The sequence below is a fragment of the Pinus tabuliformis genome, chromosome 4_1 (genome assembly GCF_031772625.1).
Source record: "Pinus tabuliformis cultivar Carrire ecotype Pingquan chromosome 4_1, CPIR1, whole genome shotgun sequence".
Taxonomy (NCBI): Eukaryota; Viridiplantae; Streptophyta; class Pinopsida; order Pinales; family Pinaceae; genus Pinus; species Pinus tabuliformis.
The window spans coordinates 778,248,198-778,320,286 of NC_142303.1; the positions used below are offsets into that span (position 1 = coordinate 778,248,198).

Sequence of the window (72,089 nt, forward strand, 5' to 3'; positions counted from 1 at the left end):
TTAACCTACTGAAAAACTGCAAACACTCGAAGTCCCATGAATGAGGAAAATCTGTGTTTTTGGCGTAGCAAGAGGGTCTTTGCCTCAAATAATGGTCCCAAAGGGAGGAAGAGAGGCAAAGGCACTATTTCTACCCTTTTGAATCTTTTCTTTATCACTGCTTAACTTGCTATATAAATCACAAATGGAAGCAAACTATTGAATCATCAAAAGCAACCTATTCTTAACCATACAAGAAATACATCTAACAGCAACCTAATCTACAAATTGAAATAAAACATACAAATACAAGTAAAGAGGAGCTTGGCTACTTGGATTGGGCCCTAACCCAAGAGCTTCATCCCTCTGAGGTAACTCAATGCTAGCTCAAAAAGTATTACAACTTTATTATCAAAACAATAACAAGATTACATGAAACTGTCTCAAAAATAATGAGCTCGAAGTTGGAGCAGAGTTTACATAAGAAAAAATTCAACAAAAATCCGCCCCAGTGAGGCCCTAGGCCTCTCTACTTATAAAAGTGAAGCTATGAACAACTTCCTTAAAATTAGGGAGGCTTGGCTCCCAAAACTCGAGATAATCATCAGTCATCCTCCACTTGCTCGGTTGCCTTCTAGTGCATGACTTGGCTGCTTGTACTCCGAGCTGAATGAAGGGGAATTCGAAGTGAGGAGTAATAAATGAGGGGGATTCCCTCCTATAAGTCCTCTCCTTTGTCCATTTCGAGTTATGGCTGCCATTTATCCATTGGATCCTTGACTTTGACCTCAAAATTCATCAATAATCTGCATTAAACACATTTTAGACCACATGGCATCATAACTAACTCAACTCACTCCATAAGAATAAATATAATCAGAAAATCATACAATAAGCTAAGAGAAAGGTTGATTTGACTAGGTTAGGAGGTAAAATGAGCCCATATAATTACCCATTTATGGGGCTCATCACTTGACTTGGAATATAACCTTGGGTTCTTACGAGGCTTTTCTAGTCTCGCAAGCTATTGAACAGATTCTTAGGATGTGAAAAACTCTTACACGGTAAAAGGGGTTCCTAAATTTTTAAATATCTTGAAATTTTGGAGGGGTTGTTGCAAAATGGATACAAAAATTGGTGATTCACTGTGAAAACTCGAGCATCTCGAGACGTCTTATGGCCTAGCTTAAGGGGGAGCTCAAGTGTTGTTTCAATAAAGTTGTGAGTCCCACTAATGGTGCATGGGTCTCTCCTTTACATTGGTTGACTATCTAAATCTATGAAAACCTGACCTTTAAGACATGGAATAGGACATCAATTCCTATTATCCTGGGAAGGAAAAGGGACCTAAAGTAATTGTATGAGCTTTATGTATTTTTGGTATAATAGTCATGGTACTCTAGTGTTGCTCCGCTACTAACGAGCCTGAACAGTACCCCAATGAAGTCACTACCTAAAAATCAAAAACATTGCTCCGTTGCCAGCGAGCCAGGTCAATACCCTGGCAGAGTCGTTGCTTCACCTATTTGCACAGGAAACCTTTCTCAATCCTTTCGCCCTTATTATTAGTAATTGGATGTGCTCATTGGTGCTTATTTTTCTGTTCTTATTTTCACTTATCTTAGGTACCTATGTAAGCCTGGGTAGATGAGGGATCCCGACTTATTTGACTTGTAAAGAGGTTTCTTCTAGTTTTCTAGAGACCTTATTGTTTTCCCAAAATGTGTGTATTCTCAAAAGGTTTCTTCAGTTCCCCTTCATTCCCAAAACAACGAGTGAGCTAGAACAACGCAAAATTTCAGTCATGTAAGCATCTGAGATAGGCCGCCACAAGCAAAAGGGGTCATGTGTGTCATCAAGCTCCCCACTACTATCAATTTTGAACACTCTGTTTTGGTCACGACTTAATGTTCAATAAGCAAACAGTTCCATAGAGCACCCATGGGAGCCAATGTGCAGGGCCATTCCAACCTCTACCTGTCATCCCAAACTTTTATTTCAAATCAAACAAAACTCAAACTATGTTGAAAAAACAAACTAACTAACTAGCAAGGGAAAATTAAGGGGAACTATAGTACAAGATGGGACCAACAACCTTGAGGGCTGCTAGGTGAAGTAGAATTTTAGGTCTTGGCCATTCGTAGGAATGGCTTCAACCCGCCCTCCTAGGGTTTGCAACTTATAGGTGTGTTGGATGATCTTATCTTTGATTTGGAAAGGACCAATCCACAAGGCTTGGAACTTGGAGTGTTTTTCCTTGTCCTCATGGGCCCAATTGAATTTAAGAACCAGATCACCCACACCAAATTCACAGGTTCCCATAGACGTCTTGTCAAACCACCTCTTAATCCGGTTTTTGTGAACAACAAATTTCTCCCTGGTCCTTAGTCCCTCCTCTTCCAATCTAAGGAGTGTGTCAATGCGGCTTTGAATGGCAAGATAAGGGGAGCCTTGTGATTCTTGTGCTAGTTTGAGGGCCGAGAGATAAATGTTAGGAGGCAGTATGGCTTCTTTCCACTAAACTAGGAAGTAGGGGGATATGGCAAAGGATGGCTTGGGAGTGCCCTAATCAGCCCATAGGGCGTTGCTGAGTGCATTATGCCAGTTTATTTGGTCGAAGAAAAATGTTTTCTTGAGGATACAGATGAGGTTTTTATTGGTAGATTTTGCTAGGCCATTCCCTTGCAGATAATATTTGACTTAATATTTTAAAACAATACTATTTTCCAAAGAAAAATCATACAATTTTAAGGGCAAAAATTATGTAGCATTATGAAAGAAAAGTGAGGTTGGGACACCAAACCTAGTGACAATGTATTGATTAATGAAAGATATTACCTCATCGTCGTTAGTTTTCGGCAACAGGATTTTTTCCACCCACCTAGAGAAATAATCGGTGGTCATGAGTATATACTTGTGTTGTTTTGATGAGTTTAGCATGATCTTTCCAATGACATCCAAACCCCATTGTTGGAAATCATCTTCTACCACTATAGGTTGGAGCGGGATGGATGATCGAGTCTATCTTTCTACATGCTTCTAACAGATGGGACGCTTTTGAGCATAGGTATGTGCGTGCTTGAAGAGTGTGGGCAAGTAGAAACCTGCCCACATGATCTTGTGGGCAGTGGTTTCACCCGCATAGTGGTCTCCCGCGGGTCCCTCATGCAGTTAACTCAACACTCACTGAGCTTCTTCATATTCCAAACATCTTAGCAGTACACCAAGGAGGTGCTTTCTAAATATATTTCCCTGGACTATTTGATACGAGGTAGCCTTGAGTCTGATGGCTCTCTTTTGCTTGGCTGACAAAGTATGCAGTAGAGCCCCTTGAACTAGGTATTGGTTTAGGTTAGAGTACCATGAAGAGGGATCATGTGAGCTGAGTTGCTCATTCTAGTACATTTCGATCTCATGATCTTAGCCTTCTGCTTCTGAACCCTATTGATATGTTGCCTCGACAATTAGTTTAGAAATACCATGTCCTTTCACTATATGTGAAGGATTGAAATCCAAATGATACTCTTGTAGAGAAGTCATCGAGTTGTCTCTCCTCTCGCCCAACTGTTGTTGGACGAAGAGTGATCTGACGGTAGGGTGTGGGACCATTATTATGATGTGGTTTTTGAGAATGTAAGGTGTAAATTGTTTCACTGCTTTGTAGACCACATATGTCTTCTTATTGATGTTGGGGTAATTGAGTTATGCACCTTGTAACCTTGTGCTCATGAAGGATATAGGGATCTCCCGAATGGGAACGGTACCTTCTATTCTCTCCCCTTTCCCCCTAGTATTTCTATGCTCAGCCATTGTTTCCAAAGGAATTTTTTCTTCTTCTTCTTCCCCTATAGGTTCTTCAAATATGTCTTGTTGTTCACCTAAGGGTTCTTCTTGATCGCAGCCGCTAAAGAAGAGAGAAGGCCGGCTTTGCGCAGTAGTGGGGGTGTTGGGAAAAAATTTTCCTGAGTTATCTCTATTCCTATGAGGCATGAAAGGAAATCTTTTTGGTTGGTTTTTGTTTCTTTTTCCCCACACTGATAGTACCTGCAAAACTAAAATTGATTGAACAAAACAAATTGCAACTAACTCAAATGAACTTGCTGAAATGAAATTTGCAGAATTTGAAAAGGAAAGCAAGGAAATGTAGAAGTTGAAAGGAAAGGAAATGACTAGTCTACTCTTGCTCAAATGAAATTTGCAGAATTGAAAAGGAAAGCAAGGAAATGCAGAACTTGAAAGGAAAAGAAATGACTAATCTACTTTTGCTGAAATAAACTGTTAGCAAAATGTTGCAATAGAAAATAGAAGAAAGCAGTAATCACAAAGTACCCTGACGCTTCCCCAGCAACGGCGCCAAAAAGCGGTGAGCACCAGTATTGTAGCAATAATGCTGCAACTCCTGGGTTGCCTACTTACTCTTATCAACCCAGTAGTTTGTAACAAACTTGAAAGCGAAGATGCTGTATGCACAAGTACTAGTTCTTACTGCAGGTTGTCATTTGGTCAGCCGGTGCAAGATCACTGGGAGCTCAATCCAACTTTTATGGATTCCAAAAGAAGCTCTATTTGTGATGAAAGGAGAGAAAGATTACTCGACAGATACTACTCTATCTGCAGAAAGGAGAAAATTTGAAATGTGAAGCAAAACTAGTAAACCCTAATTAACCAACTAATCCTGCTTTTGTAGAAAGCACTATGAAAACCATGAAAATAATGCCATTGCCTACTCAAGGAAGTAAACAACATCTAGCTGAGTTATTTCTGGAAGTAAATGAGAAAAAAACATCTTTTTGGATTTTTAAGTTCTTTTATGTGAATTTGACATGCATGTAATTTATTATTTGTGAATGTGGCAGTAAATAGGTGACGTTGGAGTGTGGTTTTTGGGCTTGAGGGAATGTAGGATGGTGTGGATGGGTCCTATGAGGTCTCAGGTGGCCTTCTAGAGGCGTTTCCCCTACTCAGCCTTCAAAAGCAAGCCTACAGGAAAGTCTAAAGGAGGACACAAGAAATCTATAGGAGGAAAAACAACGTTCTACAAGAGGCCTACAGGAGGAGGCCGAGAGTAGTTATCACTATTTTGAGGGTGTGAGAGTGGGTAAAAGAGGTGGATGAAGGTTTGAATGAGGTGTCATGGCACCTAGGGTCTACCAAGAATCTTCAGGAGAGAGAAAGATGATTGAATTTTCTCAAGGAGAGAGGAAGAAATTCTATGGAAAATGCAGGAAACTAAGGGAGAATTGAGGGGAGACTTGGGTGACCTATAGGGCATGGATCAGATGGAGGATGGGATGGTTGATAGGCTGGCCTGCTACGAGAAGAGATTTTCTGCTTAAAAAACTGACAGTCAATCAATAAGATCAAGCAAGCAATGAAATAAGTGCATATAGGAAAACAGAGTTTTGCATCAAAATAGTCTAAACTATGATCTATGGAAGGAAATGATGATAACTGCTACAAGAAAGGAAAGCATGGAAGAATACTATTGCTAATAAAGAAGTGAGCATGATGAAGAAGATCTGAAGCAAAGCAAAACTAGACTCTTAACCTACTGAAAAACTGCAAACACTCGAAGTCCCATGAATGAGGAAAATCTGTGTTTTTGGCGTAGCAAGAGGGTCTTTGCCTCAAATAATGGTCCCAAAGGGAGGAAGAGAGGCAAAGGCACTATTTCTACCCTTTTGAATCTTTTCTTTATCACTGCTTAACTTGCTATATAAAACACAAATGGAAGCAAACTATTGAATCATCAAAAGCAACCTATTCTTAACCATACAAGAAATATATCTAACAGCAACCTAATCTACAAATTGAAATAAAACATACAAATACAAGTAAAGAGGAGCTTGGCTACTTGGATTGGGCCCTAACACAAGAGCTTCATCCCTCTGAGGTAACTCAATGCTAGCTCAAAAAGGATTACAACTTTATTATCAAAACAATAACAAGATTACATGAAACTGTCTCAAAATAATGAGCTCGAAGTTGGAGCACAGTTTACATAAGCAAAAATTCAACAAAAATCCGCCCCAGTGAGGCCCTAGGCCTCTCTACTTATAAAAATGAATCTATGAACAACTTCCTTAAAATTAGGGAGGCTTGGCTCCCAAAACTCGAGATAATCATCAGTCATCCTCCACTTGCTCGGCTGCCTTCTAGTGCATGACTTGGCTGCTTGTACTCCGAGCTGAATGAAGGGGAATTCGAAGTGAGGAGTAATAAATGAGGGGGATTCCCTCCTATAAGTCCTCTCCTTTGTCCATTTCGAGTTATGGCTGCCATTTATCCATTGGATCCTTGACTTTGACCTCAAAATTCATCAATAATCTGCATTAAACACATTTTAGACCACATGGCATCATAACTAACTCAACTCACTCCATAAGCATAAATATAATCAGAAAATCATAAAATAAGCTAAGAGAAAGGTTGATTTGACTAGGTTAGGAGGTAAAATGAGCCCATATAATTACCCATTTATGAGGCTCATCACTTGACCTGGAATATAACCTTGGGTTCTTACGAGGCTTTTCTAGTCTCTCAAGCTATTGAACAGATTCTTAGGATACGAAAAACTCTTACATGGTAAAAGGGGCTCCTAAATTTTTAAATATCTTGAAATTTTGGAGGGGTTGTTGCAAAATGGATACAAAAATTGGTGATTCACTGGGAAAACTCGAGAATCTCGAGACGTCTTATGGCCTAGCTTAACGGGGAGCTCAATGAGTGTTGTTTCAATAAAGTTGCGCGTCCCACTAATGGTGCATGGGTCTCTCCTTTACATTGGTTGACTATCTCAATCTGTGAAAACCTGACCTTTAAGACATGGAATAGGACATCAATTCCTATTATCCTGGGAAGGAAAAGGGAGCTGAAGTAATTGTATGAGCTTTATGTATTTTTGGTATAATAGTCATGGTACTCTAGTGTTGCTCCGCTACTAACGAGCCTAAGCAGTACCCTGATGAAGTCACTACCTAAAAATCAAAAACATTGCTCCGTTGCCAGCGAGCCAGGTCAATACCCTGGCAGATTCGTTGCTTCACCTATTTGCACAGGAATCCTTTCTCAATCCTTTCTCCATTATTATTAGTAATTAGATGTGCTCATTGGTGCTTATTTTTCTGTTCTTATTTTCACTTATTTTAGGTGCCTATGTAAGCCTGGGTAGATGAGGGATCCCAACTTATTTGACTTGTAAAGAGGTTTCTTCTAGTTTTCTAGAGACCTTATTGTTTTCCCAAAATGTGTGTATTCTCAAAAGGTTTCTTCAGTTCCCCTTCATTCCCAAAACAACGAGTGAGCTAGAACAACGCAAAATTTCAGTCATGTAAGCAGCTGAGATAGGCTGCCACAAGCAAAAGGGGTCATGTGTGTCATCAAGCTCCCCACTACTATCAATTTTGAACACTCTATTTTGGTCACGACTTAATGTTCAATAAGTAAACAGTTCCATAGAGCACCCATGGGAGCCAATGTGCAGGGCCATTCCAACCTCTACCTATCATCCCAAACTTTTATTTCAAATCAAACAAAACTCAAACTATGTTGAAAAAACAAACTAACTAACTAGCAAGGGAAAATTAAGGGGAAATATAATACAAGATGGGACCAACAACCTTGAGGGCTGCTAGGTGATGTAGAATTTTACGTCTTGGCCATTCGTAGGAATGGCTTCAACCCGCCCTCCTAGGGTTTGCAACTTATAGGTGTGTTGGATGATCTTATCTTTGATTTGGAAAGGACCAACCCACAAGGCTTGGAACTTGGAGTGTTTGTCCTTGTCCTCATGGGCCCAATTGAATTTAAGAACCAGATCACCCACACCAAATTCACAGGTTCCCATAGACTTCTTGTCAAACCACCTCTTAATCCGGTTTTTGTGAACAACAAATTTCTCCCTGGTCCTTAGTCCCTCCTCTTCCAATCTAAGGAGTGTGTCAATGCGGCTTTGAATGGCAAGATAAGGGGAGCCTTGTGATTCTTGTGCTAGTTTGAGGGCCGAGAGATAAATGTTAGGAGGCAGTATGGCTTCTTTCCACTAAACTAGGAAGTAGGGGGATATGGCAAAGGATGGTTTGGGAGTGCCCTAATCAGCCCATAGGGCATTGCTGAGTGCATTGTGCCAGTTTTTTTGGTGGGAGAATTTTTTTTTCTTGAGGATACAGATGAGGTTTTTATTGGTATATTTTGCTAGGCCATTCCCTTGCGGATAATATTTGACTTAATATTTTAAAACAATACTATTTTCCAAAGAAAAATCATACAATTTTAAGGACAAAAAATATGTAGCATTATGAAAGAAAAGTGAGGTTGGGACACCAAACCTAGTGACAATGTATTGATTAATGAAAGATATTACCTCATCGTCGTTAGTTTTCGGCAACGAAATTTTTTCCACCCACGTAGAGAAATAATCGGTGGTCGTGAGTATATACTTGTGTTGTTTTGATGAGTTTAGCATGATCTTTCCAATGACATCCAAACCCCATTGTTGGAAATCATCTTCTACCACTATAGGTTGGAGCGGGATGGATGATCGAGTCTATCTTTCTACATGCTTCTAACAGATGGGACACTTTTGAGCGTAGGCATGTGCGTGCTTGAAGAGTGTGGGCAAGTAGAAACCTGCCCGCATGGTCTTGTGGGCAGTGGTTTCACCCGCATAGTGGTCTCCCGCGGATCCCTCATGCAGTTAACTCAACACTCACTGAGCTTCTTCATATTCCAAACATCTTAGCAGTACACCGAGGAGGTGCTTTCTAAATAGATTTCCCTGGACTATTTGATACGAGGTAACCTTGAGTCTGATGGCTCTCTTTTGCTTGGCTGACAAAGTATGCAGTAGAGCCCCTTGAACTAGGTATTGGTTTAGGTTAGAGTACCATGACGAGGGATCATGTGAGCCGAGTTGCTCATTCTAGTACATTTCGATCTCATGATCTTAGCCTTCTGCTTCTGAACCCTATTGATATGTTGCCTCGACAATTAGTTTAGAAAGACCATGTCCTTTCACTATATGTGAAGGATTGAAATCCAAATGATACTCTTGTAGAGAAGTCATCGAGTTGTCTCTCATCTCGCCCAACTGTTGTTGGACGAAGAGTGATCTGACGGTAGGGTGTGGGACCATTATTATGATGTGGTTTTTGAGAATGTAAGGTGTAAATTGTTTCACTGCTTTGTAGACCACATATGTCTTCTTATTGATGTTGGGGTAATTGAGTTATGCACCTTGTAACCTTGTGCTCATGAAGGATATAGGACGCTCATCGTGGTTTTTATCCTTTTGCGTGAGGACTGCGGCCAAGGAAGAATCTGAGGCAAAAGTGTATAAGGTGAAATCCTTACTGAAGTCTGGGCTGAAAAGGGAAGGGGCCACAACGATTTCTCTCTTGATGTGATCAAAAGAATCTTTTTCTTCTTGATTCCATTTGAAGGCCGAACCTTTCTTTATCATATTTTGCAAAGGCTTAACAATTTCTGCAAAATCTGAAATAAATTTGTGAAGAAAATTTATTTTAGCAAGGAAGGACAACATACCTTTTTTTATTCTCGGTGGAGGAATCTGTGCTATATCCTTTATGTGATTGGGATCAACAATTATTCCAACTTTAGTGATGATATGTCTGAGGATATTTCCCTCAGAAACCGTGAATATGTTGTTTTTCAGGTTGAGAGAAATTCCAAATTTTTGGCACCACTCGAAAATATGCTTCAAATGGTGAAGGTGATCAGCCCTCTTCTTTGAAAAAGCAGTGACATCTTTGAGGTAGACCACTATGCTCTAGCCCATTAAATCCTGGAACGCGATATCCATTACTCTTTGGAATGTTTCCCCAACATTAATCAGTCCGAAGGGCATATAACAAAATGCGAACTTTCCCCACTTTGTTCTTAAGGTTGTTTTAATCCGTTTTGGTTCAGCTACTAGGACTTGATTGTATCTAGAGAAGCCATCCAACATGGAGAATATTTCTGATCCTGAGATGGTTTGGAGAATCTGCTCCATGGAAGGAATTGGGTAGTTTTATTTTTCTGATTTCCGATTGAGGTTCCGAAAATCGACGCATAAACAGATTTCTCCATATTTCTTCCATACATGAACCAGATTGGATACCCAAGTAGAGTGTCTAACCTTGAAGATAATGTGAGCATCCAACAAATTCTTGAGTTCCTTCTAGACAAGGGGTTCTAATGCGGGATGCACTTTCCTCAACTTCTGCTAAAATGGTTTAGCCCCTTCTTTCATAGGAATGACATGCTAGATAATTCGCATAACATATGTTTTTAGGTCATCATATGTCAAAGAGAAAATGTCACGGTACCTCTTAAACAGGTTGATGAGGGCTTTTCTTTCCATGGGAGAGAATCCTAGACCTATGTTGACACATTTGGGATCAGATTTGATTCTGAGGTTGATTTGTACATGCGAGAGGGTGGAACTTTGGCTCTTCGTGTTCAGTGGGCCTCATAAACAATTCTATATACCACTCCTTTAGGTATATGGTTTCCCTTTCGTGAGTCTACTATCTCCTGTAGGGACCTTTCATGTTCCTCCTCTTTGATGATTGCGTCTTTAAACACTTCTGCATTTGTCATCAACTCTAGTATCTGTTGGTCATCAATGAAAACGTGTAAGTTAGTTATGTTATCAAGAACAACCGGTTTATAAACAATTTCAATTGAAAATCCATCGCTAAGGGGTGTGAATGTGGCTTCTGCATTGGCCAGAGTATCAGCGGCGACATTATAAAATATAGGAGCATAAATAATATTGAAAGATTTAAATGAGTTTATCAAGTTCCATACCTCTTGCTAGTAATTCTTGAGGTGAGGTGATAAGCAATGAATTGTGTTGGGTACCTATCTTGTAATAATTTCAGAATCCCAGATTACCTTCAGACATTCCACCTTTAGATCTATGGATTTCTTGAGGTTGAGGATTAATGCCTCATATTCTATAGTGCTGTTGGTGAATTGGAACTCTAACCTGCAAGAAATCAAGAATTTTTTCCCTTTAGGGTCTACCAAGACACAACTTGCTCCAGCTCCATCCTGAGCCTAGGACCCATCATAGTACAACGTCCAAATTCCAACATTGAGAATGGGTGGGTCAGGAGTGTGGAGGTTTAAAGTAAAAATTTAATTCTCATTGTTTAGGGGTTGCAATGGGAGTTCAAATTAGGTATCCAAAGTAATAGTCGATGTTCGGGACTGATAGGAACCAAATAATGTGTCCAAGAAATACACCCGCATCTCCTCTGGGCATAGTTGAATAGATCATTAGAGCCTTCAAGATCGGTCATAGTGTGTTTCATGCAAGGTTCAATGTTGACTCTGATCTGATTATTCTTTCCTTATAGGGTAGCCATAGGTGGGACCAGTCTTTGATGAAGTAGCCTTGAATCTTGTAGAACCAAGCCCTACTAAGGAGTAGTTTGTAGGCTTCTGGGATGTCCACTATGATAATTTCAATGCACTGATGCACCTGAGAATCGGAAGACATCATAGTAATAACATTACTTAGCTCACCAATAGTCGAGACGTTGGAGCTATCCACTTGGATGATTTTAGCATCTATTTTTTCAAGCTAGATATTTAGCTTCTTGTAGACTGACTAGGGCATGCCTTTGGTAGATGCACCAGAGTCAATGAGGCAGTTGTACACATTGTAGTTGAAAATCTCGATGGTCAAGAGGAAAGGAGGGGTTGAAGCTCTCGATTTTGCATTGGCCGAATTTATAATGGCTTGCAGGTCAATCACGGTCTGGGATTGGTCTGAGGAGTTGGCCATAACAGACAAGGAAGGTTTTGAAGGGGAAGGAGAGGTGGAAAAGGCTTTTATGATCAACTCGAGTTGGTCGGTCAACTTGAACATCTCATAAAATGAGATGTTAGCCTGCATCTTCTTCATTTCCCCTATGATATTGTAATCCAAGTCTATGGACAAAGTGTCCTCCGACAAGTGTTGTGATAATGAGTTGATTTTTTTTGTAACACCTTTAGTCGAACTTTTAGGGGTGGATATGTCTACTTTTCCACCCGTTGAGGATCCCTTATTGCTTGGGTTAGTTGTCCCTTTGGGAAAAGGGGCGGATGGCTGGCTAGTGTTAGTGTGTGGAATAATCCTTCTTAACATAGCCATTTTATTATCATCTAGTGTAGAGTCTGACACAGGTCCCTTACTCCTAAGACAGTAGCTTTTGAGAGGCTTTGGGGGAGGGGTGTCCCCCATGATGGCCTCTTGAGTGGTCAGAACTTCTTCCCCACGGAAGAATTTGAAGGCTAGCACGACGGAAGAAGCATCATCATTGGGAGGGGACGCTTCCTCTTTAGGGTTGTTAGTTTCTTCCTCACCTTATCCCATGGCCTAATCTTCTAGGAGTTGGGTTACTATGGTAGTCATGTTATGGAACCATTGGGGGCAGGTATTCTTAAAATCAGAGGCCTGATGGAAAGTGCAGAAGTTTTCCTTTTCTAGTTCTTCCACATTTAACTTTGTACTAGACCGTTAAGATGTCTTAGGGCGTGATTGTTGGTTTTTCGAAAAACGGTTTTAGCAGGTTCCCCCCCTTTGTAGGTGTCAACTGGTCTTTCTCTTAAATTTAGAACGTCATTAGTTAGTTGCTTTAAATATTTGGCCAATCATTTGAAATCAAAGGAACCTTTGTCTTTATCGACAAGTTTACTGGATGAGGCTTTATTTTTCTTGGCGAATGGTTTTGCCTCCTCCCACGAATCATGCTCGAGGATGCCAATAGAGAGCATATCCTTTTTTACCTCTAGGTTTGTAGAAAATTTTTCTACTAGGATGAGTTTTTCTTTTCGTTTAACGAACACAACAATGTCCCACGGCATGGCCCTAGTGTAATAATTGTTCATGATGGAGTCATCAAGGGCCACGTTTGTCGGGTACTTATTCAAAATGGTGGTGAATCATTGATTGAAATCTTTCACCTTCTCCTTCTTATGGCACTTTAACGTATTAAGCTTGGTGAGGAGCATAGAAGGTGTATTGTCTTCCAGAAACTTATCCAGAAATGTTTTTCGGAATTCTTCCCAAGTTCAGAATGAGGCTACCAGCAATGATCGATACCAGGTGGTAGCCTTATTTTCAAAACTATGAGGGAAAAGGTGGAAAGCCATGTCTTCGTATTGAACCCTCATCATTTGCAGTGCTAGGTAGAAATTGCTAATATGGTCATTAGCCGAGGTTCCCTTTTCGGGGTCGAACTTTAGGAGGTGTTTCTTAGGATGGTAGGGCATATCATGAAGTTGGCCCCTAATGCCTAATGGGGATTGAGCCATCCAGGCCAAAGTTTGGCAGCGATTCCCTCTATGTGGGTGAGGAAATAGGAGGCGAGTGCCATTTCCCTTTGATTCACTATCGATGCCTGACCCTCCACTAATATGTGAAAAGTGCCTGCCTTCCCCTCTGGGCACTTTGAGGTGTCCTAAGTCTCTGGTGTCTCTCGCATTCCTAAAATTCCTTAGGTTCCCCTGAAATTTTAGGATTCATTGATTATTGTAGAAGTTAATACGGTCTCTAATGTGATCCCTGATCCCTTGCCCTAGGGTCCCTTATAGTATTCTCTCTTAGAGGTTGGTCATTGATAAGGATACCTTCTCAGGGTTGTTGATTGTTCCCCTGCGTTCCTCCCCATCATGACTAGTTTTTTTCCCTAGTGAATTTATTCTTAGGGTCCTCCCCTTCATCTTCGGGAGGACTGTCCAACCCCTCGATGGAGAGCCTTTCAATAGTGCCTGCATAGTCATCAGGCGCTAGCTCGATTAACTACAATATGGAATTAATATGGATGTCTTGATGCATGTGATGAGGCATGGAGGTGTCAGGGTTGGATAAGGAGTTAGTGGCAGGAATGCATTTGAAAACCTTGGCGAACTATCTAGTAATAGGGCACATGGCCCTAAGTTGTTCGTTGGTGACTTCAAAAAGGGGGGGTTCCTATCCTGCCTAGACATCTTCAAGAGGGGGAGGTTGGGAAACTTCTTGCTAGGGCCTCGTGAAAGATGGACCATAAGCAAGAATATATGGTATTTCAGGAGGCATGCAGGGATGGGGTTGGTTACTAGCTTGATGGGAAGTTTCAGTGTGAGGGCATGGATTGGTACTTGCCATGGCCCTCCTTGTAGCATTGATTCTATTGATGGGATGGAATTCTCTACCAACAACAAAGGGGATCTCCCTGGTGTAGGATCCCAACTAGAAACTACAACATTTGATTTAGGGATCTCGTCCAATATGTAGGTCTGGATGTCGTTCAGATGTGTTGAGCTTGCTTTGAACAAAAGTGAAATGCGGGCTCAATTCAACACATGAAATTCAATAAATGTAAGGAAATAATCAACAAATATCTTATAACATGCATACCACGAATAGCCAGATTATAAAAAACATAAAACTTATGTAAAGTAACTATCAGCATACTTTAGATAAGACTCATGTTGATAAGATAAACTACTTAACAACCGTAAAGAAGTTCAGAGAAGTCAAACATTTATAAGCATAAGTAAACATATAGTCAATGATAGATTATGCCAATATCAATAAAACAGTTCACCAATATAAGCATAAATTTAACAAATCATATGCCATACACGTGTAGCAAAGCAAGGTTTGTAGTATGAAATAGCACATGAACAAACAATACATCAAAGCCCTCTTAGGAACATTTTATCCATCAAGCAAAAATAATCATGGCATTACGATATAAAATATTTTTGGATTCCAATAGTGGAACATAACAATTACTCCTTGCATCAATTAGAAGAGCATAAGTTCTCTCAAACAATATGTCCGAAAAGGTCCTCAGCTAAAGGTGCTTTACAATGTATCATGAGCATGTATTTATAGATTGAGGGTAACTCTCGGCCTACCCCTGACTCATGGGCTTCCTCATGACCTTTAAACTACCTCGTGACTCTTGGAATTCCTTATCACCCCCTACATTCCAAAAATGTCTTGTCCTATCTAATTACAAAAGTCACAAAATAAGTTGCTAATCTAATCTTTCAATTTAACAATATTAAGTTTAGGGATGCCCAGGTTCCGCTGCTCTATAAGGTATGTGCACCACAGTTTGTACTCGGCTGAAATGGGAGTGATCTACGACCATTCTTTGTCATTTATGTGTAAGAATTCAAGTGGATCTGGTATGAGGGTGGTCCTTTTGGCATTCACCTAATAACTCAAAGTTACCACTCATTCTTACTAGATCCACCACATAGTGTCTGATATTTTCTTTAGTAACGGGTAGATCTTCTGTAAGGGCATCCTGTTTATATGTATTAACGAAGGCCTGCACTTCCCTTGAGATATCTTCCTTCTTCCTTACATGTCTGACTTCCCCGATGGATGAAACTCCATGAATTTGGATCATAGAATCTAAGCCGCTGAACAAGTGTTCGTATGAAACCAACACATTCTCCACATCTTTAGTTAGTGTGTCTTTTGACTGGATATTAATGCAGCGCTGAACCTTGGTTTTTTGCATGGTCATACAATCATTCTTGGGGACTACCACTGGTGCTCCTGGGTACTTGATAGACCACTCATGCATGATATCTAGAGCAACCATGGCTTCTTTCAGCATCACAACTCTCTCTTTTGTGTGAGCTTGTATTGCCAAGATTAGGGCCACTTTATGGTGTAGCTTTGACATCTCTTCATAGACCATCCCAATGGCTTCCCCAAGGGTCTCTGCCTCTCCTTTGATTGCTTCCTGGAATCATGTTGTGCTTGAGTGAATTAAACGGAGGGATGCATTCTCTTCTTCTTCTCTCTTTCTCTCTTGCTCTACTATAGCGGCCCTTTTCTCTGATGCGTAAAGCCTATTTTGAAGGTTTGTAATCTATTTTCTCATCCGAGCCACATTATGTCCTGTGGCAGCTACGAAATTCATCCTAGCCGAGGCAATCATCTTCAGATTCACAGTGGTTTCAGGCACAATCTCCTTGGTTATGGTGACCGATAAGGGGTCCATTGAGTTTCTAGCATAATACTTTTCCCTTTCCTGCATGATTTTGAGGCTGACTTGGTCGAAGGTGAGGTTAGTGAGATCTAGGATTTCCTCTTCTTGCTCTTCTGAGAAACCCAGCTCTTGTAAGGGAAGGTGCCCTCTAGTGAGGGGATTAGAAGGAGGAAAATTTAATGGGGGTAGCTCATCTTTCTCCGTGTCTAGCTTAGATGTTTTACTTGACTCTCCTCATTCAACTCTCCTGCTTTCCTCCTCCTTACTTACTCTTCCTTAGTTCTTCCTCCAACCCCTTCCTCTCTTGTTCTACTAGTGCATGTTGCCTCTTGAGCTGTTTGGCATGCTTAAGCTTTTCTTCTTTCTCCTTTATCTCTTTTTCTAGATTCTTCTTCTCTTCCTCCTGTTTTTCCTATTGCTCTTCTTGCTGTATTTTGTTATCTCCTTCTTCTTGGCCCCTTCATTCCTCCTAATGTTTTTCTTCTAGCTACTTCTTCTTTTCCTCCTCTTCTTGTCGCCTCTTGTTCTTGAGTTGGCCTTGCTCACTGGACTCTTGAGATTGTTTAATCTCTTGTTTCTTCTTTTCTAGTGCAACGTTCCTTTGTTCCAGCGTTTCATTATTGTCTTCCTTTTCCAGGTCACTTGGAATATCTTCGACCCCTTTCTCTTTCTCCTTCTCAGATTTCTCGGTGGCTTTCTTTGTCTCTTGTTGTTTCTTCTTAAGGGTGGAGGCTCTCTCTTGAAGACTGAAATTTTCCAGGGAGTGGTCGAGGAGCTCCTCATCTCTTGCCTATTTCTCATTAGGGTTAAGTTCCCTAGTGGTATTATACCAATTCTTAACCTCATCTTCATGATTCTATTTTGCATGTGAATATGACCTATTGAATTTTTCCTTCTTGCAGTGGGCAACCACAACTTTCTCCAGATCATACGTCCTATAGTTGAGGTTTGCAAAGTGACTACCCTTCAAAGCTTTAGCTTCTTCTTCTACTTGTTTGAAGTTCTCAACTACATATGCTCTGATGATGAGCAGGAAGGTTGACCATGGTTTCTTATTACCTTTGCTTAGTACCTTTGAAAAGCCTTGCATCATCTGGTAGCATACTTCTCGCAGGAGTACTTTCTCTGTGAAAAACCTACACACAGCATGAGGGGCCTTATGCATACGAAGAACTCTAATGAATGTACCCTCCTGGATGAGGAATCAATGTGCCACCTTGACAACGGTTTCCATAGACCTCTTCGACATGCACGGTGGCTCCTCCCTGAATAGCTACAAGTATAGTGGGTCGATAAAATATTTAGGGATAAATTCTATCATACCCTTATAGGCGGTGTCCCAAAAGACCCTGTAGTGGTGGTGCACGCAGCTGGCTACTCATGTATCCCAGTTATAGCTCCAATTATCAAACTTGCATCTTGCGTAGACAATATCTAGGAGGTATGAAGCCATGTAGAATTATGGTGGCTGCTATGGCTCTGGATGCTTCGATGCAATGATGTTTGTCCCTAGGGACAACTAATAATGCTCGCCTAGTTGAAGACTGTTCCACGGGTGGTGACAACGTACATGAGGGGACCTAGGTACCATGGAATATATCACAATCTGCTTTGCCATACAAGTGACACATCATGGAAGAAATCAACTAATAACCTTTCCTTAGCCCCTCTGTCTTGTATGCCTGATCTGCTCTAACCTAGAATTTAGACGGGTCCTGCCGCCATTCCCTCAAGATGTCTTTAGCTAGTATTACAAATCCATAGAGCCGCCGGGTATTGAAGGTCTCCTGCTTCTCAGGGAATCTGTAGAAAGTGGCAATATCCGCAGAAAGGATTGTTACTATGGGTGCGCCAGTATGGTCCCTCACCATCCTTGAATATTTATTTGTGTTATGTAGGACCCAACTGATAATTTCCGTGCATGAAAAGATAGGAGGGTGTGACACTACCTTGTGGAGTTTAGACCTCTTAACATTCAAGTACATTGGGAAATCCTCTTGGGTTACTAGTATGTCTGGCTTGGCGAACTATTCATAGATGTTGTACCAGGAGAACCTTGTAGTCTTACTAATATTGCAGGTCGTGTCACCATAGATGAGTGGTTCCTCATAGTGATAGATTTGTAATGAAATGCTCCCCAAGCTTCTACGCGCGGCCTTTGTAGGTTGGGGTGCCATCTCATGTTCAAAAGAGGATATGGAGATGCACGTGAAATCCACATCACCTGGCATGTCAAACAAAAAATCCCATGATGAGAGTGACGACATCACACAATAATAGAGACTCCTTAAATAAAATCGGTTTAAGAAGTTGTAAGGAGGTCTTTAGGTAGGTTGCAATGGAAAGCAGGTCGTAGGGGTCGCAAGGGTAAAGCACGACTTAACGACTAAGTATAGGAGTCATAAGTCATAGGAGTCACACTGGTCGCATGGGTCATCGGGGTCGCATCATTTGCATTGGGTGCAAGGTCAGAGGGTCGCGAGGTCGCAGGGTCACATCAGTCGAGAGATTTAGGCTATCATGGCTATGGGCCATGTAACCTGTGCATTAAGCAAGCTAAAAGGTTGTCTTAAGACTTGGGGATATGTCTGGAATTCCTCAAGGCCAAATGGTTAGGCTTATAGGAGAAAACAAGGGTGGCTAAGGGCGAGGAATGGTTGTGAGGGAGGAAAAAGGGGCTACATGAGGCCAGAGGCATTGATTTAAGGTTCATGGTGCAAACTTAGGTCGAAATGTAGCTAAACTCCCCAGGGTTGGAATTTTCAGGGTCAGGATGGAAGATGGCAACACTTGGATGAATAAAATGATTACAAGGGCAGAGGAAAGGTCATCTACCTGGAGAAAATGTGCACTTTCCCTGGTCACAAAACTCCCTTGTCTCTCGTGCAACCAAAAGAGCCATTACAAATGAGGCGGGGTGACCTACTATAAATAGTTTTGGTTGTACGTGCAGGGGTCGCATGGGTCACAAATCCCTCAATGGGTAAGGTGTGCGACCTTGTGACCTATGTGACCTTGCGATCTATGAGGGTCGTTAGGTCACAAGGGTCACCTGGTCATGATGGATGCAAATTGCGACCCATGCAACCTTGCGACTGAACAACATGTTTGTCACGTGGTGGCAGGAGTTGCAAGGGTCACAAGTTTTAGAGATCAGACCTATGTGACTTATTCTGCTCAGGTTGCATGGGTCGTACTAGTCGCATGCGAGGGAAACGGTCGCATTATGAAGCTGTGACTGGATTTCTTGGACCATATGGAAACTTAGCTTGACTTGGAAGAAAACCTTGGGTTCTTACAAGGCTTTTCTGGTCTCACGAGCTTTTGAAAAAATTCTTAGGATGCAGAAAAATCTTTCACGGTAAAATGGGCTCCTAAATTTTTGAAGAGCTTGAAATTTTGGAGGGGTTGTTGCAGCAGCTACAACTGACCCTAACTAGACTACAAAGATGGGAAAACAGATTCACACAGTGAACCAAGGAATATGAGAACATGACAATGTGGGTTGGAGTGATAGGCTGCAATGATGTACTAGAAGTGGTGATGTGGCACTCCATCAGTGTGATATGTGGTAGGAGGTTTTAGCACTTTTCGATGGCCAAATGGCACTTTTTCGAGTGACATGTGACAAAACCATACCATGACACATGGAAGGTAGCTGACATGGTAGGTGAAATGAAAATACCTCAAATTTTGTGCTAAGGAGCTAATTTCCAAGGTTTTTTAGTGTTAAATGAGTTTAGGCTCAATTGGTTTGGGATTGGCCTTAATCCCTAGGATGCAACTCACAATTGTTTGTAAAGGTTGACTAAATGAGTTCACCATAGACATGAGGACATGATGGGCAAACTTATCAATAGTTGGTAGGAATATCTCTTGGTAATTAACTATAATTATAGCACCATGGCCTAGACTATTTTCTAAGAATAATTAATGAAACTTCCTAGGGAAACAAACGCGATGGTGGGAAAATTGCCATAATTTGATGATAGCACAACCCTATGAAGAATTGAAAACTACATAAGGAGGAGTTGAAACTAAAGAATTATTTCTCAATACACAATATTGATTTTGTAAGGTGTAATGTGAAAGAGAGTGTTTAGATCGGTTTGATTCATGTGGTCAAAGAGTTGATTCCCATTCTTGATCAATTTATTGATGGATAAAATGGAGCTAGTTCTACTGAATGAGTGAGCCTATTCACGGTCTTTGAGTCAAACAGTCATGATTGTTGATATAGTCAAAGGGAAATTCCCATGGCTAAAACCATGAGTTAATAACTGTGGTAATCGGATCAAGTATATATACAACTAGATAATAATTGTTGTTTTTTTTGTTGTAGAGAGAAGCAAACTAATATCCTTATATGGCTAGGAGAATATTCCTTTCTTGGCATTGTACATGTCATTAAAGACTTTCATTGGTTATGTATCATTGTCCATACATGTGGTGACTACAAAAGAACATATCTACGCTTTTATTTTTAATTTACACAATCTATATTTGTGATTAACAAGCTCTTCACAAAATGTTATTAAGGGGTGTTCTCCTTCGGTTGAAAAGCTATGTATATCACCTAAGATGTTTCTTTTTTCCTCTAGATACATCAACACATGCTTTAAGTGTTTGTTTACCTTCGACTAATTACATGAAAAGAAATTAATATAAATTCTCTTTAAACTCCATAAACCTCGCTTCAATGATTATCCCATTTAGAAGTCTATTTCTTAAATCCAATTTTATATAAATACAATTGAAGCACATACCATTTTAATTTTATTTTCATCTAATGAATTGAACCTCCCTGATCTATTCCCAATACCCTTGAATACCTCCTAATGGAACAATTCCTAAATGTGAAAAGGAATTTCTACCCAAACCATAGATAGGTTGGTTTTTTCCTCTTAAATGATCAAATTCAAAGAGTTTTTTAGTAAGGAAAACATCCCCACACACTCGTACGCAGCAGCAATTGGGTATTGAAGAAGCATCATTAATAAAATGGATGGGCCCGAATCTCCATGGATTTGAATCGACTTTGGAAGCATAATAATAAGATCCAATAAAAAATTGGATGGATGAGATTAAATGTGGGGAGAATCATATAGTAGCATTAGTTCAATCAAAATGACAAAACTTGCATAGCTGCTAACGAAAGCCATATCTTAAAAGTTCGATTAGGCTAGAAAATTTTGCCAGTTCTCATAAAATCTTGGCAACAATATCGTCTGCAGTACTGCCTTACTGTATATGAAGTTTTATACAATCTCTCTCAGAATATTTCAAATTTCTTGTTAATGAATCAACTCCTTTCACAGCTTCAGAAATTTTAGATTAATTTATTTACAGTGGTGCAGAGATTAGGGACGTAGAATGCCTAAATTCAGTAGCTCAATTTTGAAATTGTAGTTTTGTTTGCAAGTCGTGTTGGTGTGGACTGCTATTTAGGACTGTTGTAATACTTCATTCACAGCTGGTATTAATATTTACGTTTTGTTTTTATAATCCATGCGGGAGTTGGATCAGATCCGGAGGTTATGATTTCGAAGACGGAAAATGAATACAGATATGAATATGAATGTCAATATTAACATTAATATTAACACTATCACCTCGCGATTAGGGGCGTAGATTGATAGATTCAGAAGGGTCGTGATCGCGTTTTCTTGTAGTTTGGTGTCCGTGGAGTAGAGATGGTCCAGAAGACATGCCACTGTGCCTGCTTCGGCTATGGAGAGGCGTTGATCGTTGCCCCATTTGGTCAGCGTAAAGTTGTTAAATATATCATGTATTAACATTATGACTTGATTCACTTTTAACCTATTTATTTTTATAACATATTTTTATATGTTATATTTATTAATGACACGTTCGTGTGAGGCAAATAAATCCACTTAGTTGTCTAAGTTCAAAAGTGTCGAATATGAGTGAAGCTTCCATAGGTTTATATTTACGTGCTACAATGGATTATGCGGCTTATGTGCACTTTGAGCCCCTTGAGCGCGCACATAAAGTTATAAGGTCGAACGATTTATGATAGAAAAGTTGCAACGTGGTGTAAATTTTGTTTATTTATTAAATTCATAAATTGGAGTGAGTTAATGAATAGAAGGTTTCATATTTGAATAATTAATTGCATTAAGGAGGGGAGGAGATGGCGAAGACAGAGCTAGCGCCCTGATATGGGGTAGGCCCTCTGTAGTACACCAGGGTCCAGGCCATAGACTAGCTCTGTTTCTGTCGCTGCTTGCTCGTAGCCAATCGACGATCCCTGTTCATTAAGTTCTTGCTTACCTCCCAAAACGGTGACTCGAGCTAGCGTTTTTGGTTTAGTGCTGTTGGGTTTGGTCTACAACTGTGTCGGTTTCCCCAATTTATGACGGCAGCTGGCGTAACCCCCGGAGCAACAATGGAGGGTGACCTTATAGACTATTCGAAGGACCCCATTGAGGGCATCTCCATTTTTCGCAAACAGACCAGTGATAAGGCATACTTTCCATTCAGCAGGGAGCTCACTGAGGTTATTGCTCTGCTTCTGTCGCTTTCAGAACAACCCAGCACTAATATTGACATCCCGGAGGTATGTGTGACCTGGCAGGCTTTTGCTGTGACTCCCCTGATGCCGATCCCCCAAAGTTTCGGCCCCAAGACTACTGGCTCTAAACAGGCGGCTGGATCTTCCGACTTATCCTTCCTCCACCCCTCTATGACCTCACACTACCCTTCTCAGTCCTCGAAAGGAGAAGCTATGCCCCTTTCTGCTCACTCCTCCCCACCCTTGGAGCCTTCTCAGCTGTCCAGCAGCTATACTACTATCCCTCCTCTCCCGGACACCTTCCCCTTTGGCTCTGCACCGTTACCTCCAAACCCTAACCCTAACCCTACCCCTCTTGACCCTAATCTTGAAGAAACCCTTGAGGGATCTGAGGAAGCAGAGCCTGCCCTCGGGAAGAAGCAAAGGTGTGTCAAACCTAGGACATAGGAAGTCTTCATTGATTGGGAAGAAGACTTTCAGTGGCAAGACACCATGGATATGGCAGCGACGGTCCTGGTCGGCAGGGTTAGAGGCAGGAACTACACCACAACAAGACTCAAACAATGGGTTGTGGAAATTTGGGGCCATCACCTAGCTGATTTTCCTATTGTACAAACCTTTGTTCGTGGCTGGTTTGCCCTACGTTTCGCACGAGCTGAACACACTAACTGGGTTCTATCCTCCTTCTGGCACATCGAACAAGCCCCGGTCATGCTAAGGAGATGGAGTCCGATGTTTGATCCAGACCGAGAACAACTTGGGGCGGGGCCAATATGGGTTCGGCTCCTTGGTCTGCCTCTCCACTTCTGGACCAAGGATATTTTCAAAAGAATTGGCAATTCTCTAGGGACATTCCTAGATTATGACAGATCCTATCTCTCTATGGGGGTCATGGCCTATGCTAGACTACTGGTTCACCTGGATATCAGAGGTGGATTACAAGAAAAAGTCACACTCCACTGGAGGAATTACAACCGGATCCAGATACTAGACTATGAGGGGGTCCCCTTTCACTGCAGATGATGCCATAAGGTTGGACACCTCTACAAGGACTGCCCCCTCCTCACGAAATCAAAAATGGGCAGCAAAGGGAAGACCTCATCAGCGGGGGGAGCATAGACACAGGAGGAACAATCAGATGGGCCCGACATGATGGACACTGGTGCAGACGGATCCAGGCTTACCTCATCGACTCCAAAGAAGCACGGGAATGCACCCCTTCAGCCACCTTCACCTCCAGTGACCAAGTCTAAAGCGGCCGCTGGAGTCATGCTATCTTCGGTATGTCCAATCCTAACCCTTGCTCAACATCCATTATTTTTCATCTGCAAACAAGGAAATCTCTAAGTAACTTGGGTTGAATTTGGACAATCCTAATCTCTGTTTAAACCACCCAGCATGCCCCCTCATTCTTCATTTTCCTTTCCCCTCACCATCTACACCCTCAACCATATTGGAGCCACCAAAGGCATCAACTCCTGGATCTGACCCTGCTCCCCACCGATATCATCTCTGATCCCATTCTTGCGCACTAATGTTGGATGCTATTGGCATTGGTCTTACACCTTCCTCCTCCTATCAGAAGCTCCCCCGAGGCAGACCTTCCTGCCTATCAAAAGCTAAACAGAAGGCAAGAATGGAGGTGGCATCCGGGAAACAGATCTCACTTGACAGGGTCTTTACAGCACAGAGCCCTCCTCAGTAGTCTCCCCCATGAAGGTTCTCTCCTTCAACTGTAGAGGGATTGCTAGTCCCGAGAAAAAACTAGCATTGAGGAGGCTTCTCTAGAAGGAGTCGAGTGATATAGTCTTTCTACAGGAAACCTTGGGTGTAGCTGCTATCATTTCTCCTCTATTGGATTCTATGCTCCCTGGATGGCATTTCCAAGCCATTGATGTAAATGGATGTTTGGGGGACATTGCCCTGGGATACAACCCCCGCATAATTAACCTATTGGGTTCCTGGGGGGTTATAGGGTTCATAGGGGAGAACTTATATTCGACTGAGTTGGGAGCCGAGATTAGAATGATAAATATATATGGGCCCTGTCATCAAAGAGAGAACTTCTGGGAAAGAATCTTGGCACCCAATATTTTTCAGTCTGATAACATCATTCTAGGCAGAGACCTAAATTTCTCCCTAGGATACTTGGAATATTGGGGTCACCATGCTCAAGACGACACATTAGTGGGTTTCTTTGAGCCGCTCCTCGGTCGTCACAAGCTCATAGATATCCCATCTACCAAACTAGTCCCTACATGGAGCAATAAAAGAAGCGGTGAGGCTAGCCTTTCCACGAGACTGGACCGATTCTTGATTAAGGAATAATTTCTGGACCAAGGATACACTTATCGCCAATGGGTGGGATCTGGTGGACTCTCAGACCATCTGCCAATTCACCTTGAAATTCGTGGCAATATTAGCAAACCCAGAGCTCCTTTCAAATTCAACTCCACATGGTTGAAAGACATCTCCTACATCTGCCTTGTCACAGACTTTTGGAAGGCTCACCCACCAGCAAGAGGAGGGAACATCTCTGAAGGATTCATGGCCAATCTGAAGGAATTGAAGAAGCTATCCAAGATTTGGGCACACAATAAGAGATGTTCCGAAGAGCATCGATTAAATGAGATTGAACTGGAGATAGCCAACCTAGAGGATAACATTGGAGGCACCTTCCCTTCTAATGAGCTTAGGGAGAAGCTCACTGAATTAACAGCCATAAGAGGAAAAATTCTCAAGGATAAGGAGGAAACCTGGAGACTGAGGAGCAGAGTGATATGGCTGAGGGAAGGGGATGATAATTCCAAATTTTTCCACAAATTTTCTAATGGAAGGAGGGTCATTAATACCATTTGGAAACTGACAAATGAACAAGGTGCAGAGGTTGACACCTTTCCTCACCTGGCCTCCCTGGCTACCTCTCACTTCAAGAAGGTCTATCAGCCCCCCCTAACGCTACCCTAGCTGAGGTCATTAGAGTAGCACAGTTGTTCCCTCGGTTCATTGATAATGAGGAAGCCGAGCAGCTTAGCAGAGAGGTCACTCTAGGGGAGCTCGAGGCCACACTGAAGTGGTTTAAAAAGGATAAGAGCCCTGGTCCAGATGGATGGTCTGTAGAGTTCTACCTGGCCTTTTTTGACATACTCGGAAATGACCTACTCAAGGTCATCGAGGATTGCAGGAAGACTGGGCATATGCATGGGGCTATTAACTCCACGTTCATTGCCCTCATCCCCAAATCTGATAATCCAACATCCTTCAATGACTTCCAACCTATCTCCCTCTGCAATTGCCTATACAAAATCATATCCAAAATTATTGAAAATCACCTCCATCCCATCCTATCCAACCACATATCATCAGAGAAATTTTCCTTCCTACAGGATCGACAGATTCATGAAGCCATAGGCACTGCCCAGGAAGTATTGCACACCATCCAAACCAGGAAGATAAAGGGAATGATCCTCAAAGCTGATCTCTCGAAAGCCTTCGACAGGGTAAGCTGGCTTTACCTTAGAATGCTTCTTACTCATTTAGGATTTCTAGTGGGAGTTATTAAATGGATCATGTGTTGCATCACCAATATATCCTTCAGTGTATTGATTAATGGGGCCGCATCACCCTTCTTCGGTTCTGAGTGTGGTCTCAGACAGGGGTGTCCACTGTCTCCTCTACTCTTTCTCCTAGTCATGGAAGGGCTAAGCAGACTGATCAAGGACATGCACCATAGAGGTAGACTCTCAGGAATCAAAATTGCAGAGGGCTGTACTATAACACACCTCCTTTTTGTGGACGATGTACTAATGTTTCTGAATGGAGGAATTGGCGACCTCACTACCATACAAAACACCATCAATCTATTCAAAATCGCCACTAGCATGACCATTAACAACTCTAAGTCCACAATAATGTCAGAATGCTTCCCCCACGAGATACACTTTGTGATTCAAAGGTTCCCTTTCACTCTAACCCAAATAGATGGAGGCCTCCAATATCTAGGTTACAGACTCAAAACCGCTTGAATATAAAATTGCGGATTGGATATGGTTGATCTCTAAGCTTGAGAAAAGACTCAACCTATGGTACCATAAACATATCTCCAGAGCTGAAAGATTGGTGCTCATCAAAGCAGTACTAGAGGCCACCCCGGTATATTGGATGTCCCTCACATGGATCCCTAGAGGCATTCTCAACTGAATACAAAACCTCTGTTGCCAATTCCTATGGAAAGGTAATAAAATAGGAAGGATATTTGCATGGGAAAATTGGTGGTCATCTGTAACACCGCCCAAAGCTAGAAACCTCCCCCTTCTCATTAGTTGGGAAATATGGATAGCAAGGAATCGTTCTGTTTTCCAGGACACCGCCCCTGATTGGCCATCCATCACAACTAGAATTATAACCGATCACTGTTCACTTCCTAAGGACTTGGCTGCCTTTCCTCCCAGGAACATCATTCCCGAGACCATCGATCACTCACAACCCTGGGCTTACTTTGATGGATCAACACAAGAAACAAGATGTGGAGGGGGGGCCCTTCTATACATTTTAGACACACATCATTATCATATTCAAATGGGACTTGGAAATGGTACAAACAATTTTGTTGAACTCACCACGACCAAATACCTCATCCAATTTGCAATTGAAAAAGATTGTCATAATCTACAAATATTTGGTGACTCGAAGATTGTATGTGACTGGATAACAAAACCACAACATGTCATGCATTCACATTACGACATATATTGGATGAAGTGCATAGATACATCACATACTTTGACAATTTCTTTTGTCACCACATATACAGGGAACGAAAATCCATCGTTGACCAACTTTCCAAAGAGGCAGCGATCAGGCCATGAAACATCTGGATGATCCAGGAGCATCGGGGAGGTGAACAGTACCAGTATTACCACCACCCATATATGGACCAGGCAGATCAGGCTCAACAGGAGCCTGAAATCATCTAATTTTCGACTGTTTTATTTTGTTTATATTTACTATGTTCATATATATTTTCAGTACATGACCACAGGAATACTCTCTGTGTAGAGTAAAATTTTGAAGTGTTTTACAGTATTGTTAAAAGATTGTCTCCCTGCATGGAGAACATATTTTCTGGCTCTTAAATTTTCACTAGCACACAGCTACTATATTTGCATATGCTTATTGCATCTACAGCATGTAATTTTCCTATTTTAATGAAAATTACGATTTTTCCAAGGGGAAAAAAGAAGAAGGTTTCATATTTATTTTTAAATAAAAATTGATTTAGTATTATTAATGATTAATAAAATGATATAATAAGTTTTATTAAAATGTATTTATATTTTTGAATATCGTATATATATAAACTGGGATATAGAGATGTTAGTGTTATAAAGATGACAAATTCTTAGAATATATGTTGTTTTTGAAATAGCTTAACATTATGTTTCATTAAGGAAGTCTTAATTTAATAATAATATAATTGTTAATGTTATACACAAGTCAAACAACATGTTGATGTATGAGATCCCTATCAGAAATAAATAATCTTGGAAATAATTTTGAAGTGTGAGAAATGAATAGTCACTAGATAAATATACAATTTCTTATAAAATATAAAATGAATAGCTACTTCTTTGGGTTGTCAATTACCATTCATTTGGTTTATAATATAATGCAGTGAGTTTATAATATAATTTTCCTTGGTTTATTAATGTAAGGGTTTAATAAAATTTCTTTGGGTTTATAACCATGGTCAACCATGGTCCAATGTCACATTGTGAGAATGATTGTCCCAATATGAAAATAAAAAATGTGCAACCATTGTCAACCATGGTCAATCATGATCAATATGAAAATCAATCATGGTCAACCATGGTCCAACGTCACATTCTGACAAAGATTTTTGCAATGTAAATATCAACCATGGTCAGCCATCATCAAACATGGTCAAGCATGCTTAATCATTGTCAGCCATGTTCAACTATGGTCCATTGTCGCAATTTGAAAATCAATCATGGTCAACCTTTGTCTATCATGGTCAATGATCGTTAATAACCATAGTCGCATTGTGACAAAGATTGTCTAATTGGCCAATGTCATATTCTGTCAACCATGATCAACCATGGTCCAACGTCGCATTATGACAAAGATCCTGAATATGAAAATTAACCATGGTCCAACATTGTATTATAACAAAGATTCTCTCAATATGAAAATATATCATGCTCAACCATGGTTGAACGTCGCATTGTGACAAAGGTTGTCTCTGTATGAAAATCAACCATTCTCAACCATGGTAAATCATGGTTAACCATTGTCAACCATCGTCCAACGTCACATTGTGACAACGATTGTCTCAATACGAAAATCAACGACGGTCATCCTTAATATCAATAATATCAATCCCTAGGGTTTATAATATCAATCCCTTGGGTTTATTAATCTAAGGGTTCGTATCCCTAGGGTATAATATTATTGATAGGTTTATATTAAGAATCCTTGGGTTTAATATAAACCTGCTCGGTTTATAATCCATTTGGTTTATAATATAAATTCCTTAGGTTTATGTTCTTAGGTTTATTATGCACCGTAGGTTTTAGAATATTAATCCCTTGCATTTATTAATTTCAGGGTTTATATTCCTAGGGCTTAATATTCAACAATGGTCAACCATGGTCCAGTGTTGGATTGTGAAAAAAATTCTTTCAATATGAAAATCAATTATGGTCAACCACCGCATTTTGATAAAGATACTCAATATGAAAGTTAACCATGGTCAACCATGGTCCTATGTCGCATTATGACAAAGATTCTCTCAATTTGAAAATCTATCATGGTCAACCATGGTCCAACGTCACATGATGATAAAGATTGTCTCATTATGAAAATCAACCATGATCAACCATGGTCAATCATGGTCAACCATGGTCAACCATCATCCAACATCACATTGTGACAATGATTTTCTCAATATGAAAATCAACCATTGTCAACCATAATATCAATAATATTAATCCATAAGGTTCATAATATCAATCGCTTGGGTTTATTAATCTAAGAGTTCATATCCCTAGGGTATAATATTATTGATAGGTTTATATTAGTAATCCTTGGGTTTAATATAAATCCCTTGTGTTTATAATCAATTGGGTTTATAATATAAATTCCTTAGGTTAATAATATTAATTATTGGTTTTATATTCCTAGGTTTATTATTGAGCCTAGGGTTTACAATATTAATCCTTTTCGTTCATTAATTCTAGGGTTTATATTCCTAGGATTTAATACTCAACCATGGTGCAACGTCGCATTGTGAAAAAGAGAAACTCTCAATATGAAAGTCAATCATGGTCAACCATCAAATTGTGATAAAGATTGTCTGAATATGAAAATCAACCATGTTTGTTTTAAGGTTTATAATATTTATCTAGGAGTTTATATGCCTTGGGTTTACAATGTTAATCCTTTGGGTTTTGGGGATTTTAATATTAATCCCTTACATTTATTAGTTCCTCGGGTTTATAATATCAATCCTTTTGTTTTATTAATCTAAGGGTTCATATTCCTAGGGTATAATATTATCTATAGGGTTTATTAATAATCATAGGGTTTAATATAAATATTTGAGTTTATAATCCATTAGTTTTAAAATATAAATTTCTTGGGTTTATAAAATTAATCGTAGGGCTTATATACATAGGGTTTAATATTAAGTTTAGGGTTTAGAATATTAATCCATTGAGTTTATTAATTTTAGGGTTTATATTCTTAGGGAATAACCCCCCATTAACACTAAAATTAATATTCCTAGGGAATAATCCTTTGGGTTTTTAATATTCTAAGTTTATTCCCATGGGCTTTTCATATTAACCCTTGTGTTCGCATTCTGACAAATATTATTAATATTAATTGTAGAGTTAATATACTTAGGTTTTAATCCCTTGTTTATCAATATGAGAGTTTATATTCCCTTGGGTTCTTAGTATTAATCCCTTGGGTTTATAATATCATTCCCTTCATTATATTGATATAAGGGTTCATATTCCTAGGGTACAATATTATTCATAGGTTTATAATAAAATCTCTTAGTTTCAATATAAATCATGATCATCCAAGGGTTTATATACTTTGGATTTATAATATTAGCCCTTATGTTTAATAATATTAGTCCCTTCGGTTTATAATATCTTTGGGTTCTAGTATTAACTCGTTGAGTTCATTATGCTCTTGGGTTTATAATATCAGTGGATTAGGTCTATTAATGTAAGTGTTCAAATTCCTAGGGTATAATACTAAAAACCCAAGCAAATAATATTAAACCCTAGCGATTAATATTATAAACCCAAGGTATATAAACCCTAAAATAAACATGGTTGAGAATGGTTGATTTTCATTTTTAGACCATGGTTATCACAATGCGATGTTGGACCATGGTTCACCATGGTCAACCATCTTTATTCGAAGGCATTTCACATTATCGTAGGGTTTATATACCTTAGGTTTATAATATTAATTCTTTGGGTTTACTTTTATTTGTTTGGGTTTATAGCCACTTGGGTTTAATACTGAAAACCCAAAAAATTAAAATCCTAGGGAATAATATTAAACCCTAGGAATTATTATTAATTACGAACCCTATCAATAATATTATACCCTAGGAATTATTATTAATTACGAACCCTATCAATAATATTATACCCTAGGAATATGAACCCATAAATTAATAAACCCAAGGGAATTTAATATACCCCACGGGTTAATATTAACGCCCCAAGGGAATAATATTAACTAAAGGGATTAACACTAAAGACCCTAGAGTTTATATTCTCTTGGGTTTTTAGTATTAATCCCTTAGGTATAATATTATTCATAGGGTTTATAAACATAAGGGACTAATATTATAAATCCAAGGGAATATAAACCCTAGGATTTTTAATATTAATCCCTTGGGTTTATTATCCCTTGGATTAATATTATTCCCTTGGGTTTATAATCCCTTGGGATTTTAGTATTAACCCCTTAGGTTTATTATTACCTTAGGTTTATAATATCAATTCCTTGGGTTTATTAATCTAAGGTTTCATATTTCGAGGGTATAATCTTATTCATAGGGTTTGTAATTAGTATTAATCCCTACAGTTTAATATTATTCCCTATGTTTTATGATTCCTTTGGTTTTTAGTTTTAAACCTAAGAGATTATAAACCTAAAGGAATAATATTAAACCCAAGGAATTAATATTACAAAAAGGTATATAAACCCTAAGATAAATATTTATCTTAGGGTTTATATACCTTGGGTTTATAATATTAGCCCCTTGGGTATATTATTCCTTTAGGTTTATAATATCAATTCATTTGGTTTATAATATCAATCATGGTTAACCATGATCAATCATAGCCAACAATGATCAACCATGGTTAATCATAGTCAACGATGGTCAACCATGGTCAAATTTTTGACTGTGACAATGATTGTCTCAATATGGAAATCAACCATGGTCAATGATAGTCCAATGTCACATTGGGACGAATATTGTCTCGATATGAAAATCAATCACAATCAAGCATGGTCAATCATAGTCCAACGTTGCATTATGACAAGGATTGTCTTCATATGGAAATAAACCATGGTCAACCATGATTAACCATGTTTATTTTAGGGTTTTTAATATTTATCTTAGGGTTTATATACCTTGGGTTCATAATTTGTATCCCTTGGGCTTATAATATCAATCCCTTGGGTTTATTAATCTAAGGGTTCATATACCTAGGGTTTAATATTTTTCCCTTGGGTTTTTAGTATTAATCTTTTGGGTTTATAATATCAATTATGGTTGATCATGTTTTATAATTCCAACCATGATCATCCATGGCCCAATGTCTCATTGTGACAAATATTCTCTCAATATGAGAATCAAACATGGTCGAGTGTTGCATATGAAAAACAATTGTTTCTTAGCGTCACATTGTGACAAAGATTCTCTCAATATGAAAACCCACTAATGTCGCATTATGACAAGGACTGTCTCAAAATGAAAATCAACGATGATCAACCATGTTTCAATGTCACATTGTGTCAAAGAATGTCACAATATGTAAATCAGCCATGGAAACCATGGTCACATTGTGCCAAAAATTGTTTCTTGCTCCAACGCCACATTGTGACAATGATTGTCAACCATGGCCCAACTAATGTGGTTCAGTCCCGAGTTAGCTGTTAGGAATTAGCCATTAGAAATTAGTTATTGAATTAATAAAAATAATATTTAGCTGTAGACTACATGTCATAAATTAACCATTTTTTGTTTATGAAATTATTTATTTATAATATTAAACTGCTATTTTTTATTTTGTTATCTATATATATATATATAGATATATATATATATATATATAAAACACTATAATAATGTATTTATTTCACACTATAATAATGTATTTATTTATAAATGAAATAGAGGAAATATATATATAAAGAATCAAAACATATTCTGATCAAATAACTAATAATGAATTGATAATTAATCGATTAATGACTACATATTTAATTATTTAATTAATAACTAAATATTTTAAAATTAATAATTTATTATTAATAATAATATTATGAATTAATAAGTAATAATTACAAAAATTGATAATAATAACTTTTATTACTAATTTTTTTATGTTATTAAAATTATTATTATTTATTAATATTATTATTATTATCAAATAAATATTACTATTAAATATTTAATTTATATTACATAATTTAAAATTATATTATAATAAATTATATTGATATTAATAATTAATATAAATTATTAATTATAATATTTTTATAATATTATTCTATAAGAATTATTATATATTTGTTAATAGTAATTATTACGCCGTAAGGCGTTCCCTCTGAGAAAGACATCCCTAAAATGTGACGTGTGCAATCCTGAGCCATTGATTTTGTGTGTTAGATGATTGGGGTGTTTTCTGCCGTTGGTTTAATCTGTTTTTTCATAGAAAAATAGTTTTTTTTCCATGATAATGGGCCATGAAAGGCCAGGCTGCTCTGCTGGCGATGAAACTCTTCGCAGAGACTGCCTGCTGGCGATGAGACTCTTGTGCTGGTGATGAGGCGATGAAACTCTTCGCAGAGACTGCCTGCTGGCGATGAGACTCTTGTGCTGGTGATGAGACTCTTCGCAGAGACTCTTCATGTCTTTTGCGACCAAGGATCCAAAGCTGTTCGATAGAGTGGATGAGTTTGTGCCCCGTCGGTTCATGGGTTCGGAAGGGGAGAAGATGCTCAAGTACGTTCTCTGGTCCAACGGCCGCGAAACGGATGAAACGTCCGCCGATAACTAGTCCAATTTCCAAAATCTGTTTCGTTTCCCTTTACTGCAGAGAGTGGTGATAGCAACAGTGACTTACAGAGGGGATCAGGGGGACTCATCATACTTTTATCGGGAGGATTGCGGGGACTGCCTCTCAGTAAATGATTCAGATTCATGAGCGCTTGACATGACATCCGGGTTACGGTGAAATAAAACACTAAGCACACATAGTGCCAACACGTATGGCACGCATGCACTGGTTAATGACTTGTCAATTGATTCTGGCTCTTCTGGTTTGGAGACCTTTTGTTATAAATATTTGTGCAACAATAATATTCAGAGCCGTTTATCTCAGCGTGTTACAATAAGAGCATTTGGAGAGGATCGTCTCTTTGCATTTCATGGGGGAAAATTCCAATCCCAATGGCCTCTTTGCATTTCATAGGGGAAAATTCCAATCCCTAATACTGCAGGCAGGTAAGTATTTGCGATGTTTTACAATCTCCGCATTTTCTTTTTTTTAAGCAAACTGTGAATGCTAATTGATTTTTAGTGTGCCATTTGTTATTCACGGACAGTTTCTTATGATCAATGGTTAATACCTATGCTGTTATGTATTTGACTATGTTCGTTTTCTCATAAATAGGCTTCGGTATTTTACTCTTCTTTAAAACCGTATCTTCCACAATATACCGTGTGTTCTCTCTTTTTCTGTTGGACTGGATATTAGTTTTTAATCGGATTTTTAACAAAAGCTCGTCTTTGATATTGATAATAGACCCTGCATAAAAAATTAATTACAATCGTCCATGGCTTTCGTGTGGACAACCTGGTGGGAGCTTGGAGCTTGCTTTGCAAGTTGCAATGCTTTGCTGTCATAACATATAACAGTTATTTTTGCAATAACAGGAGCACAGGGACTTGGCAAGAGAAGCTGTTAGGAAATCTTTGGTATTGTTGAAAAATGGAAAGTCTGCCAGCCAGCCTTTGCTTCCTTTGGATAAGAATGCTCCCAAGATTCTTGTTGCAGGGACTCATCCTGACAATCTAGGTTATCAATGTGGTGGATGGACGATAGAATGGCAAGGTTTAAGTGGAAACATAACCATAGGTGAGTTCCATTGCATTCATGTCAGGTCAGCTACCTTTTATCGTAGACTAGCACCATAAGAACCAGAGATTCAATTGACTCTTCCGATATTTTTTTTCTGCTATGCAGGAACAACAATTCTTTCAGCAATCCAATCTGCTGTTAGCTCCTCTACCGAGGTTGTTTATCAGCAAAATCCAGATGCAAACTATGTCAAAGAACAAGGGTTTTCATATGCTATTGTGGTTGTGGGTGAGCCACCTTATGCAGAAAGGTAAACCCTTCAAACTCGCAGAGCTAAGGCTTTGAGGAACGTAGTCGCTCGACCAAGAGGGTAACGTAAGCGATACTTGAGGAGTAGCGGCGAGACCGGGTATAGCTTAGAGCTTGAGCGAGCAGAGCATGAGAGCGAACGGGTACCCATTGTGCGGTAGCCTCTAGAATGAATCGGATCGGTGACCTGACCTGCTTGGCGAAGATCCATTTTGGTTTCGTACAGCTAGGGAGGGTTCGGCCGGTCCATGGATCTGTATTGTACGGTATGTTTGGGGATAATCTCAATTTGACCATTCCTTTAGGCGGAGGTGATACGATTAACAATGTCTGTGGCTCCCTGAAATGCCTTGTAATATTGATATCTGGAAGGCCACTTGTTATCGAACCTTACCTTCCACTGGTGGATGCTTTTGTTGCGGCATGGCTTCCTGGCACAGAGGGCCAAGGTGTGACGGATGTGATTTTTGGAGATTATAGTTTTCAAGGGAAGCTGTCAAGAACATGGTTTAAAAGTGCTGATCAACTGCCCATGAATGTTGGGGACCAGCAGTACGATCCTCAGTTTCCCTTGGGTTTTGGACTGACCACAACAGTAGCAGAAAATATAAGGTAGTAATTCAGACTTGTCCTTTTTTACTTAAAAGAAGTCATGCATTGTTTACCAAATTTTGTCATTCAACGATAATTGGCAAAACCTTAAGAGGCTACTTTATTAAAAGGCTTACTTCAAGTAATTAGGGAAAGGAAGAGGGTGGGGGGGTGATTTTGTCGTGGTTGCAATTAGGGGAAGAAAGAAGGGGATGATTTTGTCCTTGTTTTTATGAGCACATATTATTCCTTGTGCACCATGGATTTTCAAATGGATACCACCATGTTTTTCGTTTTGAGGATATGACTATTTTTAGACTATTGAATTATTGTTTGAATGTAATGGCTATAGAAGCCATGATTGAAATTATTTGATTATGTAATTAAATTTCATTTTTTAATGAATAAATGAGTCATTTGGGAATAATAGGGAAATAACACATGAGTAAAGGAGTCTTCTCACTATTCTAGAAAAAAATGTTAGTGGCCAAGTCCATATGGTGGACCTCCCAAATATTCTCCTAAAAATCCCAAGGAGAAAAATTCAAAATTTAAGAATAACATAATGGGAGATAAATATGATGTTAAATCCCTATGGAGGGAATTGATAAGTAGGGTGAAAAAAAAGTAGAACATGAGGGAAAAGCTTGCGTTAAAGAAAAATAAATATTTTTTCTTATTTTAAATAAAAATCTTATGAAATTAAAGGGTGCAAACCCTAAAAGCAAGATGGTGCTAAGGAAAAATATGTTGGGAAAAACTATAAGAAAACCACTCAGGAATACAAAAAGGTTGTTAATTCTTGGATGTAAGAATTTTGAGCTCTAGTGGAATTTCTTTGGTTAGGAGGAAAGTGCTATCTAAGTTAATATTCTCAAGAAAATGGTTAGAGTGAGATGGATATATTTTATTGTTTTAATGTTGAGCTATTTATCTATTAATTGTGATTGAAACTTATGAGTAAGAACTCTATTCATACTAAAACATAATTTTTAATGTGAAAATAACTCTTTGTAATTAATATTATGAATGAATTATAAATTGATTACAAATTGAAAATAATTATATCATGATAACTGTATTGAGTAGAAATTATAGATACATATGTTCCAAGGTAAATTAGTATACAAATGGAAAGAGTAATAATCTAAGTCTCAAGGAAGAGGGATGGGATAATTAGAGTTATGGACGAGTTAAAACTAGGAGCATAATAATATATATCTATACAACCTTCTACCTTAATTTTATATATTATTATGCATGTATGGTTTTGTATATGAGATAGAGTCATATTTTGAGATCAAAAAAAGAATTCTTAGTTTGGTTATGGTAATAGGAATTAGAATTGAAGCAACTGGATTCCTATAATATAATTCAGCCAAAGCTAGATAAGCTTATTAATTGAAAAGAATTGCATAATTTAGAAATATAATTCCATCTAAACTGAAGAATTAAGATTCATCCACAAGAGGAGTTTGGAGGATAGCCATATAGTAAAAAAATTGTAGATGACTATGATTAATGATTAATGATACATGGAATTGACTTAATAATCTAAAATACCTTTGTACCAAATTTGTTTGTGAGCTTGCTTAGGCCTCTTGATGGAAAACTAGAAATTATTTTTAATTAACTGAATATGATGTTACAATTGCTACATCAAAGTGAATAGTCTAGTAAGAACTTCCACAAGGAAGTACAATTAATTGATGAACATAAATATTAGTAGTGTGTGTATATTATATACAGGACTTTACATACTTGTATAATGCCTAGAAATTAGCACCAAAGGGTGTGAAACTTTATTGATAATCTGAGTAAGAATAATTGAGTATTTACTCAAGTATGATTCTTATGATAAATCTTATTGGACACATTAAGTTTAAAGATGTAATGTACAAGATTTATGATAGATGTACATACATTGATAATGATTTCATACTTTACTAGAAAATTGCTAAAAAAAACTAAAATTAAAATATGGATGTCTATACATTAAAATTTGTAAAGGAACAAAGAAATCCTTTAACAAAGTATTGATTGGAAAGAATAGTAAACATAATAATCATTAATACCAATGGATATTCTATCAAAAGGAATAATAAGCTTCTAATTATTGATAATAGAAAGAAATATAAGCACCCATGAAAAATTATAAACAAAATTGTAAATTACAATGGGATTGCAAGCCATAGAAAATACAATACATTAGGTGTTGCTAGCCATATAAAGAAAAGACAATAATAGTTTTTTATTATGGATAACCATACTTAAGAGAATGGCCTTTTAATTCAATAAAGACTGGTTCATTGGAAATTATTGAGCTGAGAGGCTCTACGACCCAGTGTGAATCATTCTACAACCTAGTGTGAACGCCATGTGTAAGTATGTTAATGCTCAATTTGGAGTTGACACATGTCCCTTTTAAATAAAAATAAAATAGTATCTAAGTAGAACAACAATGTGGGTTATAATAAAAAAGAAAAAAAATTATACATGTTTAATTAGTTTTTCCTATGACTTAATATAATTTAATGTAAAATAATTAGAAGTAAAAAAAAATATGTGATACTTTTCAAAAGATTTAATGTTGTATAAAATAAAATATACAATGTGGGTTATGAATAAAATATTTTAATATGAATTAATTTTGAAGTATAACTAAAATATATTAATAAAAAAAAGCTATTTTTGATCTACATGTTTTGTAATCTCTTTGACATCAATTCATTAAAAGTTAAGAGAGTCGTTGCCGTTATAAATTAAAGTTATTAACATATGGAGATGATACAGAGTAACAGAACAGATAAGTTTTTGCCATACATGCACTTAACTCTAATAAAACATGTGAGGTTGTTGTTGAAATGCAATGCTAGGTGAAAGGTTATGTCTTAATATGTTACAGTATGAAAGAATATAAAGCTACGTTGCAAGAACATATCTTGCATTCAAAATAGAAAGTAAGTAGAAACATAATGAACACCTCCTGGACCATCATTTCCTTTAAGAATGTTAACGATCACTTATGTTTCAACATCAACTGATTCACTCTGATGACAGGAAGATTTATGCATTGACTCAGTTCCCTTCCTAATAGCACCGATGAGTAAATACTATCCGTGCTTTTTGTTGTAGTGCTCAATTCTAAAAGTGATTTTTCTTGTAAAGATTCCATAAAATTTGTAGCAGTTTCTGAGCCATTCAACTTTGAACCATACATGATTTTAGCAGTTTCAGGATCATCAAGTTCGGGAGAGAATATCTTCATTTTTCACTCTTCTTCTTGTATGTGTTCTTCTTTTTGTCTATAATCCTTAAGAAATTCTTTCAAGAGAATAAAGTCAAGAAATTCACACTCTTGGAAAATGATTGTATGGACTCCTACAGAGTGAACAATATGACTCTGTGATAGTTCATGGCACAGTGAACACACCAGAAGCAGAAGACATGATCGCAAGGTTGAACTCGATGATCATGACGAGGTGGAGGTGACCTGCTAATACTTCGTCCCCATATAGGTTTGAAACATCAACGTCTTAGAGAACGACGACCATAACTTGAACTACACCTGTATCGAGGACTGAGACCCCGATGGTAACCACTTCCTAACCCTCCATTCTATAGTCTAACACTAACAACCAAAATTTTCTACATTGATTTTATCAATATGAGATTCTAAGAAGATAGGTGCAGGTGAAGCAATGGAGTTTTGAAATGGGTAGATTTTATAATCTAAAACTAACTCAAGCAAAATTTTGTACATTGTTTTTATGAATATGAGAGCCTGAGACTATAGGTGCAAGTGAAGTAATGGAGTTTTGAAATGGAAATCACAACAATAAAATTCTAAAATGAAACAACAAATGGATTTGGTACAAATTTGTTTTTGCTTGTTCCATTATTGTTGTATCTATGAATGGGTTTTTCTGCTTCTTGGCTTCGATCATGACCATTTGGGGTGGCCTTCTGCACTGATTTCCATCTGCTTTCATCATCATGAGCTAGAGAGTCTATGATGTGTTTTGTCTTATAAGTCAGTTCTATACAATGTTCAGATTTCAAAAAATTTCATTCATGGCGTTTCTTCTCCTGTAATTTCAATCACGGTGGTCTCTGAATATTGCGTTTCCTTGTGCAGTAAATTCACTCTACATCATGGGGGAAGCTTACACACAGCTGGAGCTTAACATCATCTCAGCTCAAGATCTGAAGGAGATGCATCTTGTTGGCATGATGTATACCTACTGTGTTGTATGGATCAATTTCGAGAAAAAATTGACGACGCAATTGACAGAACAGGGGGCGCAAACCCTACTTGGAACGACAAGGCCATCTTCAGAGTGGAAGAGAGTTTGCTCCGCTGTGATCATGGAGATATACTGCGTGGGTTGCCTCAGGGATACCCTGCTAGGCACTGTGAGGGTCTTGCTTTCCACTCTCCTCAAGGGCTACGAGAGCACAGATTTCAGTGGGATGAGTTTCTTCGCATTGCAGGTCCGTCGTCCTTCTGGTCACCCACAGGGCATTCTCAACCTTGGCACCATGATTCTTGATGGAGTAGATCTTCACAGAATGAACAGATTCATCCCTGCAACTGGGGGTTGTGGGTTTCAGAGATTTGATGGGGAATCCTGTCAAACCCAGGCCTTCATTTGTGAGAAAATTACTGTCCATTAAACCTAATAATGTTGTTGATGCCCAAGAACAACAATCCCGCTGTCAAGACTTCAACAGTATTGCATGCAAGGAACAGGGAAAAGATCAAGGAAAGCAGAAAGATGGTGGTGAGATGGTTGAGAAGGAGAAGAAGAAACTTGTTGGCTGCTATCAGATTCTCATGGCCCCAAAATTGAAAAGGAATAAAGTTGGATTGAAGAATGGGGCTGCAAAAATTCATCTCAGTCCATCTGACAGTAACATCTGTGCCAAGGAAGATCAAGATCCTGCTGTGGCTTACAACAAAGCGATAGCAATTTATGCATAGTGTTATCATCAATATTATTATTATGCAAGAATACGTTGGTTTTATGTTATTATATTCTTCGTGCAAGTGCCTTCAATTCCTAGTTGATTCGTGAGGTGCTTATTATGGCATACATAAAAATTTTGAAAATCACGAGCCACTGTGGATGAAAGACTGGTTTATGTAAAAGTTTGAATAGATATATGAATATGAAAAGGGCAAGTTCAGTGCCTTCAATCTGCTACTTCGATATATATTCTTATCCTATGTGGATGAACATTGGTTTGTGTAAAAGTTTGAATAGATATGAGTCTGAATTTTGCAATGGGCATGTACTCTTAGCCACTGTGGATCACACATTGGTTTGTTTAAAAATTTGAATATATATATAAGTCTCAAATGGGCAAGTTCAATGCCTTCAGTCTGCTACTTTGATTTATACTCTTAGCCACTGTCAATGAAATCTTGGTTTGTGTAGAAATTTGAGTAGATATATGAGTGAATTGGGAAATTTCAGTGCCTTCAGTCTTTGATATATACTACTCTTAGCCACTGTGGATGAAATATTGGTTTATGTAAACATTTGAATAGATATATCATATATGAGTCTGAAATGGGCAAATTCAGTGCTTTCAGTCTGCTGCTTTGATATATATAGAGTATATATATTTGTTTACAGGATGATCACCGCATTTTTAACTTATGTCCATTAATCAAATCGATCTTTCAAAGACACAGTAGGCTTTCCTAATCTTGCAGAAAATGGTCCGTCCATATTAAGCCATAAGGATGAAAACCAAGCGAGATAATAATCATCTGATGCAAGTGACTATTGTTGAAAAATATTTCTAACTCTCGTTTTACTTTGACATTATTTTATAATCAAGAAAATGCGGGAAAGAAGGCTATATTACAAGCCCATTAGATGAAGTTGGGGTAGATTTTATGGTTTGAAACTAACTCAACCAAAATTTTCTACATTGTTTTTATCAATATGAAAGCCTGAGAAGATAGGTGCAAGTGAAGCAATGGAGTTTTGAAATCAATGAAGGAGATATTGCATTTTCTAGGAAAAATGCCATCATCCACAACCGATTAACCAATTCTTTCTTCCTATGTAGCATCCTTGCTTTGACATAAGTTGGACAGAGATGAGGACTTACACCGACATTCCATATTCTAGACATTGACATAACTCATATAGACATCTCTATGATTGGGACTCAGCAACAGACAAACTCTGCTGTCAAGTCAGCGGCTTATGAAATGGCCAGAGTCTTCTTAAAAAATTCAATATTTCTACAGTTGAGGGTTGTAGCAAAGCTCAGGGATCAAACTTGACTCCATGCTTATGAGGAATCCGCGTTCTCATAGTTATTTGCAGCTCATTCTCAGTTTTAATGGGAAGGTGATATATGGTGTATTATTGTTGCAGTGGCAGGGGATGGATTTTAATTGTTGGTTGGACCAAAAGAAATTGATGCAAATCAATATTAACTAGTTATTTATAATTTTGCCCACTGAGTTCCCTGAGGTCGAGTATAATGCTTTCCCTGCTTATCAAAGAATATTGCTTATCAAAGAGTATTGATTCCTTTTCAATAGGAGTAGCATGTGAGTGTCAGTTTTTTAAAGAAGATTCTTTTTATTATTAATAAAAATATAGATAGTTAGTTTCATTTTAAAGGGTTATAAATATGAGTTATAAATACAAGACTTAAAAGGTTGTAAATATTTCAAGGGTTGTAAATATGAGTTATTAATTGTTTTTACTCAAAACATGATAAATAGCAATTTAGCAATTTCTTTTTAGTTGAGTGACTCAAATTCATGTTTCTTTAGGTTGACGGTAAACCCACTAAAGTGGAAAAAATTGTGATTCCAATAATTAGAGGGATTGTCATCATGGGGTGATAAGAAATTTAATATTCCAAGAAGAGGAGGTAGTAGTAGATTCTAAATAAATTAGCAATGCAATAACATAAATGTTTGCAACAAATTTAAAGAGATCCACCCTCATGCTCCGGTTGCTGTCGTTTTTCCAAGTGCCACTGTCAAGCTGAATCACGTCTCTGCTGCTACATGGCCACCTTCTGGCGGAAATCACAGCCCATCTATATATCCCCATTCTAAGGCATCCTTTTGGTTTTCCTCTTCCAGCCTCTCCCGGCTGGAAGCCATATTTTCTGCCTCCCTGTTGCTCCTGTTTCGTTCATGGTGGTGTCTGGCCTCGGCTCTCCGTCTCGGGCGCGCCCGCGGCCTCCTGGTACGTATCTGATTATCATACGCTTTAATTTATGCCGTTTTGATATGGGAATGTATCTTTTCGTCTTTGCGCTCTGTTCATGATTAGAGTTTTTTATCTGTCCTAACTCTCGTTAAGCTGATTACTATACTCACATCTCCGCTGAGTGTGGTGGACTGTCATGAATAGATTTTACTTTTGTTTTAGTTATCTGTCCTCATTCTACACAGATGGACTGTCATGACTAGAACTCTTCTTACATGCGGGTGCTCTATCTCTTTATCCGTTCTTTTGCTTTTCTCTACTCGGGGGGGGGAGGGCCAACACTGGTATAAAATGTTCATGGCATTTTTGAATAGGATAAAATCATCCTTTCACGTATACCGTCCTTGTCGAGACTTTCGCTTCCGAGTTGGGAACTGGTGGTGTATCTTCCATTTTGCCTACTGCTGTTTTGACTATAGCTCCCTGCCAACAGAGCAATTGCAGAACCTCTGATGGTCCCAGCTTCGAATCCTCCTTTGCCTCTCTGTCTTCTCCGGCAAAAGCTTCCCGGATCTTTTTTCAAATCCCTCTTTTCCGACGCTCTTCTGAGCCATTAATTGCTCTCTTTCAACGTTCTAATTCCTTTCTGCCACGGCCATCTGCCCTCTTAATTTCTCTGCTCTTTGGTCCTCCCGGCGCTCTCTCTTTTGGCGGCAGACTACCGTCATTCGACTTCTCGGGATCCCTCCCTCTCGTTTGATCTCCACTTTTTTCTCTCCCAGAGTTTGCTCTTTCTTCTGACGAGATCTTCTGAGAATGATCTATCCTGTACTTCCCTAGAAGAAGTCTTTATTCTCCAGGCATTTCTCTCTGTCGGTACTCCTTCTTGGGCTCCCCCACAGTATCTTGAGGCACGAGTGGATCAATCCTAGAGATTTCCCTTTCTGGCAGTGATGGCAGATGAAAGCGACTCTCCTGCCATAAAGGCCTTATTTACCGCTGCCATCTTGGCTGAATCATCACGTCATCCTGCCTCCCGGAATCCTGGCTGGCATGCCACGGTGTCTGACATGCTCCCACCTGATTTAAGAGACCCCCCTCTTCAGGGCCCGCCACCACAAAAGGATCACCTCCCCCAAGCGCGGCCCCGCCACAAGCATAAGGCTCCTGTCAAAACGGTTGCTCCTCCAAAAGCCGTCTCGGTCTCTGGCTCATCACTGTCGGATCGTATCCATAGTCTTCAAAAGCATGCTCTGGTGGGAAAGTGGTATTTTCCCGAAATGAAGGAACACATTATGAGGCAATGGATCACATCCTCTTGGTCCCCTCTCATTGGATACACACCAATCATTTCTCGTCTTATGAAAGACTGGTTTTCTTTCCATTTTCAGAAGGAGTCGGATCTGGAGTTGGTCCTTAACAAACCCTGGGTCTCTGGCAGAAGCTTCCTCTCCCTCTCAAAGTGGTACTTGGGCTTTGACCCGCTCAAAAACACTCCGTCCCACTGCATGATTTGGGTCAAGCTTCCCAATCTGCCCTTAGAGCTTTGGACCATAGAGATTCTGGCCCAGATTGGAAGCGCAATTGGAAAGTTCATTTATGTGGATCCATGGGTCCGAGGCGAAAAGGATAAAAGAATCGCATGGATTCTTATCGAAAGGCCTTATAAGGGAGGCTACCCCGACCAGATTGAAATCTCCTGGGAGGGGTCATCGATATGCCAGAGCCTTGATTTTTGGGGCATCCCGTTCCGATGCTCCTCTTGCCATCGGACGGGACACCTCGCTGAAACTTGCAGATTCCGATGACACAAGACTGTCATCCCCCCTCCACGGAAGGGCCGGCAAACAAACTCCGACTCTCAATCTAAAGACGTCTGTTTATCGGGGAATCACTTCTTCTCCAAATCATATGAGGCCCGAAGCTCACAGGTTCTTTCACAAAATCGTCCGGGGTCTCCATTCATGGCGGAACTCAAGGGTCCCCGCTTACCAATGATGCACAATGTTACAGCAGTCCTATCCCCGCCGCTCATGAACATGTTAGATTTTAATAGTCCTCCCATCCTCGAACAGCAAGAGGAGGCGACTGTTCCTTCACCGCCGGCCATGAATAAGGTTGACTTCGTTGTGGGATCGCACCCTATCCAAATCTCGTCAACTTCCCCCTCTCCCACCAAATCGCCCTCTGCACATCCCAAAGGAAAAGAGGCCCTCACGACTCTGACCCCTTATAATTCTCCTTCAGATTCGCCGGTCAACAGACATGATAGTGACATCGATCTCCTCCTTCAGCGCCATCCATCCATTCTTGAGCCCCTGACGATCCATAAGCCTTCTTTCCCCTCCATCAGCCCAAACTCCACCAAAAATATTACTGTAAGAAAAAAGCAAAAAGGGGGAAGCCGTCACTTCCGAGGTCGGACGATTGCCTCTGATCTGGAGATCACAAACCTGCCTTTGGTTGATGTCCCGATTCACGAACTTCCCTCCCCACAGCCTCTTAGAGCATGCTTGGCTGGTCAACCCTCTAAATGACCTTCTTAATCTCTTACAACATCAGGGGTCTTGGTGCCGCCCCCAAATTTCTGGCGCTAAAGGAGACCCTCGTCTCCGCACACTCTCTCATTATCTTCATTCAAGAAACAATGCATTCCAGCTCTGTCTCCCTGGCTTTTTTCAGGAAAATGTTTCCCTCATGGCACATGGCGGCCACAGATGCAGTGGGCTTATCTGGTGGATTGGTGACTCTGTGGGATCCGCTTAGGGTAAAAGCAAAAGCTTACAAGTGCTGCGCCGGCATCCTCATCTCGGCATCCATTCGAGGACGGCCTCACATCCTTAATCTCCTCAATACATATGCGCCCTACCAGAACAGAGCTCTCTTCTGGAATACTTTATTTGATTCTGAAATTCTTGATATTCAATCTCTTTTAATTGCAGGCGATCTAAACCTCACTCTCAACTCAAATGAATGCTGGGGCCGCTGTAGGAAAAAGGACAGTATGGCCGACAAAATGAGACAGGAACTCCTTCAAAGGGACCTGGTTGATATCATTCCTGAAAATCTTGCCCCTACATGGGACAATGGCAGGCTTGGCTCAGCTTTTATCGCCAAAAGGATCGATAGATTCATTCTAAATTCCAGCATCATTGAACAATGGGGAATGCCGACAGCGAAGACTGGATGTGTTTCCACATCAGACCATAGGCCCATCTTTTTGGAATGGAAGTTTATGGAGCGCACGATGGGCTATGCATTTAAGTTTAATACAGTTCATCTGCTGGACGACTCTTTCAACGAGTTTATAAAAAACTTCTGGGCGAATCTTCTACAATCCGATGAGGCTATATGGCTCACCTTTCGGGAAAAAATACAGTCTCTGAGAACTGCTACAAAAGACTGGCAGATAAAAAAGATGAAGCAAGATAAACAGGACCTACACCTCATAAACAAGGAAATAGGTATCCTTTCCTCCTCGGTCCAATTCAGCGGTCTTTCTATGGAAAAAAAAACTCTCCTCTGGTCTCTGGAAAAAAAGAAGCAAGACCTGCTGCAAAAAGAGGAAGCCTCTTGGCGGCTCAAAAGCAGAGCCACCTGGTTGAAGGAGGGTGACCGGAATACGAGGTTTTTTCACAATTTTGCAAATGGCCGCAGAGCAAAGAACTCAATATGGAAGATTGAAGACGGCAATGGAGGTTTTTTCTTCTCTCAGCAAGACATTTCGGCTGAGGCCACTAGGTTCTTCAAAGATCAATACAAGCGACAGGGAAGCGATGCTTCTGATATGATGTGGGCAGTCGACCTCTTACCAGTCATGTTTGATGATAGCAAAAATGAGGAGTTTTTCAGACCTGTATCGGAAGGTGAGCTTCAGGATACCATCAAGAGCTTTAAAAAAGATAAAAGCCCAGGGCCTGATGGCTGGCCCATAGAATTTTTTTCTCATTTCTATGATCTCTTCAAAAAAGACTTGCTGGGTATGGTAGATGCCTCCCGCATCTCGGGTCATATTAATGGAGCTCTATCCGCCACTTTCATTGCCCTTATCCCCAAGAAAGCAAAATCGACTTCTTTTGGGGATTACAGGCCGATTGCCTTATGCAATACCCTCTACAAGATAACCTCCAAGATCATCGCTGAGCGTATGAAGAAAGTTCTCAACTCCTTCATCACCAAGGAGCAACATGCTTTCCTCAAGGGCAGACTTATCCTGGATGCTGTAGCCATGGCTCAAGAATGTCTTTTCTCCATCTGCTCCAAAAACATGGACGCTGCTGCCCTCAAGATTGATTTAAAAAAGGCCTTCGACTGTGTGGACTGGGGCTTTCTCAGAATTCTCCTCGCAAGAATAGGTTTACAATCTCAAGGTATTAGTTGGATTATGGCATGCGTTGAGAGTGTAAATTTCTCTGTCATCATAAATGGTGTTCCATCTACATTCTTCAAAGCGGAGAGGGGGCTCCGCCAGGGATGCCCCCTTTCCCCCCTTCTCTTCATTTTGGTCATGAACTCCCTCAGCGCCCACATTAACTTAGCTGTCTCTGAAGGAAGGTGCAAACCAGTAAAAATGTGTAAGGACATCACTCTTTCACATAATCTCTTCGTTGATGATATTTTGATTTTCGCCATTCTCTGCAAATCCACATGGGCCTGCTTATATGTAATATTTCAGAAGTTCCATCTGGCCACGGGCTTGGCCATCAACACAACAAAGACAGTGCTATATCACAATGGAACAAATCTCCAAACAGCACAATGGATTGCTGATCGATTTGGTGTAAATCTAGCGCTGCTAAATGATGGTTTCACCTATCTCGGTTTCCGCTTAAAAGCAAAGGGGTATCGCATTCGTGACTGGAACTGGATCATAGACCGCTTCTACAACAAGATATCATGCTGGGAAATGCGCTTACTCTCTCTTGCTGGCAGATTCATATTGGTGCAAACAGTTCTCTCCCAGCTCGCTGTTTTTTGGAGTCATCTCTTCCTTCTGCCCGCATCCGTTTCAAACAAAATGAAGTCCTTGGCTGCAAACTATATGTGGGGCGGTCGCTCTTACCAATCAAAGTTCCACCTTGTCAAAATGGATTCCATTACAAGGCCAAGGAAGTCTGGCGGTTGGGGCCTTCTGCACATGAGGTTTTTCGGTAAAGCGCTCCTCTGCAAATCTCTTCACCGAGGCATATATGGCAACAATCCATGGAGCACCTTCATTAGACAGAAATATCTCAAAGGACGGAATATATCTTATTGGCACAGGAGGTCCTCTTTAGGCATCAGGAACGGATCCACCATTTGGTTGAACTTCAGGAAGATACAGTCTTTTTTCTTGCAGAACTTAAGATGGTCTATAGCTTCAGGCGAGAATGTTCTCATTGGCATCGATCCAACTCAGCACAGGCTTGAATCCTCCATCCCCCCAGCTCTTCTCACCTTCTTCCATTCAAGGGGCTTTTTCACCTGGAACAAGCTTATTGATTCGTGGTCCTCTCAACAGCCCATTTGGAAAAATGAATTTCAACTAGCTTTACCCCCTCCCCTCTGTCCCCTATGGCTCTCTGTCATCAACATCTTCTCCAACAAAGGAATCTTACAAATGGGCACAAAGGACGAACTGGTATGGTCGTTTGAGAAGCCCACCCTCCCTCTTACTGTCAAAAATCTCTACTCTCTCCTCTCATCGATCCTTCCGCCATCTCCCCCCATCTTTCCCTCTAAGCTCTGGAAAGCCCCCTGCCCTCTAAAAGCGATCCTCTTCTCATGGCTTCTCTTCTCCAACAAGAACCTCACCTGGGAGGTTCTCCAAAAAAAAGGATGGCACGGTCCGAGCAGGTGTCAACTGTGTTCAGCTCAACAAGAAACAAACGCTCACATGTTCTTCGAATGTGCTGCCTCTTCTTCAATCTGGTACGAGCTCTCTCTGACTTATGGTTTTTCTCACAGGTCATTTCTAACTGTACAGGATGGTTTCTTCTGGTGGAGTTCACAGCGCCCCTCCCGGCGTGCCCTCTTCATCCTCACTTGCTGGTTCATCTAGAAGTGGAGGAACCAACGGATCTTTTAGAACTCCCGCCAGCCCCTTCACTCTATTTTGATATCTATCTCGGGCTCCATGCCTTCATCAGATTAGCTCCTTTCTAATCAAGCTGCTTTTCACCTGATAATGATCTTTTTGTTCCTGTTATTATGCGGCCTTCAAGGTCCTTCTCATGATTATGCTTCGGCCTGATCTTTTTGTTCCTATTTTTTTGCGGCCTTCAGGGTCCTACTCATGTATATTCTTTACACAAATCAGGACTCATACATGGTTTATCGATCTGGCAGTATCACCACTCTGATATGAACAATGATGACACAGGTTTATGCGGCGGCCTCCGGGGTCCTTCATCTGCAATTTTCTCGGTCCTCCTCATGGGGACTCAAATGTTTTTTTAAAATTTCTCCTGTCTATTTGCAAAATGTCTCCACTGAGACACCTGTAATACTGATCTTTATATAAACTTAATATAATCTATTATGATTTTTTCTTCTGAAAAAAAAAAACTTCACTCCCACGCAAACTTTTTATTTTGTAATATTAGGTATTTTTTTATTCACTAGGATCCGTCAATTTTCACCCAGGCATGTATCCATCATTTTGCCAGTTAAGGACCTTTTAACTCCACTAACTTTCCCGTGGCAATATTTTTCAATATTTTGTCATGCAATAAAATAAAGAAGGTAAAAGAAAGAAGACGAAAAGGCCTTGTATTGAATAACGTGAAAGGGGATTCTGTTATCAAATGAAAAAACAGAATCACATAAAGGAGCATTATCGTAGGATTTGCATCCTACAAAAATCGTGTTTTAAAATTGATCCTAGGGTAGGGCATATGCAGAAATCTATTGCAGAGTGGTTACAATATGGCCACAAAAAAAAAAAAAAAAAAAATTTAGAAATAATATTTGATTTTTATTTTTATAATAGAAATAAATTCGGTACCATCAAAATTTTTTAACATTAGCACAATCACATTTACCAATGTGATTAATAAAGACTGGTGTATATGAAACATATATACAACCACATTTTTTAATGTGATTGATATATGTTTATAGGCTTATATCAACCACATTAATAATTATTATAGGTATTTAAATAACTATATAAATATTATCAACTAGATTGAAGATTATTAATAACTATATAAATATTAACAACCAAATTATTTCTATATATTATTATATAAATATTATAATAATAATATAAACTACTCGTATATATTAATTAATAATAAAAATAGCTCATGGTAATATTAAATTATCATTATATTATTAAAATAATATAATAATATAAAATTATACATTAGATTTTATTTTGGAAAAAGTATTTGAATCATATTTTTATAATATAAATAAATTCAATACCATCGAAAAAATTTTAATATAATTAAAATTTTTAAATTTAATTGCCTTCACTTAAATTTTCAAAAATATTTGTTATTATTTTTCAAAATATGACAGAAATTTCAATTCCCGGGAAAAAAAAAAGTCTCCTTAGGCTACGCCAAATCTATTAGACTGGATTGACATTTTGGTGCGCCTCAATATAATATGTCTTAAATTATTAAGAATTTATTATCCAGTGTAGGTGACACATAAAAGAAATAATGATATATGGCAATACGACATTAGTCAGGTTTGTATGTTCGAAATTGATAGCGTTAGGGTTTAAGTTTTTATACATTAACCTGATGTATTTTAATTTGCATAGGAGCAACCCACACGATCCAATACAACAGAATGGGCTATGGCAACACCGCTGCAATGCTGATTTGTTTTACAGATTGCGGAGGATTCAAGTGATTGATTTGATAACATTGATTTCAACAATAGGCCCCAGTGCAGGCTGACTTTAGTGAATGCGGGCATGGCCGTGGTGTTTCTGCACTGGGTTAATGTGAACTATGGAGCAATACACAATACGTTTAAAGATAATGTCGGCCTGAACTAGACTGTGTATTAGTGGAAGCATTATTGGGACTTTCATAGTTAATTATTTTTTTATAATATTTCCTTTAGGATGGTTGATGCTCATAGCCCATGCTTCCATTAAACAATGGAATTCACATTAAATTAATAGGGAAGAGTTGATTGTTCTAAGTCGATGCGACCATGCGCTTTGGTGGAAAACGGACATGCGTTTCATCTGTCCTCTCCTCTCCTCTCCTGTCCTCTTGCTCTCTAGTTTCTGTGACTGCGGAGGGTCCAGTCTGTGTCGTAGTATTTTAGGGTCACAAATGTTAAATATTGAAACATATTGAGCGAGGATTTAATTGGATTTGTATGGCAGTATTAGGGTTTGTGTTCCACATGCACGGGGTCCCGGTTGCAGAGTGAGTGGATATTTGGCGTAGAATATGGTGTGACCATCAACAACAGCAACCATAAATTATGTAAAACAGGAGATGGGATGAAAGACAGAGAAAGTAGGAGAAAGCGTAAAGATGCGGAGGGACATTGGAAGGGTATTCTATCATAGGCCACCTGGTGATATGCTGCTTTCTCCTCGAAAGATTCAAGCGCCTCACAGTCTCATTTTTTCAGTAAGTTTAAATCTAACTTATATGCATGGCTCTGTCATGAATTGGGATCATTACTATTTAGACGTCTGATGTACTGCACTGTAAAGCAATGGGAAGGATATCTAAGTTAGTATATATATATGGTTGTGGTAAACTTATCATTCAATGGAATTTTGAATTTTCGCTCCCGTTGCACTTAAACATTGGTTAATGGGGCTATTCATAGTGAATCTGCATGTATAAAATAAATCGTGTCCACTGAAGTTAATCGCAAATATTGTTTCCATGTATTGCTACCTATGAAATAGAATGAAATGTTGCAATGTAAAGCAATGGGATGGATGGTCAAAGTGTACTAGTGATACCGTTAGCTTGCTATATGGTAAATTTATTATTTAATGATTGTAAAACATGGGATAACTTAAAACATGGCTTAATGAAGTTATTCACATGGGTTATAATTTCACTTAAAAACACGGATTAATGAAGTTATTCCAAATAAATCATGACTACAGAAGTTAAGCCAGAAAGGAATATCTTCATATTTTGCATAGATGAATGGAGTTAGATCAAAGTAAATCACCTTACAGAAGTTAACCCAGAAAATAATATTTTCACCTTTTGGATAGGTGAATGGAGTTAGTTCAAAAAAAACCATGTAGTTAATTGGAGCTAATATTTTCGTGTATTTCTTTATATCAAGGAGAATGAAACATTTAACACTAGTTCTTCGATATAGATATATATATATATATATATATATATATAGTATATATATATATATATATGGGCTATACAGATTAACAAAGAAGGGAAAAAAAAGTAATGAAAAGAATCGCTCGTAAGTCTAATATGTGTGTTTAATGTTTAGTGTTTCAATCATAAAATATTAAAATATAAAAGGATATATTCTATAGACATTTTAACAAAGGGTTGTTCGGCAGCAAGTCTCTACCATAAAGTGAATAAGGGGAAAGTACAAAGTGAATAAGGGGAAAGTACTATGGGCAATTTAAAGAAAAATCATTTTCAAATGAGTACTATGGTCATTTTAAAAAAGTTTATTCTCAAATGAGTACCATGGTCGTTTTAAAAAGGTTTCAGATTCAAATAAGTACCATGGTCGTTTCAAAAAAGTTTCATCTTCAAATCTTATGGTTGAGTTACATTTGTTTCATAAGTCCACCTTCAGATTATATAGCATTGGGTTAGAAAAGTTGTCTTTTGATGTGGAGTATTATGATGGTAAATAATTGTTAAATTCGAGATTCAATTGATACAGTTAATAAATAATTGTCAAAATCGAAACTAAATTAACACAGTAGACATGTTACTAGTGAAATTAGTGGAGTCTGTAGTTACATTAAAAAAATCATAACAATAAAAAATTATTAACAAATAATTAGATCGAGTTTGTTAATTGCTAGGTCGACTTTACGGTGTTTGCCGTTATTAGTCTCTGCCTGGGACTAATAGCGTTCGATCAGGCGTTGACTTCCTATTAATTTGAGTTGACCAGAGCATTTAGTTGATGTTTTTCGCTTTTACCCAAAGTTTTATTTTAGAGCTTTGATGTTTTTTGCTTTTTATCCAAAGTTTTATATTGGAGGTCTTATTGCCAGGTTGCTGAATTTCCAAATCCAAATTTCGTGGCTTTTTTGTTTTACCCAAAGTTTTATTTCGGAGGTCTTATTGCCGCGGATATCGATTGAACGTTGTGACAATTCATCTTACCCAAAGTCGAGTTTGCAGAATGTTGTGACAATTAATTTTATCCAAAGTCCAATTTACATGTTATGACAACTGATTTTAAGTTCGGGGCAAAGTTTTTTTTAGTATATGTTGGAGACTTAGAGCAGGTGGAAGCTTTTGGTCGTGCACAACAGCCAGCTGTTGGTGTCAGGAGACCTCTAGCAGGTGACTTCTAGCAGGTGGCAGCTGCCGGTGCTTGTAATACCGTGTTGAGGGCAACCATTTTCCTTTCTAATTTAGGAGATTATGCCAAGGAGAACACAGGACCAGGACCTGTGAAGCCTGGCGTCGATACAGTGGATCAGACCGTGAAGACCGTGGTTGGCTCTGTCTATCTCAAATTTGATGGAAAAACCCCTTGAGATTCTTCATTTCCGTGATCGAAAGGTTTGTATTGTTATCCCCGTTACAAGTCTTATTGTTAGGGTTTTTTTTCTTCAAAGCTCTGGCAGAGCCGCGCAGGGTTCTAATACGCTCTCATGTATAATCTTGTTTCGTTCAAAGAGTCTCATGGCGCAGCCTTAGTCTTTTGTGGAATGCAATTTATAAAAGTATCTTATTTGCAATTTGTCAATTTGTTAACTTATAAAAGTATCTTATCTTACCTGCAATTTGTTCGATGAATTTTCGGTGAATTTTATTTTTAGCTAGACGTGGTAGTTGGAATGAAGAGCACGAACAACTTGCTCAAGCCTGTGAATAACTTTTGAAGCTCATTCTCTTTCCAAAATGTCAAAATAAAATATGTAATTATTACATTCAAATATACTCATTACCTCTCCAATAGTAGAGCAAGAGAAGCCTTGCACAAGAAGGCATTGATGACTTTTCCTATTCTGCATTTAGTGATCGTGGACTCCGTGGACTCTCCTGCCATCAGGAGCGGCGAGGTTGGTTATGCATCCGACGTGAGTTTTTTCCAATTCAAGTAAGTTGATAACTTCATTGTTCCTATATATATGGATATCTTTATTGAATGCAAGAGAAAACCAATGTAGGTAACTTCATTCTTTCTGTATATGGATATCTTTATTGAATGCAAGAGAAAGCCAATGTAGCTGATAGGGATTTCAATGTATCCATTATTAGCATGCTAATCACGTATCTATTATTTTCTAAAGAAACGAAAATTTCACTTACAACGAGTGTTCATAGATAGGAATAGCTTCAACATGTTCATAGCCACTGCCATGTCCTACATCGTTGCAAGGTAGTCGATTTCTTTTTCTCTCCTGCTCCCACCTTTTCACAGACCCATATCTAGCCACAGCCGCTCCAACCACAGGTGCTCCAACCTTCTCACAGACCCAAACTGCAGGTGCTTCAGCGTTTTCACAAACCCATTTGTGGCCACAACTATTACATTGACGAAATTAGGATTGTTTGACCCAAACTGCAGGTGCTTCAGTCTTTTCACAGACCCATTTCTAGCCACAACTACTACATTGATGAAATTAGTATTGTTTGCGTATTTGTTTTGGTTTGGTTTCAGGAATTAAAATATATAACTGGTTTTAGGTATGCATTGAAACTAGATGCATCACTATATACAATGTGACATAGACATGCAAACAACTGCAAAGAAACATGCATCACCATATACAATGTGACACAAACATGCGAACAATTGCAAAGGAACATGTGGACAGCAACACGTCCACTTGCATGTCTACAACCACAGAGCAGATGACAACTATAATATTGAAAGATGGCAATCATAATATGAAAAAAGTCTCGGCAAACTTTGGATAAATTCTAAACATAGAAAAGTCCTTGTAATAATATTTGGTTGAATTGTACATAGAGAAAGTTTCAATTTTGGTTAACTTCGTTATGGAAAAGTTTCGGCAATAAGAGGTCTATTTTTCTTATCCAATCAAAAATGCGAAAAACGAATTTTAAATAATTTAAAATTTAATGCTGGCCTGAAACTTTGTTTAAATTTTAAATAAGGGGAATGTCAATTTTCTCACGAAATACATTCCTGTTTCTCCCTGTTCTATGTCCTTTATTTTTATATCCTATTAACAAATTCCTTTCAACCTTTTTACTCTTAAACTCCCGCCGCCCACTGGTAAATTTTTATTTACAATGCAACAACGCAGGCATTACTGCAACTGTAAAAGTAAATAAATAAAAATTTCTTAGCAGTTCATATTGCAAAACAAAAGCACAGAATTGCAAGCCAAAAGCATACTAAGTCTCGCTCACCTTTTTTTTCTCCACTCAACAGCAAAAACAGATGCGTAGCGCTAACAACCCATGGAGATTAAGCTTTTTGGACATTTTTCAAGAACAATCAAATGCACCGGTTTTTCGGTGTTCCGCGTAGCAGAGTGCGCCATTCAAGTTATTTATTATAACACAACTTCACAAAGCTCCACCCATTGATCCCAAGCCGGCTGATCCATAGATCATTTCCTTACATCCCATCTAATCGAGGGTGTGAGGGTGTGCATAGTGGCGATTTATAAAATTATAAACACGAACAAGTGTTTACAATGTTAAAACGTGCCAAGGATATAAATACCTTTGAGAACCACGCTTCAAATTATGCAAACCTCATAGAATGTAATTAATTTTCTATAAATAAATTTGTGGGCCCATCTCTTGGCCACTCATCCAGACCGTTGATATCATGTCCTTCCCTATGTAGTCGTGCTTGTCACTTCCGTGGTAGAGCCAAAGGCATAGCTAATAGATTAGAAGGGTTCTCGCTAATGTTATCGCAACCCAGCGCTGATTCATATTATGAAAAATAATCTTATAAATGCCATTTTTTACAAGTTAAAAATAAAATTTTCAAATGGAATACTAATTTGGTATGTATCGTCATATCATATGGATATTCTTTATACGATTAGTCTTTTTAATTTATCACAAGCATTAAATTACCTATTTTTAAAATTTGTATCTATGATATTAAAGAGCACCTTTGTTTAGAAAATTTTCTAAACATATAGAATTTATAAAAAAAAAATTCTAAACATATAGAATTTATTATTGGGAGACATTTATCACAAACATTAAATTACCTATATTTAGAAACTGTATCTATGATATTAAAGAGCAGCTTTGTTTAAAAGATTTCTTTAAAGAGCAGCTTTGTTTAGAAAATTTTCTAAACATATAGAATTTATAAAAAAAAAAATTCTAAACATATAGAATTTAAAATTTCTAAACATATAGAATTTATTATTGGGAGACATTTATCACAAGCATTAACTTACCTATATAAAGAGCAGCTTTGTTTAAAAGATTTCTTTTCAAGCCAAAATTTTTAAGAGATATTTTCCCTGGCATTTATCATTATTTAAATGTTTTAGTCGACACCGATATTTTTGGGAAGTTCACAACATTAAAAATCTTTGCGATAGTCTGAACTCGTTGTTGCTTACACTTCTTTGTTGTGCAAATCAGTGTTTCAGTGAGTGGCCCTTATCAGGTAAATGGATTCTTTGCTCGTGGATTCATTGTTGAGTGGCCCTTATCAGGTATATGGATTCTTTGCTCGTGGATTCATTGTTGAGTGGCCCTTATCAGGTATATGGATTCTTTGCTCGTGGATTCATTGTTTATAAATTTGGTTGATTCAACAAATATTTTGGAATTTTCTATTTTGATTTTAATTTAATTTATAAAATTCCAAAATATTTACAAATCGACCATACAAATAAAAATGATTTAATAGTGCAGCATCAAAATAAAAATGATTTAATCCATCAATAACTTTCAGAATGCTGATTTCTGACTACGTCATTACCATGCAGGTGGTCCCTGATAGCAGGACGATTGCCTGGGCGGACAGACAACGAAATCAAGAACCACTGGAACATTCATCTGCAAAAGAAGGTGCCACCACAGGAATCTCAAAGAAAGAAAACGTTCAAAATTAACACGATCAAACCCACAGCTGTCAAAATAAAAACTGCGGTGCAACACACTAAAATGGTGAATCCAAATGCTTGCAATAGTTCTGCCTGTAGTAACTGTACAAGTTTAGATCATTCCTTCAATATTTTTACAAATCAAGAAATTGAGAATTCCTCCCAGTCATTTTGTAACCAACTTGTGGAGGATCCGATAGCAGAAAATCATCCAAAGCACACAGCGGATGCAATTTCATAAAAACTTAATTGAGATTATGCGAAACTAAGCACAAAATCAGTCCAAACTCCTAAATACTCATGCTATAATTGTTTAATCATCCAAAGCACACAGTCGATGCAATTTCATAAAAACTTAATTGACATTGTGCGAAACTAAGCACAAAATCAGTCCAAACTCCTAAATACTCATAATTGTTTAGTTTTTATTGGCAATATGGTTTACTTTTTATTGGCAATACGGCAGGGACTACCGCTACGCAGTTGCCCTTGTTAACATATATGTGTGTTAAAAACGAAGTGTACGATTAAAATGTGGAAAAATTAAAGTAGCTTAAATAAAGTAAAAATATCTCAGCTTTCTTAAGTCAAATAAAATAATATTCACGTTTCACATCAAATTAAATATTCCAAAAATTTGGCTGACTTTAGCCTATGATAACTCTCTTGCCAAATCGACCATAGAACCGACCATATTTACTTCATTGAGGCACTCGACCGAAAGAGGGAGGAGGGAAAAATGGGAAAAGGAAACCCATGTTTATCTCTCCATGAAACTAGGCTTTTGTTGGGTTTAGCTTGTATTGTTAAATCACATAGAGTCGGATCCATACATGTTCTTGACGGGGTAAAAGAAGACTTTCGGTACTCAAAAGGGCCAACTTAATGGTTAGGAAATGTGTTTCTCTTTGAAGTGACGAGACCTGAAGTTCGGTAACCGAACATTGAATGAGGGCAAGGAGTGGAATACTATTTTTATTTCTTTGTTCATGCCAATATGAGTATAAAGAGCTACGATCATTAAAATTGCTTTCTTTGTTCAAGCCAATTATCACTAAAATTGCTTGAAATAGTTTGGGTGGGTGGGTGGTGGGTGGGTGGGTGGTGGAAATGAGAAACAAAATTTAAAGTATAATTTTTAAGATATACATTAGTTTTTCAATATTTTGTTGTGTGGTATTTATGTTATATAAGTTGGGGGGCAAAGGAGAAACAAAATTTAAAGTATAATTTTTAAGATATACATTAGTTTTTCAATATTTTGTTGTGTGGTATTTATGTTATATAAGTTTCACAATATATATTTATTGAGTGTAACAAATAGTTTAATTTTTATAATTATCTTTGCAACATGAAAAATTAAGTGATATTTTGAGTCCTGTAAGATAAACATTTGTTTTTAATATCTCATCAAATTGGATATCAATTTATAAGTATTTGTGAGAAATTTGATCAAATCAAGTACTTAAGCATTGAGATGAAATGATACAAGGTAATATGAACCATTGTGACCTACAAGGGAACAAAGGACACCGCTTCAAGGGCAAGAAAATGTTTCAAAAAAACCACCGAGTCTCTTCATGAACCACTAGAAATTCAAAATTTTCATTAATGCGAGTTGTGAAAATGCGTCCATAAAATTAGGAAAAACAATACATGGTGAGAGAAGATGAAACATGTTTTAATTTGCATGGCTTTGTTAAGGAAGAACACATGGTAACATAAAATAAAATTGTCTTCATTTGCATGCCTCTGACATTTTTTGTCTCATGACAATTCCATGAAATAGTAGAATGAAAATGCCATCATCTATTATTGACAGTCTGTTATCGTCTCTTGACCTTTTCCTTTATGTGTAACTGGAAAACCGTCATGCCCTTCACTTGTGTGTGTAGCTGGAAAACTATTACACCCTTTGCCTTTGTGTGTGGTTGAAAACAACCATGGTATGTGGTTAGAAAACGACCATGAATACAGTTCTTAGAAATACCCCCAAGTGTGTCAATCACCTTGAATGTGGTTCTTATAACTGCCCCTTAGCTTGGTAGCTCGCAACATCCTTTTTTCTAATTCTAAAAATGGTTCTGACCTGACCCAATTCTCATTTTTTATTTCATTCCTTGTAGAGCTCAAGATTTTCCTTCACCCAGTCATCTAATAAACCTTTTCACTATATTCTCTTTTGTTGTTTTATCACCTAAGGAGCTGAGGGTTTCCCCTCAACTAACTATTTGATATCCCTTTTCACCAGTTTCTCATTTGTTGTTTTATCCTTTGAGGAGCTTGAGGTTTTCCCTTGACCAGTGGTTGGATAACCCTTTTCTCTATGGGTTATGTAATTAGAGGTAGGTTGAGGAAGCCATGGATGAAAAATGCTCTATACGTATAGGTGGACATGCAGTAAGGTTGGGGAAGGAAGATAATAATGCTCCAGGTATTCAACAAGCAATATATGTATCTATTTTTATTTTTATTGTTTGACAAATATTTCAAATAACAAATATTGTTACAGGCTTACTATATCCCTCAACTCTACCCAAAATGCAACACATAAAAATTGTTTTTCTTTGCATCCTTTCAATATATCCCTCAACTCTACCCAAAATGAAACACATGAAAATTGTGTTTCTTTGTATCCTTTACTTGTTATGATGAACTCTTTTCTTCTTATGTTGACCTTCTAGATAGTTCCATCTCTGGATGGAAAAATCCAACTCACTCATAACCCAAATCTCTATAGCCTTATATATATTCCTTCCTTAGTTTATTTTCTGGCCATCTCTTGAATCCTTTTTGATGGAATTATAAGTGGGTATTATAAATAGAGTTAATTTGGTATCATGCACAATCCACTTATGAAAGACAACTAACTTTCTCAAGTGCATAAGCAATTTAGACCAAACAAGGCTACACATAGGCTTGATAGACACTTAGAGCATCCAGCTAGGCAGGGTACATGAAAGTATTTCTCTTTCATTTCTCTATTTTATGCTTAGGTTTTTATGATTCTTAGATGAATTTGTCAAAGAAATACCTAAGGTATTGTCACTTAAAGGTGTATTTATTGCAGAGGAGAAGGGTTGTGATGTGAATTTTGCCTAAAATTTGTCATGCATTATCTAGAGAATCAATTTGTGTTTATAAGACACAAGGTGAAAAATTTCTCACACTAGACTAAATTTCTGTGCAATAATTTGAATGCATCTGGTATGAGGGTGGTCCTTTTGGCATTCACCTAATTACTCAAGGTTACTAGTTTGGTGTACATTCTTACTAGTTCTACCACATAGTGTGTGATATTTTCTTTAGTAATGGGCAGAAATTCTGCAACGGCTACCTATTTATATGTATCAACGAAGGCCTACACTTCCCTTGAGATATCTTCATGCTTCCTTACATGTCCAACTTACTCGATGGACGGAACTCCATGAATTTGGATCGTAGACTCTAGATCGCTGGACAAGTGTCTGTATGAAGGCAACACCTTGTCCACATCTTTGCCTAGTTTATCTTTTGACTGGATCTTGATTCAGATCTAAACCCCTACATTTTGCATGGTCATTCAATCCTTCTTGGGGACTACCATTGGTGCTCCTGGGTAGTTGATGGACTACTCATGCATGCTATCTAGAGTGACCATGACTTCTTTCAACATCGCAACTCTCTCTTTTGTGTGAGCTTGTATAGCCAAGATTGGGGCCACTGTGTCGTGAGGGTTTCACATCTCCTCATAGACCATCGCCATGGCTTCCCTGAGGGTCTCCACCTCTCCTTTGATTGTTTCCTAGAATTCTATTGTGCTTGAGTGAATTAAACAGAGGGTTGCAATCTCTTCTTCTTCTCTCTTTCTCTCCGACGCTTCTCTAGAGGCCCTTTGCTCTGATGTGTAAAGCCTATTATGAACGTTTATAATCGATTCTGTCATCTGTGCCACATTATGTCCCGTGTCGGCTTTGAAAGTCATTCCAGCGGAGGCAATCATCTCTAAATTCATAGTGGTTTCAGGCACAATCTCCTTAGCTATGGTGACCGATAAGGGATCCGCTGGGTTTATAGCATAATAATTTTTCCTTTCCTGCATTATTTTGAGGCTAAATTGGTCGAAGGTGAACGTAGTGAAATCTAGGACTTCCTCTTCTTGCTCTTCTGAGAAACCCTGCTCTTGTAAGCGAAGGTGCCCTCTAGTGAGGGGATTAGATGGAGGAACATCTAATGGGGGTAGCTAATATTGTTCTATGTCAAGCTCAAATTCCTTACTAGTCTCTCCCTGTTCAACTCTTCTTCTTTCCTCCTCCTTGCTCTTCCATAGTTCTTCCTCAAACCACTTCCTCTCTTGTTCTTCTAGTGCTTATTGCCTCTTGAGTTGTTTGGCATGCTTAAGCTTTTATTCTTTCATCTTTAGCCCTTGTTCTAGCCTCTTCTTCTCTTCCTCCTCTTTGATCTTCTTCTCTTCTTGCTATCTTTTCTTATCTGCTTCTTCCTCGGCCCTTTATTGCTCCTATTATTTTTCTTCTAGATGCTTCTTCTTTTTCTCCTCTTCCTATCACCTCTTCTTTTCGAGATAGCCTTGTTCACTGGACTATTCAGATAGCTTGAGATCTTGTTTCTTCGTTGCTAGGGTGTCATTCCTTTATTCTAGCATTTCATTATTGTATTTTTTTTCTGGGTCCCTTGGAATATCTTCGATCTCTTTCCCTTTCTAATTCTCACATTTCTTGGTGGCTTTTTGTGTCTCTTGTTGTTTCTTCTCAAGGGTGGAGGCTTTCTCTTGAAGAATGGAATTTTCCTGGGAGTGCTCAAGGAACTCCTCATCTCTTGTTTTTTTCTCAATAGGGCTAAGTTCCCTAGTGGCATTATACCAATCCTTTTCCCCATCTTCATGATCCTGTCTGGCGTGCGAATATGACTAGTTGAATTTTTCCTTCTTCCGATGGGTAGCCACGAATTTCTCAGGATCATACGTTAGATAGTTAAGGTTTACAAAGTGACTACCCTTCAATGCTCCAACTTTTGCTTCTACTTGTTTGAAGTTCTCAACTACATATGTTCTGATGATAAGCGGGAAGGTCGGTCACGGTTTCTTATTGCCTTTGCTTAGTACCTTTGAAAAACCTTGCATCATCTGGTGACATACTTCTCGTATGAATACTTTATTTGTGACAAAACTGGGCAGAGCATGAGGGTCCTTATGGGTACCGAAAACTCTAATGAATGTACCCTCCTGGATGAGGAAGCAATGTGCCACCTTGACAACAGTTTCCATAGACCTCTTTGACATGCACCGTGGCTTGTCCACGATTAGCCGCTGGTATAGTGGGGCGATAAAAGATTCGGACATAAAATCTATCATACCCTTATAAAAGGTGTCCCAGAAGACCTTGTAGTGGTGGTGCATGGGTCTGGTTGCTGATGTATCCCAGTTATAGATCTAGATATCTAACTAGCATCTTGCGCAGATGACTTCTAGGAGGTATGAAGCCATGTAAAATTCTGATGGTTGCTCTGGCTTTGGATGCTTGGCTACAATGATGTTTGTCCTTAGGGATGACAAAGGAATGCTCGCCTAGTTGAAGAGTGTTACATGGGTGGCAACAATGTACATGAGGGCGACCCAGGTACCGTGGAATATATAATAGTCTGCTTTGCCATCCAAGTGACACATCATGGCAGAAATCAACTGATAAACTTTCCATAGCCCCTCTGTCCTATATGCCTGATCTTCTCTAACCTTGAATTTAGATGATTCCTGCCACCATTCCCTCAAGATGTCTTTAGTCAGTATTACAAAGCTAGAGAGCCATCGAGTATTGAAGGTCTCATGCTTCTCAGGGAGTCTGTAGTATGTGTTCTACAAGACCCAATCAATACTTTCAATGCATAGAAATATAGGAGGGTGTGACACTACCTTGTTTACTTTAGAACTCTTGACATTTAGGTACACTGGGAAATCCTCTTGGGTTTCTTGTATGTTCATCTTAGCGAACTCTTCATAGGTGTTGTACTAGGAGAGCCTTGTAGTCTTGCTGATATTACAGGTCATGTCACCATAGATGGGTGGTTCCTTATACTAATAGATTTCCAATGAGCTTCTCCCTGAGATTCTACGAGCGACCTTTGTAATTGGGGGCGCCATCTTGTCTTCGAAAGAGGAGATGGAGATGCACTCGAGATCCACGTCACCTGGGATGTCGAACAAAAAAACCCATGACGAGAAAGGCAACATGAAACAACAACAAAGATTTCTTGAATAAAATCAGTTCCAGAAGTTGTAGGGGGTCTTTAGGCAGGTCACAATGGAAAGTAGGTCGCAAGGGTCGCAAAGGTAGGAATGCGACTTAGAAACTAAGTATAGGAGTCGCAGTTCACGGGGGTCGTATTGGTCGCAGGGGTTGCGAGGGTCACATTAGTCGCACGAGTCGCAAGGTCGCAGGGTTGTCTCGATCGTGAGATTTAGGCTATTGCGGCTATGGGACGTGCGACCTGTGCATTGAGCAAGCTAAAAGGGTAACTTAAGACTTGGGGATATGTTTGGAAATCCTCAAGCCCAAATGGTTAGGCTCACAAAAGAAAACAAGGGTGGCTAAGGGTGAGGAATGGTTGTATGGGAAGGAAAAAGGGTTGCATGAGGCCAAAGGCATTGATTTTAGGTTTGTGGTGCAAACTTAGGTCAAAATGTATCTAAACCCCCGAGGGTTGGAATTTCCAGGGTCGGGATAGAAGATGGCGACACTTGGATGATGAAAATGATTACAAGGGAAGAGGATAGGTTGCTTACCTAGAGAAAACACGTGCGCACCCTGGTTGAAAAACTCCCTCGTCTTTCGTGCGACCAAAATAACCATTACAAATGAGCTGGGGCGACCTGCTATATATAGTTTTTGGTCGCACTATGCGACCTTGTGACCTATGAAGGTCGCTAGGTCACAAGGGTCGTGTGGTTGCAATGGATGCAAATTGCGACATATTCAACCTTGTGACCCAGCGACTTGTTGGTTGAGTGGTTTGGGTCGACTTGTTGGTTGAGTGGTCGCAGGGGTCGTAAGGGTCACAATTTTTAGAGATCTAACCTATGTGACTCAGGTTGCTCGGGTCGCATGGGCCACACTATTCGCATGCAAAGGGAAAGGTCGCATTATGCACCTGTGACTCCATTACTTGGACCATATTGCGACTTAGATTGACTTGGAAGAAAACCTTGGGTTCTTACAAGTCCTTTGGGGTCTCGTGAGCTCTTGAACAGATTCTTAGGATGTGGAAAACTCTTGCACGGTAAAAGGGGCTCCTAAATTTTTGAAGAGCTTGCAATTTTGAAGGGTTTGTTACAGCAACTACAATAGGCCCTAACTAGACTGCAACGGTGGGAAAATAGATTGACACAAGGAACCAAGGAACATAAGGACATGACAATGTGGGTTGGAATGATATGTTGCAATGATGTAGTAGAATTGGTGATATGGAACTCCATTAGCGTGATATGTGGTAGGAGGTTTTTGCACTATTCGATGGGCAAGTGGCACTTTTTCGAGTGACATGTGACAAAACCATATCACGACACACGGAAGGTAGCTGACATAGTAGGTGAAGTGACAAAACCTTATATTTTGTGCCAAGGGGTTAATTTCCAAGGGATTTTAGTGTTAAATGAGTTTAGGCTCAATTGGTTTGGGATTGGTCTTAATCCCTAGGATGCGACTCACAACTATTTGTAAATGCTAGCTAAATGAGTTCACTAGAGAAATGAGGACATGATGGGAAACCTTCTCAATAGTTGGTAGGATTATCTCTCGGTAATTAACTATAATTGCAACACCATGGCCTCGACTATTTTTTAAGAATAATTAATGAAACTTCATAGGGAAGCAAAGGCCATGGTGGTAAAATTTCCATAATTGGATGGTAGCACAACCCTATGAAGAATTGTAAACTACAAAAGGAGGACTTCAAAATAAAAATGATCTCTCAGTACACAATATTTATTTTGTAAGGTGTAATGTGAAAGAGGGTGTTTATATCGGCTTGATTGATGTGGTCAAGAAGTTGATTCCCATTCTTGATCAATTTATTGATGGATAAAATGGAGTTGGTTCTATTGAATGAGTGAGCCTATTCAGAGTCTTTGAGTCAAACAATCATGATTGTTGATATAGTCAAAGGGAAATTCCCATGGCTAAGACCATGAGTTAATCACTGTGGTAATAATTAGGATCAAGTATATATACAACCAGATAATAATTGTTATTATTTTTGTTGTAGAGAGAAGCAAACTAATATCCTTATATGGCTAGGAGAATATTCCTTTCTTGACATTGTACATGTCATTAAAGACTTTCCTTGGCTATGTATCATTGTCCATACCTATCGTGACTACAAAAAAAATATCTACACTTTTATTTTTAATTGTACATAATCTATATTTGTGATTAACTAGATCTTCACAAAATGTTATTAAAGAGTGTTCTCCTTAGGTAGAAGGGCTATGCATATCATCTAAGATGTTTCCTTTTTCCTCTTGATACATCAGCATGCATGTTTTAAGTGTTTGTTTATCTTCAACAAACTACATGAAAAAGAATTAATATAAATTCTCTTTAAACTCCATACACCTTGCTTCATTGATTATCCCATATAGTCATCAATTTCTTAAATCCAATTTTATATATATATAGATATATAGATATATATATACCTTTGAAGCACATTCCATTTTAATGTTATTTATTGAAGCTCCCCAATCTATTCTCAATACCCTTGAATACCTCCTCATGGAACAATTCCTAAATGTGAAAAGGAATTTTGACTCAAACCGTAGATATGTTGGTTTTTCTCTCTTAAATGATCAAATTCAATGTTTTCTTAATAAGGAAAACATCCCCACACAAGTACGTAGCAGCAATTGGGTATTCTGGAAGAAGCATCATTAATAAAAAGGGATGGGGCCCGAATCTCCATGGATTTGAATCTACTCTCGAAGCATAACAATAAGATCCAATATTTCCCCTCCTATAGGAGCTATTCCCAATCAATTCACGAAGCGAGGCATTCTATTCTATTCACCGCAAGGCAAAAAAAAATGGGTTGAACCAAACACCCCAAAAAGGAATTCCTATGTGGTTGGATTAATTATGTTAGAGTAAAATTGGATCGGGGGAGGGCCATATGTATTTGAAGTGATCTCATCACTGGTGGTGCAGTAGGGGGCATAGCTAGGCGATGTGGCACGCTCTACAACAGAAAAAAATACCCTACCAAGACGTTTTCGGCCATCTACAACATTCAGGTAACGTTCCTAGAATTTATAATGACCGGAAAATATGTTATTCCCTTGTCTTCATCCCTATTGGATTGATTTGAAAGGTTCGGGCTCATTCTTTATCCTCCATGTCCCTAAACCGTTTCAATAACGTTTGCATCCATGTGAAGCGTTGCGGTGATCGTCTACGTTACAACCCTTTGAAGTGGAAGCGGTGTTCTTCGGCCGCTTATCTACCTGCGGTGATCGTCGCCCCTACCTACCATTACAGGGATTAGAGAATCATATAGTAGTATTAGTTTAATCAAAATGATAGAACTTGCATAGCTGCGAACGAAAGCCATATCCTCCAACTTCCCACAGGAATATAATGGACATTCTTATCTTAAAAGTTCGATTAGGCTAAAAATTTTGTTAGTTCTCATCAAATCTTGGCAACAATATTGCCTGCAGGACTTCCATTCTGTATATGAAGTTTTATACAATCACTTCAGAATATGTCAAATTTCCTGTTAATGAATCAACTCTTTTCATAGCTTCAGAAATTTTAGATTATTTTATTTACAGTGGTGCAGAGATTAGGGGCGTAGAATGCCTAAATTCAGTAGCTCAATTTTGAAATTGTAGTTTTGTTTGCAAGTCGTGTTGGTGTGGACTGCTACTTAGGACTGTTGTAATACTTTATCCACAGCTGGTATTAATATTTACGTTTTGTTTTTATAATCCATGCAGGAGTTGGATCAGATCCGGAGGTTATGAAATCGAAGGGAAAACGAATGCAGATATGAATATGAATGTCATTATTAACAATAATATTAACACTATCACCTCGCGATTAAGGGCGTAGATTGATAGATTCAGAAGGGTCGTGATCGCGTTTTCTTGTAGTTTGGTGTCCGGGAAGTAGAGATGGTCCAGGAGATATGCCACTGTGCCTGCTTCGGCTATGGAGAGGCGTTGATCGTTGCCCCATTTGGTCAGCATCAAGTTGTAAAATATATCATGTATTAACATTATAACCTATATATTTTTATATGTTATATTTATTAATGACACGTTTATTTGAGGCAAATAAATCCACTTACTTGTGCACTTAGTTGCGACGTGGTGTAAATTTTGTTTATTTATTAAATTCATAAATTGGAGTGAGTTAATGAATAGAAGGTTTCATATTTACTTTTAAATAAAGAATTGTTTTAATATTATTAAAAAGTAATAAAATGATATAATAAGTTTTATTTTATATTTTTGAATATCGTATATATATAAATTGGGATATAAAGATGTTAGTGTTATAAAGATAACCAATTTTTAGAATATATGATTTTTTTGAAATAATTTTAACATTATATTTCATTAAGGAATTCTTAATTTAATAATAATAATAATGTTATAATTGTTAATGTTATACACAAGTCCAACACCATGTTGACATATGACAACATTATCATAAATACATAATTTTAGAAATAATTTTGAAGTGGGAGAAATGAATAGTCACTAGATAAATCTATAATTTATTATAAAATATAAAATGAATAACTATTACTATTTATTTGGTTTATAATATAATGCAATGAATTTATAATATAATTTTCTTGGATTTATTAATCTAAGGGTTTATATTCCAAGGGTTTAATATAATTTCTTTTGGTTTATAACCATGGTCCAATGTCACATTGTGAGAATGATTGTCCCAATATGAAAATAAAATATGTGCAACCATTGTTAACCATGGTCAATCGTGATCAATATGAAAATCAATCATGGTCAATCATGGTCCAACGTCACATCCTAACAAATATTTTCACAATGCAAATATCAACCATGGTCAACCATCATCAAACATGGTCAATCATGGTTAATCCTTGTCAACCATGGTCAACTGACAAATATTATCTCAATTTGAAAATCAACCATGGTCAATCTTTGTCTATCATGGTCAATAATCATTACATAGTCACATTGTGACAAAGATTGTCTAATTGCCCAATGTCACATTCTGTCAACCATGATCAACCATGGTCCAACGTTGCATTATGACAAAGATTCTGAATATGAAAATTAACCATCGTCCAACATTGCATTATAACAAAGATTCTCTCAATATGAAAATGTATCATGCTCAACCATGGTCGAATGTCGCATTGTGACAAAGGTTATCTCAGTATGAAAATCAACTATGCTCAACCATGGTAAATCATGGTCAACCATTGTGAAACATCGTTCAACATCACATTGTGACAACGATTGTCTCAATATGAAAATCAACTATGGTCAACCATAATATCAATAATATCAATCCCTAGGGTTTATAATATCAATCCATTGGGTTTATTAATCTAAGGTTTCATATCCCTAGGGTATAATATTATTGATATGTTTATATTAATATTCCTTGGGTTTAATATAAACTCCTTCGATTTATAATCCATTGGGTTTATAATATAAATTTCTTGGGTTTATGTTCTGAGGTTTATTACTCATCATATGGATTACAATATTAATCCCTTGCATTTATTAATTTTAGGGTTTATGTTCCTAGGGTTTAATATTCAACAATGGTAAACCATGGTCCAACGTTGGATTGTGACAAAAATTCTTTCACTATGAAAATAAATCATGGTCAACCACTGCATTTTGATAAAGATTCTCAATATGAAAATAAACCATGGTTCACCATGGTGCTACGTCACATTACGACAAAGATTCTCTCAATTTGAAAAACTATCATGGTTAACCATAGTCCAACGTCACATGGTGATAAAGATTGTCCCACTATGAAAAATCAACCATGCTCAACCATGGTCAATCATGGTCAACCATTGTCAACCATCGTCCAACATCACATTGCGACAATGATTGTCTCAATACGAAAATCAACCATGGTCAACCATAATATCAATAATATCAATCCATAAGGTTTATAATATCAATTGCTTGGGTTTATTAATCTAAAGGTTCATATCCCTAGGGTATAATATTATTGATAGGTTTATATTATTAAGCCTTGGGTTTAATATAAATCCCTCGGGTTTATAATATAAATTCCTTGGGTTTATAACATTAATTAATTGTTTTATATTCCTAGGTTTATTACTCAACCTAGTGTTTACAATATTAATCCCTTTCATTCATTAATTCTATGGTTTATATTCCTAGGGTTTAATACTGAGCCATGGACCATCGTCGCATTGTGAAAAAGATTCTCTCAATATGAAAATCAATCATGATCAACCATCGAATTGTGATAAAGATTGTCTCAATATGAAAATCAACCATGTTTGTTTGAAGGTTTATACTATTTATCAAAGGGTTTATATGCTTTGGGTTTACATATTAATCCTTTGGGTTTTGGGGATTTTAATATTAATCCGTTGAATTTATTAGTTCCTCAGGTCTATAATATCAATCCTTTGGGTTTATTAATCTGAGGATTCATATTCCTAGGGTATAATATTATTTATAGGATTTATAATTAATCCTAGGGTTTAATAAAAATATTTTGAGTTTATAATCAATTAGTTTTATAATATAAATTTCTCGGGTTTATAAAATTAATCGTAGGGTTGCCCACGGGGCTTTGGATTGATGGTGAATGGGTGCGTTGTTAAGGCACTCCTTTCGATAGGTCACCGGTTCAAATCCCCCGTGAGTACTTAGGTAAGTCTTAACTAGAAAAAAAAAAAAAATCGTAGGGTTTATATTCCTAGGGTTTAATATTAAGTTTAGGATTTATAATGTTAATATGTTGGGTTTATTAATTTTGGGGTTCATATTCCTAGGGAATAACCCCCCATCAACCCTAAAATTAATATTATTAGGGAATAATCCTTTGGATTTTTAATATTCTAAGTTTATTCCCTTAGGCTTTTCATATTAATCCCTTGGGTTCACATTGTGACAAATATTATTAATATTAATTTTAGGGTTAATATTCTTCACGTCTAATCCCTTGTTTATTAATCTAAGAATTTATATTCCCTTGGGTTTTTAGTATTAATCCCTTGGGTTTATAATATCAATCCATTCGGTATATTGATATAAGGGTCCATATTCCTAGGGTACAATATTATTCATAGGTTTGTAATATAAATCCCTTAGTTTAAATATAAATCATGGTCAACCAAGGGTTTATATACTTTGGATTTATAATATTAGCACTTGTGTTTAATAATATTAGTCCCTTCAGTTTATAATATCTTGGGGTTTTAGTAATAACTCATTGAATTTATTATTCTCTTGGGTTTATAATATCAGTCGATTATGTCTATTAATCTAAGGGTTCATATTCCTAGGGTATAATACTAAAACCCCAAGGGAATAATATTAACCTAAGGGATAATAAACCCAAGGGATTAATACTAAAACCCAAGGAATTATACACCCAAGGGAATAATATTAAACCCTAGTGATTAAAATTATAAACCCAAGGTATATAAAACCCAAAATAAACATGGTTTAGAATGGTTGATTTTCATTTTGAGACTGTTGTTGTCACAATGTGATTTCAGACCATGGTTCACCATGGTAAACCATCTTTACTCCAAGGCATTTCACATTATCTTAGGGTTTATATTCCTTAGGTTTATAATATTAATTCTTTGGATTTACTTTTATTCATTTGGGTTTATAACCACTTGGGTTTAATCTGAAAATCCAAAGAATTAAAACATTAGGGAATAATATTAAACCCTAGGAATATGAACCCTTAGATTAATAAACCCAAGGGAATTTAATATACTTGAGGCGTTAATAATAACACCCGAAGGGAATAATATTAACTCAAGGGATTAACACTAAAGACCCTAAAGTTTATGTTCTCTTGGGTTTTTAGTATTAATCCCTTAGGTATAATATTATTCATAGGGTTTATAAACCTAAGGGACTAATATTATAAATCCAAGGGATTCATATTATAAACCCAAGGGAATATAAACCCTAGGATTTTTAATATTAATCCCTTGGGTTTATTATCCCTTGGATTAATATTATTCCCTTGGGTTTATAATCCTTTCAGATTTTAGTATTAACCCCTTAGGTTTATTATTACATTAGGTTTATAATATCAATTCCTTGGGTTTTTAGTTTTAAACCTAAGATATTATAAACCTAAAGGAATAATATTAAACCCAATGAACTAGTATTACAAAAAGGTATATAAACCCTAAGATAAATATTTATCTTAGGGTTTATATACCTTTTTGTAATACTAGTTCATTGGGTTTAATATTATTCCTTTAGGTTTATAATGTCAATTCATTTGGTTTATAATATCAATCATGGTTAACCATGATCAATCATAGCAACAATGGTCAACCATGGTTAATCATAGCCAACCATGGTCAACCATGGTCTAATGTTTCATTATGACAATGATTGTCTCAATATGGAATCAACCATGGTCAATAATTGTCCAATGTCACATTGGTATGGATATTGTCTCGATATGAAAATCAATCATAGTCAAGCATGGTCAAACGTTGCATTGTAACAAGGATTGTCTCAATATGGAAATAAACCATGGTCAACCATGATTAACTATGTTTATTTTAGGGTTTATAATATCTATCTTGGGGTTTATATACCTTGGGTTTATAATATCAATCCCTTGAGTTTATTAATCTAAGGGTCCATATTCCTAGGGTTTAATATCATTCCCTTAG

General features: G+C 38.0%; 2 protein-coding genes across 2 annotated transcripts; both read left to right on the forward strand.

Annotated features, from left to right (window-relative positions):
- The first annotated feature begins 23,661 nt into the window (after positions 1–23,661).
- On the forward strand, positions 23,662–35,814 carry LOC149178442 (uncharacterized). Its single transcript, XM_089422096.1, has 6 exons — positions 23,662–23,790; positions 33,693–33,800; positions 33,891–33,977; positions 34,730–34,931; positions 35,040–35,182; positions 35,452–35,814. Exons 1-6 carry the CDS (start codon positions 23,662–23,664, stop codon positions 35,797–35,799), a joined length of 1,017 nt encoding a protein of 338 aa, XP_089278222.1. The 3' UTR covers positions 35,800–35,814.
- An 8,106-nt stretch (positions 35,815–43,920) lies between these two features.
- Positions 43,921–44,775, forward strand: LOC149178443 (uncharacterized). The gene has a single exon (XM_089422097.1). It carries the CDS (start codon positions 43,921–43,923, stop codon positions 44,773–44,775), a length of 855 nt encoding a protein of 284 aa, XP_089278223.1.
- The last annotated feature ends 27,314 nt before the right edge of the window (positions 44,776–72,089 follow it).

Coding starts and splice junctions, on each gene's coding strand:
- LOC149178442 (XM_089422096.1), top strand. CDS start 23,662: ATGGACACTGGTGCAGACGGATCCAGGCTTACCTCATCGACTCCAAAG. Junction 34,932..35,039: donor AAGTGGAAACATAACCATAG/GTGAGTTCCATT, acceptor TCTGCTATGCAG/GAACAACAATTCTTTCAGCA. Junction 35,183..35,451: donor GTGAGCCACCTTATGCAGAA/AGGTAAACCCTT, acceptor GTATTGTACGGT/ATGTTTGGGGATAATCTCAA.
- LOC149178443 (XM_089422097.1), top strand. CDS start 43,921: ATGGCAGATGAAAGCGACTCTCCTGCCATAAAGGCCTTATTTACCGCT.